Source organism: Cyprinodon tularosa, unplaced genomic scaffold, assembly GCF_016077235.1.
Source record: "Cyprinodon tularosa strain WSP-4 unplaced genomic scaffold, ASM1607723v1 ctg146, whole genome shotgun sequence".
Taxonomy (NCBI): Eukaryota; Metazoa; Chordata; class Actinopteri; order Cyprinodontiformes; family Cyprinodontidae; genus Cyprinodon; species Cyprinodon tularosa.
Window position 1 is genome coordinate 711,629 of NW_024038287.1, and position 61,651 is coordinate 773,279.

At 39.2% G+C, this 61,651-nt stretch overlaps 2 protein-coding genes across 3 annotated transcripts; both read right to left on the reverse strand.

The window, feature by feature from the left end:
- Positions 1 to 1,488: 1,488 nt before the first annotated feature.
- LOC119779356 (protein AF-17-like) lies at positions 1,489 to 36,652 on the reverse strand. Its single transcript, XM_038278976.1, has 19 exons — positions 36,365 to 36,652; positions 32,077 to 32,156; positions 31,930 to 31,984; positions 31,698 to 31,807; positions 24,399 to 24,502; positions 18,249 to 18,342; positions 18,034 to 18,141; positions 16,641 to 16,730; positions 14,938 to 15,085; positions 14,066 to 14,863; positions 13,428 to 13,618; positions 12,138 to 12,255; positions 11,936 to 12,002; positions 10,858 to 11,006; positions 8,771 to 8,968; positions 8,513 to 8,589; positions 7,073 to 7,443; positions 4,445 to 4,535; positions 1,489 to 1,740 (listed from the first exon to the last, which is right to left on the reverse strand). Exons 1-19 carry the CDS (start codon positions 36,471 to 36,473, stop codon positions 1,504 to 1,506), a joined length of 3,195 nt encoding a protein of 1,064 aa, XP_038134904.1. The 5' UTR covers positions 36,474 to 36,652; the 3' UTR covers positions 1,489 to 1,503.
- Positions 36,653 to 40,600: 3,948 nt separating this feature from the next.
- Positions 40,601 to 55,927, reverse strand: LOC119779357 (zinc finger protein Aiolos-like). 2 transcript variants are annotated; one of them, XM_038278977.1, is made up of 8 exons: positions 55,665 to 55,927; positions 54,867 to 54,966; positions 54,415 to 54,522; positions 51,601 to 51,984; positions 48,464 to 48,631; positions 47,924 to 48,040; positions 47,117 to 47,230; positions 40,601 to 43,551 (listed from the first exon to the last, which is right to left on the reverse strand). In XM_038278977.1, the coding sequence occupies exons 2-8, from the start codon at positions 54,916 to 54,918 to the stop codon at positions 42,923 to 42,925; spliced, it is 1,572 nt and encodes a 523-aa protein (XP_038134905.1). In that variant the 5' UTR covers positions 54,919 to 54,966; positions 55,665 to 55,927; the 3' UTR covers positions 40,601 to 42,922. The 2 variants fall into 2 exon arrangements, with proteins under 2 accessions (XP_038134905.1, XP_038134906.1); XM_038278978.1 differs by having other exon boundaries at positions 47,117 to 47,227; positions 55,665 to 55,926.
- Positions 55,928 to 61,651: the final 5,724 nt, after the last annotated feature.

The following is a 61,651-nucleotide window of genomic DNA, read 5'->3' on the forward strand; positions in this document are numbered from 1 at the left end:
CATTTCAAAACAACAACTATGAAGAGAAATGTTGGAGGCATTATAAATATATTAAATATAACTGGCTGTATATTTAAGGCTTGTATTCCTTGTATTGAGAAATTATCCTCCATCTTTGTCTCAAGCTCTCTGGAGACACAAACAGCTTTTCTTTCAGGAGTTTTATGTATTTACATGATGCTGCTACCACCATGTTCCAGCACAAGGAGGGAAATGTGAAGTGTTATCCACAAATAGATCTTAGCATACAGGCCAAGATGTCTCATCTGATTAGAGCAGCTTCTTCCAAATGTCTGCTGTGTAATTCACCCCTATGAGTGTTTCTTGGTCTTCGTGGGGTTGATTGTTAACTAACTTTTGATTTGATTTTATATACTCTAATAATCCCAGAGGGAAATTACTTTTCTGCATTTAACCCATCCCCTTGGGGAGCAGTGGGCTGCCATTGTGAGGCGGTGCCTGGGCAGCAGTGTGGGGTTAAGGGTCTTGCTCAGGGATCCAGAGTGGCAGTCTGTGGGAGTGGGGGAATCAAACTCACAACCTCAGGATTCAAAGCCCTATGCCCTAATCACTAGGATGCAATTATCCCTAATATTCCCTAATAAATCTTTGAAGTCTTCAAAGAACAGCAGAACAATAAAAAAAAATTCCCTCAACTGGACTCTGATTATTGACTTCTGAAGGCAACTGGATGAACTGGATATTATTTAGAGGCCTCAGATTTAATGAACTAAAGCCAAAAGAAACAAAGATTAATGTAGCATTTTAAATTTTGGAGCAGGAGATTCAATTATTTTTTCATTAATTTAATGATGGTGTGTCTACTTCTGGTCCCTTTACTCAGAGAGCATTAAACTTATTGGAAGTTGGAGCTCTTTACTTAGAACACAAAAACAAAAAGCACTAAAATGTGTTTTATCACATACTGCCCTGAGTAAAAGTGCAGGTAATAATAAGTTAAATGATCCCTCTGAATAAACCATCTGCTATCTGTAAATATGGACCCTCGAAAGTAGAAGGAAAGGAAAGAAAGGCAAAAGGAGGAAATAGAGGACATAAGTGAGAAAAGAAGGAAGTTTGGAAGAAATAAGGTGGATGAAAAGGGAGGAAATGAGGAATGAAAGCAATACATAAATGGAGGGAAAGAAAAAAGAAGGGTGCAGGGAGGAAAGGATAAAACATTCAGACAGTGATAAACTGCCGAGGAACCCTGACTGATAAAGAGCTTACTCTATGTCACAAAGACATTAAGACAAGATATCCCTAACTTCACATAACCTTACAAAAGAACCCAAACAATGTTTCAAGCAAACAGATGAGCTGAGGCGTCTGTAGTTTGAATTCTGTAAAAATCAGGATCAAACAAATCCAGCAGTAGCAGGTGTAGTCTTAAAATTTAAACAGTATTTAGTATAAACTGTAGACAAGTATATTAACTAAAACCCTGATGGGTTGGGCCGTTTTTAGTTGCTCTCAGTACGAGCAGCGTGTTTCTGAGCACAGCTAGAATCCTGCAGCGACACTCACCCCGGGTTTGTGGAGCACGTTGTCCTGCACACCAAAGAGACCACCTCCTGGACCGCCCTGCAGGGGAGATGCTGTCGCTGAGGACAGCAGGTTGGGCGACTGGGAGATCATGGGTGAGTTAGGGGCTGAGCTGAGCGCTCCGGCCAGCGTGAGGCGCTGCAGCTCCCTCTGTCTCTGTTGATGCAGCATCTGGTAGATCACTGCCTGCTGCTCCTGGAGGAAGAGGAGACCACTGCAGTTTACTGATCTGTGCTCAGAAGTGAAAAAAAAACAAAAACACTTTCAATGATCACTGAGGTCAGCGGCCAGGTTAGAAACGAAGGTTACCATAATTAAAAGAGAGAGCGCAGTAACAAACTGCAGAATTAAAATAGACCTAAAACTTTTGCTCTAAATCCACTTAAGTGTGTCTGTTTCTCTGTGTTCTCTTTTTAGATGCACCGTAAAGCTAAACAGTAACAACCTTAAAATAGGATCTGTTTTTCCTTCTCTTTTGACTGAACAAAAATGAAAGTCTTCACTCTTCCTATTGAAGCAGCAACCAAACTTCATATTCACACAGGAAATAAAATGGTTTCTATAATTAGAGAGTGTCAAAGAGCATTACTGTCAAAAGGCTGGCAGATTTTCAAAAGTTAGCAAGTCAAATAAGGGTTGCTGCATCTCTAGGGTGAAAAAATGCTCAATATAGGAGGAGAGAGCTGCTCTTAGTGCTCCACTCCTTCACTGTGCAACTTCCTGGTGTTTGGTTTGCTACTTCTGTCACTGTCAACCCGCATTCAATGACAACAACTAAATAAAAAGGGTTTGTAAACTGAGGCCAGTAAGAAGCAGACAATAGCAGTAGCTCTGCAAGATCAATGCTGCAGCTGAGTTAACAAGTGAGCGTCACCAGGTTCTTTGTTTGTAATAAAGCTGAATGTTTCATTCATTCATAAAGCTGCATCCAACAGAACAATGCTCAGACTGAGAACATATAGTTCAGAGTGGATTTTTCCCTTCAAATTTTAAATGTTGTGTTTCCATGCATTCAATAATAAAGGGTAAAAATGAAATAGTGATCATCCATCAAAACATAAAGTAAATGCCATTATTGATGTGTCAGTAACAGCTAGGGATGTCTGATAAAACCTTTTAATTTCCGATACAATACAGATATTGACTCAATACGATATCAGCGTGGATCAGACATAGTTTTATTACTTATTTTGTAGCGTGGAATGTTAGAAAATACTTGATAAAGTAATATTACACTAACAGTCAACATCTGTAGGTATGGGAACAACTGACCCATTTATCATTTACAGATGGGTACAATAAGCTTTAAAAAGAGGTGAAGACTTTCTATCAGCATGCTGAAATCAGAGATTTTAGATGCAGGCCTATATATTCAGACCCTAGTTTTATGTCGGAAAATTATGTCTGATCAATATTGCATTGAGAAATGACATACTTTAGCTTCAGTGAGAAAATATTTCCAGACCAAGTCATACTGCACAACTATTAACCATGGCTTTCTTTACATCTTTGGCACCTGCATCGATCACACATGAAGCTTTTCACAGAAATTATCAGGAGATTTACAAGCAGACCAGCAACAAACTGATAAAAGAGACCAACACATAGAGCCTTACTAACACCTTTCTAACACACAGAGCCTACCTGCATCCCTAAACCAACAACCTAAGAACACCCCCCTCCTCTTCTGAATGTACTTAACCCAAAAGAAGATGTTGTTTGGGTATTCAGCATCTGAAGGTTAATAAGGTACCTGTGTCTCCCCTATCCAGCTCTGAAAACCTCAGCTGACCAGCTAACGTGCATTTTTACCATATCTCTGGAGTAGTGTGAGGTTCTCTGTTTTAAGGGGCCTTTATCACACAAAACCAATTTTTTGACCTTTAAAATATGTTATATTGCTCTCCCTTCCTCTATGTTATGCCTAAATCCTTATAAATTGTGCTCCCTGAGGAGCAACCATCTTCTTGAAAAAGTCGTCATTACTGTCCTATGTAGGAAGGTTTTAAACTGCCCCCATCCAAGAAGCACCAGTCTTGACCGTGCCACGCTCCGACAGGAAACAAACACCCACCTTCTCACAAAGCAGCATTGTGAGCCAGAGCAGGATCATTTCTTCTCAAAGCTGAGACTTTTAGCACCCAAACTGCATAGTGACAGCAATTGATCTTTTGTTAGCTAATACCCAAGTTGATAATATGTGTTTTACGGCTGCAAGAAGTCTTGGACTGTTCAACTTTTGTAAAGATGAGCCTGAATCACCAGAAGAAATGTAATACAGTGACATGGTAAGGGTTGGCATCCAGACAGAGAGAGACACCTTCGCATTACATCGTGTCGTCAAGCTGCAGGGATTGCTGTAGAGTTATCAACAAAATGCATGCACATTCAGAGGGTATGTATCTTCCAAAGTCAGTGACCCAATGTGATCGGCTGGTTTTCCTTAGAAAACTTTGGACGAACCTGATTGTATGATCTAACTGAATTGTCTCTGTAAAGTGCCTTGAGATTTATATGTTGTGTGAATTGGTGCTGCTGACTTAGCAAACTTGACGGGTTAATTGGCAACTTTTTTTGTGGTTAGGGCATAGAGCTTGGAATCCTGAGGTTGTGAGTTCAAGTCCTACTCCCACAGACTGCCGCTCAGGGTCTCTGAGCAAAGACCCTTAACCCCCAAACTGCTCCCCGGGCCCCGCACGATGGCAGCCCACTGCTGCCCAAGGGAATGGGTTAAATGCAAACGTACATTTCTCCAATATGAGATTAATAAAGTATAAGTATAATATAATTTATATTACAAAGGAAAAGATGGGGGCAGAAACTGGCACGATTGTCTTGCCATGTAAACCAGCCTTATATAAAGAAGTACAAGATAAGGTGATAAGAATAGAGCCACTACCGGTGTGAAGTTGTGTGAGGCGAGGAACTGCTGGAATTGCTGCTGTTGCTCGAGAAGAAGCTGCTTCTGCTGCTCAGTCAGATGAGAAGACCTGGAACAAATGTTGACACAAGGTCACAGCTCAGAAAATTACACGTTTGGTGGAATAAATTTGAAATCTATCAATATACAGATAAAAAGAAAATAAAAACATATAGTAAACATCCCCAGTCAAGTACGCGAAAAGATCAGGAGTTAAAGAGTACAAAGTTTTGCGAATAGGTTCAGTTTTCGAAACTTGTCAGATTAAAATGAAGAAATCTTTAAAGTTTTTCCATTAGAATTGCATGTGAAAGAGCAACAGTGCGACATCTTCCGATGGTGAGAACACAGGTAAATATTGTGATCAGAATCTCTGGCCTATTCCCTTCTTTCCTCCCACTTCCTCCCTTCTTTCACTCCATCACTCTTGTGACCTTCAGCATTTTGGGAAATGTCATTCGTTTCCGATATGAGAATTGGCTGCTTTAAGACCATGTCCAACTGCTCTACCTCATCGTTAACATGATAAATGCTAGTCCACTACAATTGCATTAAACGCAATTATCCAATGATTAATGCAATCCAAACAGTCTTTAGCGATCTAAATATTGAAATTAACAACATTGTGATGTTATTTTCTACAACTCTGTGTGACATGCCTTTGTATTCAGTTTCCTGAACCCTGACATTCCCTCAGGACACAGGATCATTAAGCCTGACACAAAGGTTCCCTCTGGTGGAAGCATCATAGTGAGGGGTTTCTTTCATTCAGCAGTGACAGGAGAGCAGGTCAGGTTGATGGGAGAATGGATACACTTATATACAAAGCAGTCCTTGAAGAAAACCTGTTAGAAGCTGCACAAGACTTAAGACATGGGGCTTGGCGTCACCTTCCACCAGGAGAACAACCTTTAAACATACAGCCAGAGTTACAATGGGATGGGATAGAATGGAGCTAATCTAGTGGACCTGACCTGAAACTAATAAGGAATATGGAATAAAACTTAAACAGAATATTAAGAAAGGTTTTTTAGTAGTAATCTGCTTCACCTTGAGCTGTTCAGCAGAGCAGAATATGCAACAATTATGCACAAAATTGAAATTAAGCTGGTTCTACGAAGTGTTGACTCAACAAATAATACTGTCTAGAAAAAATATCAATTTTCTGTAAACAACCTCTTCAGTTACCATTTTTTGGAGAAAACCAGCTCATACTGCCATGGCATGCTGCTGCCTATATGTTATTAAATCGCTTATTGAAAGAATTCAAAATAATATCAGTGAGGTTAGGAAGCTCCCAAGGAGGTGAGCTTTATTCAGTAAAAAAAAATTGATGAATCAGATGTTCTAATTTGTATGTTGTTGAATGTATGAGGCAAAGTGTGCAGGCAGTTTGTAAGGCATCCTTCTAGTTAGAAGAATTTTGAGTTTTTTTACTTTTTAAAAAAAACGTGGCTATTTTTTTTTAAAAACTCTGTATGAACAACAAAACCCTTACCGTAATAAATATGCAATAACTCAGAATTTACACCACAACAGATTATTTCATATATTAAAAGGATAAAATAATCAAAGAGCGTAAATAATTTTACGAGGCATTGCACTCAGTTAAATAAATCTCCTCTTTTGGATGAGGGGTGGAGCAACGAGGATTACATTTTTATTTTTATCTTCGATTCCTTGGTTTTAATACCAAGTCTGCCATGCAGAGGCAGAGGCTGCCCAATATCAGCGAAGAAGAATCCACAGCAGTGTTTGTGAAACCATCTGATGCAGCATTTGAAAGTGAATGTTAACGTTAATTAAGGAAATGACCAATCGGCTATCTGGCTAACATGATCAAACATGAGCAACCTCGTCTTTGACCTGCTGCTCCTGTGCTGTGCTAAAGTTGGTTCCCTGAGGAATGGGTTCCTCCTCTAAAATCTCAGCACAGACTCAGCAGGGAGAGCAAAGCTTTTTTCTGTACTTTCTTCCTCTTACTTTACTTCTTAGCTGATGCCTGCCTGGTTTCCTATGCTTCCTGGATAGAATGGAAAGAAATTGAATGTAGAACTGCTGAACTTATGAACTAATCAATCCTCAGTCAGACTAATTACTTATTTTTCAAAAAACTGAGCAAATGTCTGGCTGCCTTCCAATTAAAGCCTGTTTTGTGGTTGATGAGCCAGATGACTGAGAATTTACCAGGCAATCAGGTAAATAAAAATTAAACAATTTTCTTATATAGACTATTAAAAATAACTATAAATACCATAAATACCTACAGCATGAGCAAATGTGTTTTATTTAAGGTGTTACACAGTAAAGCTTAATGTAAAAATGTAACTGTGAAGAAGGATTCATAGGATTATATTGGAGCTTATAGGTTTGAGATGTATATACTGGCTGAAAGCAACTATATGATAATTTATAAAAGCGTTTTAGAAGTTAGTTTAAACCATTTCATCCAGACAGAACTCTGTCAGCAAACTCATTTATAACATTTTAACTAATATGATTCTTTTTCTTAAAAGAATTGGAATGGAGAGGAACCAGAAGTGTTCAAATTCAGACAATGACCAACCCTTCTTGGATGGGGGCCTATCTGAACCAAAAGGTACTTACGGGCTCACGTTCTTGGGAAGCTGGAAGCCCTGAGCCAGTGACTGGGGGTTGATCGGCGGAGGCTGGGGGCGAAGGGCAGGGAGCGCTGGCTGCTGAGCACCCTGTGCAGGAGACTGGATCACGCCATTCAGCCCGCCGAGCACGCCGTTCATGTTCAGCTGGGGACTCCCCGTGATGGACGCCATGAGCCCACCCACCACTGGCAGAGTGGTGCTGCCGGACTGACTGATGCTGGCCAGACTGTCGGTCGCCCCTCTGCTCAAACCGTTCAGCAGCGGCTGGCCAAGAGAGGCGGGGCTCGGCTGAGGAGGGGGGGTTCCCTGGAAGGAGAGCGAGGAACTGCTACGTGACGGGCTGCCGGAATGAAGCTCCTGGATCAACAAAACAAAGAACACCTTTTAGCTGTTTATTACACCTTAAAGGAATAGTACACCCAAAACATGATTAGCCTTCATTTTCTACTCACCCCCATGCTGAACAACACTCTGGAGTACTTTTTTGATATCTCAAATGCATCTGGAGATCTGGGAGGCTTCTTGCTGTCTGCTGACATTCAAATAATGGAGGTCTATGGTGCCCGAGACAGAAAGGTCCATAAAAGTCCACAAAAAACGTGTCAATATTCCTCCATACTGCTCGTCCAATGTATTCCAAGTGTCCTGAGTGGGTAGCATCCAGAATTTACTCGAAACGAAGTCATTTAGAATGTTTTTAGAGCATAAACAGTAGTGTATAGGATTTCCTAAAAGCGCGTTCACGACGCTACGGAAGCCGGCAGACCAAACCAGATGAAAGTGCGCATTCAGTGTCTGCTCTGCCAATAATGCAAGTGTAGAAGAAGAAATGTGCTGTTTACCTGTGCAAAGAAAGAAACAACGAAAGAAAAATGTCTGAGGACTTCAGTGTTGAGGAAGAGCATGAGTTCTTTGCCGAGCTGAATGCGCTGGTTTGGTCTGCCGGCTTCCGTAGCGTTGTGAACGCGCTTTCAGGAAATCCTATACGCTACTGTTTATGCTCTAAAAACATTCTAAATGACTTTGTTTCGAGTAAATTCTGGATGCTACCCACTCAGGACACTTGGAATACATTGGACGAGCAGTATGGAGGAATATTGACACGTTTTTTGTGGACTTTTATGGACCTTTCTGCCTCGGGCACCATAGACCTCCATTATTTGAATGTCAGCAGACAGCAAGAAGCCTCCCAGATCTCCAGATGCATTTGAGATATCAAAAAAGTACTCCAGAGTGTTGTTCAGCATGGGGGTGAGTAGAAAATGAAGGCTAATCATGTTTTGGGTGTACTATTCCTTTAATGTGTCATTAAATAAACACAAGCAGTAGAGAGCTCCTTCTAAAACAATTTATAGAAACATAAAAAGGGGGCTTGTTATTAAACTCCTGGTGAGTTTGGCATAAAAAAGGAGACACAGTTTTTTACCTCTGATGAAGTAACAAAGGAGGAGTCATTCAGGAAGCAGCTTTTGGACAGAGGACTCTTATTGGTGCTCAAGGGGTCTAAAGAAATGAGAGGCATATTTCGGTGCAGAGCTGCAGCTAAAACCAGTTAGAACAGCATCATCTCAGTTCAGTCTAACGATGTTAACACACTGATGCTGTTAAATGAAAGTGGGAGTGTACGAAACGGCTACCCAGACATAAAGATGTGAAAGTAGGTGTCAGAGGTGAAGATCCTAACCTTGAGAGGATGACAGAAAGCTGATCTGTGCGGATGAGTGCAGGCCCGGTCCGGAGAGAAAATGGGGCTGAAAAGGAGAGGCCAGCTCCGTGTTGAGCAACTGCAGCCGCTCCCTTTTAGCCGTCAGGCTGAGGATCTGGTCCTGTAGGCGCTGGTTCTCCTGCTGCAGCGAGTGAAGTGACTTTAACATGTCCACAACTGGAATAGGGAGAGAAAAGAAGGAGAATCAAAGTCTATCATGTATAACATAGAGTGTGTTCATCTGGGGAAAGAACAGCATGAAGAAAAAAATTATTAAACAGTGAAAAGAAAGCAAAAAAAAAAAAAACAGTTAAAAGAAAGAGGGTTTCTTCTTATTCAAGTATCAGCTAGCAGGTCTTAGGAAGGTGATTTTTTATGCAGAGCTGCTGTTTGAACTCGGGCCTGTAATTTTATCATCTGTATTCCCAGTAAACCATGAGGTGCATCTTTTAACAATGTGCAGGGCTTGGAGAAATGTGTTTGACACCATGCACATTATTATGCTGATCAAATAAATCTAGCTTTTTTTTTTTTACCTGGCTATAATCCTGATCACCTGTTACTGGAAAGGAAATGGTACAAGTTGTTGCTGCAGATTCCATTGAATCTGTGTAATCTAATGTGCTTTGCACAGCATACTTAGAAACATTAGTCATTGAATTTTACATAATTCAACACAGATTAGCAGGAAAATGTAAACCTTTTCTGCAAGTCTCCATATGACTAATTGAAACTGTGCAGAAGCCAGATTTTTTACCTACAGTGCAAAAAAAATTTTTTTGACATTAAACCAGACCTTCTGGTTTAGGTCTGATAGTAAAACTACTATTTTCTGTAGAATATTGTCTTTAAAGAGTTTTCCCAGATGATGTACTGGCTTTGTAAGCTTCTAATGGGATAATTCAAAACATTTGAATTAACTTGAGGCACATCTGAGAATAAAAATGAACTCTAACGCTTCCCTGTGTGACTCCATGGGATAATGTAAAGAAAGAATAAGGTCATTTATAAGGAAGAGAACTGTGGACTTTCCCCAGTCTGGTCCTTTCATGGGCTTATAATGATCCAGATTCCTGAAGGTGGCACATTTATCTAGTAAAACAAGCACAAACAGCATCCAGCCATCATATCTGTCCAGGAGGGAGACAGACACTGGTACCTAGAGATGATGGTTTCAGTTTGAAATGTGCAAACCTTCTGTTTTTTTTTTTGACCAAAGAAGAGATTAAAGTAAAAAAAAAACTTTCAAAATAGCAAAAAGGGGAAATGACCTGTACCCATCTAAAGTCTATCCTCAACAGTGTGTTGTAAAAAAGAAAACTTACAAACATAAAAAAAAAAAAATGAACAACTTATTCTTTTTAATCCCTGAAATAACTTGTGATAAATGTGTTTATTAACTCAAAGGAAAGAGGTAACAACAGGCTCATTAAACACTTTGTTACTATAATAAGAAAAAAACAAAGAAACTAATAACAGTGTAAATCTAAAGGTCAAAACCACAACGTTTTCATCAAAACAATTAATTATTTCAAAATAATACATCCATAGAATTTCTGGAGAAAAAATATAGATATCATCATAGATATCAATAGATATAATCAGTTTTGACAGGTCCAGATTTGATAAATATTTGCTTCTGGTTACCAACATATCCAGAAAAGGATCCTGCACTGTTAGGAATACTAGGTCAAAGGCATGTAAGATGGAGCTCAGGCATTGCAGTTATGTAGCAGCTTGTAATAAAGCTGAGAAATGGCTTCTCATTGGGGTGAATTTTCTTAGATTCAAGCAGAGCAAAAAAAAGTAAAAAGCGAGGGTAAAACATCAAACATCAGTGATTATTGGTGCCGACTTAAGGAAGCAAAGGTGATCAGAAGCCGAGCAGAGGTTACTGTTTCTTTCTAGACACATATACATATACAATACTGTTGGTTGAAACAAGGGCGGTTATGTATGCCACCTACTGGCTGGAAGAAGTCAAACTTGTAGCTATGTGCTTTAACTTAATAAGATTCAGACCAACAGGGCATTTTTTTTTTTGTTTTTTTGAACAGATCCCTTACTGTTTACTCCCATCTCTCCATTTCCATGTTTCTCCAACAGTAGTTCGATGTGGGAGCTTGCAGGAGGGACGTTCTCAGGACGGACTCTGACCCCAGAGCCCAGCCCATCTCTCAGGTCAAACAGAAGAGGAAGACAGCTCATGGGAGACCTATGTGCAGAAGGAGGACAAAACCAGTGGCTGTGATGTGTTTTTGGTTATTAATCCCACCCCTTTGTCTCGTTAGTTAGCCAGCTGCCTTTTTCCATAAATGTTTTTTTTTTTTATCTATTGGTGATGTTCTCCGAAGAGTAGGGTGAAAAGTTATACAATTTAACATACATACATACGTATTTAACAAAACAATAAATAGACACACAATACACACAAATATGTTTCAAAATATTATTTTGAAAAATATAAACTCTAAAAATATATACAGATTATTAATTTACGATGAAAATGTTTGAAGAACCCATTTTCCACCCAGTGGCACATTTACTCTCACAATCGAACCTGAATTCACAAATAAGAGACCAACTCTGCTGCAGCTAAAATTATTGGCCAGAGAAGACTCTGCTCTGCAAGTTAACCAATCAGATGCCAACAGTAAAAGTTTAAATGAATCTCAGAGCAACGCAGCACAGAAACCATGAAACTAAACAAATGGCTCGAAATAATTTATTTTAACGAGGAATTAAAATGTTCAGAAATGTAATTTCCCCCACTTATATTTCACCAGATATTTCATAAATTAGAACAAATAATGGATAATAAAACATGTATATATACCTGTATTCATATTTCGACCTGAAATGGTTATTGGTAATTCATTGATCTATTTGGTTGTACCGTTGTCCCCAATATATATATATATATATATATATATATATATATATATATATATATATATATATATATATATATATATATATATATATACATATATATATATATACATATATATATATATATATATATATATATATATATATATATATATATATATATATATATATATATATATATATATATATATATATACATACATATATATAATAAAAGAAATAATCAACACCAATTGAAGAGTAAAGACGTACTGTGAGGAGAGACTCTCTCTGGGTGAGTTTCCCTGACACTGGAAGCGGCAGTCATCAATGTCGGACTCTGAATACCAGAACAAATAAATGAACCCCCAACAGGAAGAGAGCATCATTAAAGCCTCATGTCTAAAGTTTGTTACTAGGAAATAAAGCAGTCTTTATTTTACTACAGAAGACCAGTAAATACAGTTTCTGTCACCTGGCAGTGAGGTCTGGCCTTGGCTCAGTAGAGGCGGCAGCGTCGATGCCGTAGAGAGACAGCCGGTAAACGGCTGAGAGGAGTTCAGACTATAGGAGGTGCTTGAACTGGAATGAACCTGATTGACAGAGATTAAGATCGGATTCAATTCAATTCGGTTTATTGATATAGTGCCAATTCACAACACATGTCATCTTAAGGCAGTTTACAGATACAATTCAACCAGATCATACTGTCAAATTGATTCAAAGTTTTCTATCTAAGGAAAACCAGTTGATTGCATCGACTCATTGACTCAAAGGCAATCCGTCACACCAAGCAGATTGGTTACAATAAACATCTGTGGGTAATAAGAACGTGTATCTGGCATAAACCACATTTTAGTGTTTAAATTTAGATTTAAAACATACAGAAGCTGATTAAGATTAAGAAGCTGATTCTTTAGGCTTAGGGTCTTGTTCACGAGTGAGGGTAAGGTGGAGCGGGAGCTCGATGGGCGGATTGGTGCGGCGTCTGCAGTGAAGCGTGCACTGTAACGGTCTGTTGTGGTGAAGAGAGAGCTGAGCCAAAAAGGCAAAGCTCTAGATTTACCGGTCGATCTACATTCCTACCCTCATCTATGGTCATGAGCTTTGGGTCATGACCGAAAGAACGAGATCCCGGATACAAGCGGCTGAAATGAGTTTTCTCTGTAGTGTGTCTGGGCTCTCCCTTAGAGATAGGGTGAGGAGCTCAGTCTTCCAGGGAGGACTCAGAGTACAGCCGCTGCTTCTCCACATCGAGAAGAGCCAGTTGAGGTGGCTTGGGCATCTGATTAGGATGCCTCCTGGACGTCTCCCTGGTGAGGTGTTCCAGGCACGTCCCACCGGGAGGAGGCCAAGGGGGAGACCCAGGACACACTGAAGGGACTATGTTTCTCGGCTGGCCTGGGAGCGCCTTGGGATTCCCCTGGAAGAGCTGGCCCAAGTGGCTGGGGAGAGGGACATCTGGGCCTCCCTACTGAAGCTGCTACCCCCATGACCCGACCCCGGATAAGTGGAAGAAGATGGATGGATGGATGAATGGATTCTTTAGGCAGCAACTGAGTAGAGCTGTGATAGATTATTAACTTTTGATCTGCATCCTGCTGTATGTTAACTATTGCATTCTGACAAACCTTCAACCTATACAAAACTTTTGCATTTTACTGTATTATCAAAGCCCTAACACCACTCTGATAGATTTTCTCGACTAACTAGTACTTAAATTCCCTTTCCTTAGAGTTCTCTACATGAATTCTTTCTGAAGTACCTGTGTTTTTGAGACAGACGGAAGAGACAGTGAGGAGCCATGGGATGAAAGGAGTCCTGAGGAAAGAGAAGTGCTACACATTGCCCCTCCAAGGGACAAGGAGGTGCTGCAGACTCCTCCACTGAGGGCGAGAGGGGTGCTGCAGACTCCACCACCCAGTGTGAGTGGGTCCTTAAGACTGGAGTAGATACCTGAGTAGAATGGGAAAGGAATGATTAAAAACAGAAAACCTTAGTGTCTGATCTTCTCTCGTGGCAAGTTGTGAAGCTCCAAAAACATGTATGGTGGCACTCATGAGGCTGAGTCGAAAAGTAGGTCAGGAAATTTGCAGCTCACACAGCAAACCATATCTAGGACAATATCTCTGCCTCACACAGATTAAACGGTACTCTAAAGCAGATTTATAAATTAGAGGAGCAGTAACATTAGACTAAATCTGTTGATCCTGGTTGGCTTTTCATTTCCTCTACAACTCTGAGGTCATGATGCTCAGATAAGCTGCAGTGTGTAATGGAATTATTTCAACAATTCAACTCGAGCTGCAAATTGAATACAGCGCAGTTCAAACAAATAGCAATGTGCACACATATAGACAGGAAGTTATGGGCTACCACACACGCCCACCCGCTCAGACTCACCGGAGCCGAGCAAAGAGCTGCTGCGACCTGCAGAAAAACTCCTTGCAGAGGAGGAGGAGGCTGTAGAGGAAGATGTGGAAGGCAGAGTGGAGGGGAAAGCAGGGTGGGGCACAGATGATGGGCTCTGGTAGAGTGAAGAGCTTAAGGCTGGGGGAGGCGGCGCTGTGGAGTCATGATGGTGGTGATGGTCCTCCTCCCTCCGCTCTCGGTTCTTGCTGCCCCGCGGGCGACCTGGGCCATGGCGGCTCTTCTTGTTACTGTGGTGCCTCCTCTCTCTGGGCAGCGGTGGGGGTGTGATCTTGTCTTTCAGGCCAGCGTCCTCCAATACAGGAGGGACGCTGGCCTGAGTTGGCTTGGAGAGGGATTTGGAGGGCTTGTAGTCACCTGAGGAAGAGATTTTGCGGATTTTACAGGTGCTGCCCAGCCCTGAGGAGGAGGTGATGCGCATGATTGAGCCGAAGGTGGAGATGGTGACTTTGTTCTCGAAGGGGCTTGAGTTGCTCTCCGTCCGCTCATGACTTTGAGACCCTGCCAGGGGACAATCTGCAGGGGTCAATGCGGGCGGCTTTTGGAATTTACAATCTTCCTCCTCCTCCTCCTCTTCTTCTTCTTCCTCCTCCTCTTCATATTTTTCAGGCTTTTCTTCTTCTTCTTCCTCCTCCTCCTGCACTGCAGACCTCCTGTGACGCTCCTTACGCTTCTCTCCATTGTGGTCATCGCCTCCACGGTCGTGCTCGCGTTCCAAGCGGGAGGAAGATGAGAACTGATGAAAATCCTGAGTTGCTGACAGCGATCCGCCTGCAGAAGACAAACAGTCAGACACAAACCCTTTCAACAACCTCTCAGTGTGATGGTGATGCTTCAGGAGGAACCTGTGTTAAATGGGCTGGAGGAGCATGAGGAGGAAGAGCAGCTTTTTCCAAGGCTTCCTGTTTTCTTAATGCGGTGGCCATGACTGTGAGAGCTCAGCTTCTTTGACTTTCCTTCGCTGTCCTTGCTGCTATGATGCGAGGAGGGGATCTGTGGATGCATATCAAAAACAATATACAGAAATAAACATTTTAGACAGAAACAAACATTTATACCACCAACATAAAAAACACAAGTCTTATTTAAGAAAGAAAGATCAAAACTCCTTGAAGTTTATATATGGTTTAGAATCTAATCTCATTTTTTCCCTACAAAATCCAATTAATAAATTTTTCCCCATTTGTTTTATTCTAAAAATGACAAACATTACTTTCAAAAACTAGCTTTGATTCCAATCTGGGAGGTGAAATTCATTCAAAAGGAAACAATATGCAGCTAGAGGTATCCTATAGTGAGCTGGTTTATCATTTATAAGTACACATCCTAGATAAAAAAGTGAGGAACTGATGTAATTCTGAGCTATGGAAGCACAAGAAGTAAATTGGTGAAAAAAATTCCAGATTTTCCAAAAATTTAATCTTTATAAACAGAAAATAATAATAACTACATTTTTGAATCGTCGCCCAGCCCTAGCTTATAAAGAGACGCCTAAAAATATATTTCCACATCTGGTTTAGATGTTCAAAAATATACTTTTTTATGCAGCAGTATAGTCCCACAACTCAAAAAGTAAAAAGTCCAACATTTAACTTGAGAGCATTTGGTCATGAAAAAAATAAATCCTAAAATTAAAGCCCACAACAACAAAAAAAACATCAGATCCATAGAAAACCATCAGGCAAAAGTAGTATTATGGGAAAAAAGGTTGTTTCTAACCCACTATCACAAATATATGAAGAGTTTGCCCAATGCTCCTGGAGCTTTACCAGTCACTTAAAGCTTTCCTTAGATCAGAACGAGATCGAGCTTTTCAGCCACGAACACTTCAAGTAGATTTGGCACAAAAATTTGTAGAAAAGCATATGTTCTTTTAAATACAATGAAGGATTTGTGATGCTGTGGGCCCATTTCTCTATCCGGGCTCACAATAACCCTTTTGGAGAGCATTGCATCATAGAGCCTTTGAAAAAGCTGCAGATTTAAAAAAATAAATCTGGTAAACTGTAGCAGAAAGCTTAAAATAGTCCTCACTAGGTTTTTGAGCAGGATATGTATCCAAAAATATACATCCCATTAAACACAGAAAGTATTCCCAAGAGAGAAAAATGAAAATCAAGCATCTTTAATGTTCATCTGAGCTCCCAGGAGTAAAATTATAGAAAACCTGGGGGGTGGGGCTATTTCGGATTATATTCCATCTCAAATCATTCTCTATATACTGTTCTTTTAAAGAGAAAGATCAAAACTGTTTAATCCATTTTTAAACCATCAGTTTATGTATTTACACAACTTCAAAAAACAATAAGCCAATAAAACACATTTAATACATCATTGTGTAATGCTATTATATAAATGTCCTTCAGAATAACATTTATATAAAAGCAGAAGTTCTCAAAAAAATGAATAAAATGGTCTATGTCTAAGTTCCCACCAAGCACTTTAACACCAATGGTGGAACTTGTGTCAGATTGCAGCTAAAATGCACCCTGTGTCCTGTGAGGTTTTGTACCACAGTGACTCCACACTGTGGTTTGGCTGTTTTTACCTTTTCTATACTGCTTGTTGTTAAGGGGGAGCTCAGGTCGTCAGCAGACTTCTTGTGCCGCTCTTTTTGACGGATCTTGTCTTTATGACTCTGCAAAAACACAAAGAGACGGGTATTGTGTAGCATAGTCACACACCGACAAAAATAGCTATCATAAGGAATCCTAAAACTTTTTAAAATTATTGTATGAAGCAGGCAGGTTGTTTTCAAGTAAAATGCCATATTCTTTTCTCTAATGTTTAAATATAACTATGTATAACAACCGGAGTTGTTTTATATGGTATTCAATTAAATTTAATTATACTTTATTGAACCCGGAAGGAAAATTCAGTATTATGAGATTTAAACATGCTTATTTTTAACTTGGTGTACTCCACTTTTGTTGTGTGTTAAATTTTTCTACAAATAAATAAAGCTGGTATTGTGGATGATGCAAAGTTCAGAAATTTAGAAACATTCAGATGCAGTTTGAATGGAGTGACACCCCATCACAATTGGTGGGACTTCAGTTAAGAAATTGGAAACAGAATCTCCGTTTTATTCCACTGGAAATTTCAAGAATAAAGACTCCACCACAGCAGTCATAGCCTGGTTAATAATATTGCGGCCTTCAGTTTTTTCACCTTAACTTTATGAAATGGGCTTAACCTGAAAATTTTCCCACTGTCCTGTACCAACTCTAGGCTTGTTCCACAGTTCAGACACTCAAACAAACACCTGTTGTTTATATTTTTGAGAAAAAAATCAAATTCCCTCGCCTAACACTGCATGCTGCCTCTAACCTCAACCCCCTCATCTTCCTCTGATGATAGAAAGCAGACCAGCGCTAATGTCTGATAGACAGTCGACAGACAAAGAACATGGATCTCTGTAGGAGGCAGGAAACTTTGGAGACAGGAGACTGAGGATTGATGTGAAAAGTTTTCATCAAGTGACAAATCAGATTTGTGTTTTCATATTGCTGACTCTTTGAAGGACTATTGGAAAGGGCCTGCAAAGCTACAGGTAGCTTGTGAGCAATGGGATGGAGACGCCTGCCTTATTGAAAAAAAAAAAACTCAATGGAACTTCATTTCTCCAGCTGCTTCTGATTTGTTGGTTTATTTTTCTACCAGTGGTGGTATTTTCTTAAGAATCGCTTTGGAAGCGTTTTGTTTTCCACTGGTTGATTTTTCCCGAATGGTCTCACCATTTCTAGAGCAAAAGATTTGCTTTGATTTGCTAAATGCCTTCATTCTACCCCTGTGCTTTCTAAAAAAAAAAAAAAAAGGAAAATATAAATCGAATGGATTTCAAAGTGATAATTCACTTTAAAGTGGAGAGACATGACAGAGGCCAGTAAACACACGCCTATCGTGCTACGGAGACTTAATCAGGCCAAAGTGGTGTTTACCTTCCTTTGTTTATGGTGATGATGTTTTTCCTGTGATGGAGAACTGGAGCGCCCCCTGGAATGACTGAAGGAGCTGCTTGCATTTTCACTGGAGCGCAATTTCTTCTGCTGTAAAAGCAAACAGTTAGCTTAGCCTCAAGAACTGCTGAGCTTTTACAAGCACAAACAGGTTTATGTTGTAAAACGATAAAGAAGCAATATTTTACTCTTTGTACCATTTTATTGTAGTGGTGCTTGCAGTAACCACAATATTTAACGTTGTCAGCTTCTGGTCCTTCCTCCTCACATAAGAGACCCGCCATCTGGGCGCTGAGAAAAATATATCACAGGGTTACAAGTCAGAGTCAAGCTTCCACACATATAAGACGAGACAGAAAGTGTGTTTGGACGTTATTTTTAGATTTCTTGACAACTTAACAGACACTCAACCCTTTTAGACTAAAACCTTTTTTTTATCCCTGTTATTTTCAAAGCTTGACGAGAATAATGTTCTGAGCTGTTCAAACCAAGAGTTATTTTAGTAACCGTCTTTTGTTTAGGTGAAATGTAATGTTGATGCTGGTATTCGAGGTAACATGTTTGACGGGTTTTAAAATAGGAAGGTTTTTGTCTTCTCCTTAGATTGCACTATGATGCTTTAGAAGGTAATGCATCAAGAACCAGAATACAAAGAAAACTCCTAATTATGCTTTTATTAAATATGAACCAAAAAATAGCTGCTGCTTCAAAGTCTGCAGTATTTCTTTCTGAGCAGCAAGTTCATCACCTAAAGTTGAGTCAAAAATAGAAAAAAGGATAACTGAAAGGCTGAAAACTGCTCAGTAAAGCTGCATTGTTCTATAGCCTCTGATACACATGGTGCATTTAGAAAGCAGACAACTATTGTTGTTCAAACAATTAATTGGATTAATCATGATTAATCCATTATTCAAACAATTGTCATCTAATTCAGTAATCTTTTATTCATTAACTGGAGTCTAGAGACTCAAACGTGCCTTTAGTTGACAGGACAACCCACTTAGAGCAATAATTATACCAAAATTGGGAAAAAAATATAGAAATATCTTCCATTTAAGATAAAAGAATAACTTTTTCTCCTGACAATATTCTCTATTCAGAACTCCAAGTCGAAAAGTTTTAGTTACACCTGGTTTAATTTTGTATAAAAACTTCTTTAAGGAACCTTTCACTATCCGATTATTAATCGATTAATCGAAAAAAATTATCGACAGCTTGATCAATTATCAAAATAATCTTTATTTGCAGCCCTACAGACAACCGATTCAGAATGTAAAAGATAGGATCTACATTCTCTGTTGGTAAAACACACAAAATAATGCAGCTGAGACCTAAACTAGGCCAATCTCTTTGTCATTTTTTTTTGTTGTTGTCTAGACTTAGACAACTTTTATTGTCATGTTGTACACACAGGGTGTACACAAAACAAAATTTGCTTTAGTATAGCTCTCATGACTTTTCCATTTCTTAAAGTGCAGCAGTGATCAAATGTAAACAGTGTGGGAGAAAACAGAAGATAGATACAAGTAGAAAGGTATTCCAAATCTATTTCTCTGAAATTAATTCACATTAGGAACAGATGCAATGATACAACTCTTAAGCAAGAGAACAGGGCTTTGCTATCACAAAAGCCAAAATTAAGTTAGCTGCTTATATGACCTTATATTATAAATCACACTTTTTACTGCAGATCTGATGAAAAATGTCCTGCAGCTCTGGAGCGAATGTAGCCTATTGTGGGATTTAAAGTCACTTTTGCAGCAGAACTAGAGATGGTTCAGTTCTATGATTTCCTGGTTTAATAGTGACTTAAACATGATCTTATGATGTATTTATAGAAACACTGCGGCTCTTCATTCAGACATTTCGCTTTCTATTGAAAGACATGCACCCTTATAGCTCGAAAGAAAAAACCCGAGATGTCCCAACATGTCACAAAAAAATATTTTTCTTCTACACCTCTCTGTAATTCCTTGATTTATTCTGACAATATCAAACTCAGTAAATCTTTCAAAGAGAACTGATGTCAGTCCAGGAGTCTTCGTCAATTCTTGGTATTGAAATGTCTTTTGTGGTTGCCGTGACCCTGATGAGTTAGAATTCAAAGAGGTCTACTGTTAAGATGAGATTGCTATGTGCAAATTCACCGTGCTGATTGTAAACTGGAAGTAAGTTCCCGGTTTGGTATGATTCTAAGATTTTATGACTGAATTAAAGGGGCCTCCTCATGGACTATGACTAAAAAACAAAGCATTTATCTTCAAATTAAACATCTTTCAAACATTTCTCCTGATTATGTGTAATTGTAATTGCTTAACATGAAAAGACTTTTTGCACCAGGAATGATCAGCAGACATAAACATTATCATATGGCATCTGCCGGCAGCTTGTATTACTACATTGGAAATGTGTACACATTACACACCAGATAAACTTTTCCGCCTGTCATGATCTTGGCACTGATGACTGGATTAAGTCGGGCATTCACTGTTTGATTTTTTACACTTTTTGGGCCAATTCTCCAGTCGTTGGCGAATTTTTCGATCTGGCTGACTTTCAGCCTGATCGTGCGTGGTGTAGTGTACAGGGGGCAACAAGGGCCGATCAGCCTCTCACGACCACCTCCCGATCAGGAATCAGAAGGTCGGGAGAAAATCAAACATGTTTGAAATTCAGTTGGCTGTCGTAAGGGGGTCATGGGCAAATCGCTCAGTGGGCATGTGCAAAGAAGGATTCCTCTTCTTCTTGTTCCTCTCAGATGAAAACACAGAAGCATGGCGGGGTACCAGTGAAATGGAGTTCTTTCTGTAAAATTGACAGACTGTACTAGCCACGTTTGCTTAGCCATGTGTTTTCCCAAATACATTGTTGCCTTTTCTTCTTAGGGCTTTCAGCACACAAAATTGCACAATTTGCCAAGGCAGCGCATTTCACTCTAGTGAGCTTGATATTCCTCTTCTGCTCGTTTGGCTTCCAGATAGGCAAGTCCGAGTAGAGCCATCTCACTGCGGAGCTAAGTCGGACATGGTTCTTAGACGTACAGTGTGAGCAGATAGATCGCATCAGAGCGTCGGGCTATACAGTGTGAGAACTTACATCGTGAGCTGTGAACTCACACTGTACGATGAAACTGCACGGTTTCTTCATACAGTTTATATCATTCACCTGCCTACCTCTGCCCAGTTTTCAATATCACTCATCAGATCCAGCTGTGCCTGTTCCTATTTAAACAGCTTGTTCCCATCCATCAGTGCCAGATTATTCTAGCCATAGGTGAGAGTTCTGTAGCGTAAGCGGTGTGTTTATTCTGATTGCTTGATCCTGACTAGTTTCTGTTCTTGGATTCTGAGTTTGCTTGCCCATGTGCAGATCTTTTTTTCTGAGCTGTCTTCGGACTTCCATTGGTTTCTGCCTGCTAACGACCTCGAATCTGTCTCCCGACTAGGGGTGTAAATCACATTCATCATGGCGATTCTATTCAGTATCGATTTCCTGACCCAACGATTCGATTATTTTCAATACGCAAGAATACACCACGATACGATTCGATTAATCTGTAAATTTTTTATTTTTTTTAAAGCTTACAGGCTAAACAAAGTTTAAAGTTTGAAATAAATCAATGAAAGCTGTAATATCGTTATGCATTTTTTTTTTAAAACAGCAAATAACAGAAGTAGAAAAGTTGCATCAAAAAATACTGCACAAAATCAGTGCAATGAGTGCAATGCAATACCTCGGCTCTAAACGTCCCGCCCCCTTGAGAGACGCTCCGCTGCACCTCTCCCAAATTGTAGCTGACCGCAAACAGTGAGGAGGCCGGCTTGTTTTGTTTTTATGACTGAAATTGCGGAAAACAACTCGTGAAGTTTGACCCGCTAGAAGAGCGAGGTGCGCGAGAACGCTGGGACCCTTTTCCCACCTGGATCTCCGCTCTTTTTGGCTCTCATGTCCCTCCATCGTCGGACTAAACTCGCCCCCACTTCCTCACCGGCTGGGCCGTATCTAGACCCACAGCGTGTAGCACAGACCACGCTTCAATACTGAGCATAAATAAAAAATGTCTGTGTCAAGCTTACTGCAACACACTGCTGTAAGAGTATAACCGGAAGCGAGGTAGGAGGGCAAAATAGGTTTAGCGCCACCACAGCACGGAAGGGGGAATTACGCCCAGGAGCAAACGGATAAAAATAGACTGGAGGAAAAAAAAAAAAACATGAATCGATTCTCTTGCGGACGTGTCGATGCATCGGATCGTCGGCCGTTGGATCGATGCATTGATACAAAACAATTATTATTTACACCCCTACTCCCGACCAGAGTTGGATTTCCCTTTAGTACCTATTTGGATCTGCTTCCCTATCAACACCGGCTTTGGATTCTCCTTCTGGATACTCATGCTCTACCTGGTCTTCTGGCTTCTGCTTGTTTGTCTGCTCTGCAGCACCTTTGGCTTCTACTCTTGAAACTCTCTGGGCAGCTTCCACCGCATGCTGTGGAGAAATCATCCGGCTGGATTCCACTCCTTCCTCTGGGCTTGGACTGAACTTAAAAACCAGGTTAGTGACTCACTCGCTTGCTATCGTTCCCTGTTATGTGGTCACTAACCTGAGTTTCAACTTCTAAAGAGATTCAAGTCATCTAGACCAAGTTGAGGAGCCACAGATCCCTGAGCAGTTAATAAATGCTGTTTATAAATCGCTTCAGTCTGTGTGCCTCAATTCTGGATCCAACGTTCTGAGTCCTGACACAGCTGCTATAACTTAGAGCTTGAGAATAGCTTTGCTAACCCCGGCACCAGTATTAGTTCTGATCTTGGACTTTTTTGCTTTCCTTTTGCACTTTTGCTCCGAAAAATTTTCGTTTTTTATTTTTTATTTTGTTTGTTTAAAAAGTCAATGTATATAACATGGATGCATAAACTCCTCATTTTATTTCATTATTAAATTCTGTTTAAAGTAACAGATTATAGTTAAAAATTTCTCCGGACCTTTACTGGTTGTTGATTTTCTTTATTTGGACCCCGCTGATTTTTAATTGGTTACCCCTGCTCTACACCTTTGTTATTACAATATAATTCCTCTGATCACTTGGTCTTGTTATGATAAGTAAACAGGTGGCACATTGTTCAGTTAAAAAACCAAAATCAAAATGTAAAACAGAGCTGAAATAAAATAATCCACAGTTTACAATTATTTAATATGCAGACTATTGTATGCAACTAAAGTGAGCTGCTGGTTACGTGACCAGCAGGCCGGGACAATAAACCGTATTTTTACTGTCATTCGCTACCATAATCAGCGACAAATTTTCGATGTCGGTAAAAGAAATAAACTAGATTCTGCCGTTTTTTCTGGTGTGTGAAGGTGGCTGGTATTTCTGATCCCCTTGAAGACACTACAGTATATGGGGAATCATGTAACTCCACCCATCCAGTCATAAGTGTAAACAGAGAATGACGGATGAGTCCAGTGAAGAAGCGAGCAGAGATGAAGCGATGGGTGAGTGAGGGTTGTCAGATTGAACAGCGCAGCAGACCAGTTTTGAACAAGGATACGTGGATTTATGCACATTGTTCTTAAGTCACGCTTAGTTCGGTGGCACCAAAATTACGCCATAGATGTTGAGCAAAAGAACACGAAATGCAACATATCCAATCTCCTTCCTACAGCACGACTATGCTGTTGAGTTCAAAGAAGTGCAAAAGGCTCTGTTACCTTTGCACAAAAATGTTTGCAAGAGAGGAAACATTTTTCTTCTGTTCAATGAGACATTGTTGAATTTTATGGTTACAAGACTTTTATATTTCATTGAAAGTAGTTTGTAATGTCATTTGGTCAATACATAAATAAAAAAGGTATTTTGCATTTCTTGCACATGCCATTATTTTCATATAGAGAAGCATTTATCATGCATTCATCATTATTCAGGTAAAACTGTCCAATTTATCATGTTAATGATTTGAGGTCATATCACCCCGCTCTAGTGACCAGGTTCCGTTAAAGCTAATGAGAAACTTTGAATATAGTCCATAAAGATTCAGAATGAGTACAGGGGTAAAGCCTGATGGCAAAGCAGAAAACACAGCAGACAGCAAAATCCGTTCTTCAAAGGATTGTGCTAATCTTTAATACTTTTCATTTTTACAAGGCTTTCCAGCTCATATTTTGCTAGCTGAAAAAAACAATAGGCAGTTGAGCTAGATAAAAAAAGAAAGCAGACCATAGGATCACAATATCAGTACGTCAGTGTTCGTATTCATCTTTTGTGTGGTTTTCTTTAAAAGAACAGCACCACATGCCAGGCTAGACAAAAAACAACATCAAACAAACACGAAGGCCGTCACTCACCAGGTAACATGGAAAGCCTGCCTGCAGCCCTGCCTGTTGCAGGTCATGCAGGCGCCACAGGCCGCCTTGCTCTCCCTCCCATGGTCCTCGCAGATGTAACACGTCTGGACAGCAGAGGAGACCAAAGAAAGACGGAAATATCATTCATTAACAACGCCATGTGCAGTGGTTGTACCATTGCGGCCAGGGCAAACACATAAAAGGGAATCACTATGAATAAAAGATTAAACACTTGTTAATTTGAGCACAGCTGGTGCTCTACTGTAAATGATTAGGATGTTTAGTGGATAGGGTTTTAAAACAAAACAGACTCTTGAACGCTTGATACGGTTGAACTGTGCAGCAGATGTTTAGGAGAGCCACAGAGACTTTGTATTCTAGTTTCACCATTATTAAAGTATTATTAATAGTGTTCACAACTTCAGAAAACAATGTGCCACTGAATCACAACATTTGGTAAACCTTTATCTGAGACTAAACATCTCCTGTTTAGGGTCACATTGTACTACCAAATTCATTTCCCTTTTTTTATATAAACCTAAACCATCAGCTGAAATGAGCTGAAACGAACAAGCTTTTGTATTTATCCATCGGCGTCCCCTCGGCAAGCAGGGCAGACTGGTGGGGGGCAGGAGAGGCCTAGCAACAGGTGCTAGACAAAGGAACAGCAGCACTCACCTTTTCACTCTGGCTGTCTCCTTTTTTGCTTTTCCCCTCCTTTTTCCCCTTAACTCCCCACATCCAACAGAGCTCTCCGTTTCCCTCTCAGAGAAAGACGACCGTTCAGTGAAAAGCCAGAGACACAGCCACACCGAGTGTGAAAGGGGAAGAGTGGCTTCTAAGGTTTTCCCTGTCCATTGTGAGGTTGTCAAGGAATGCAAGCCCGGAAAAAAAAATCGAAATAAGCCTCCGACTGAGGCGAAAAAGCTGCATACAATTTACTGTAGCTGACAGTAACATGAAACCAGGCACTCAAACACTCGCCATCTGCATTTATATGCAGCCATATGCATGAAAACTTCAAAGACACCAGATTCTCAACATGATCCCATGATTTCCCTTTAGGAAGGCCTATGTGATCCAAAACATATTTTTATAGTTGAACAGCTGGAGAAAGAGTTAATTCATCCATTCTTTTTTACTATGTGAGGGCTGAGACCTTTACGCGGGTTATTAATGCGGTCTACCCAGTCCTTCTGAAGGTCTGCAGATAATAACTATTACACAATTAACACTAGTATTAACCTCTACTAAACATTAAAAAGAAATGTTGGTTTTTAACTTAAGGTTTCAAACCGTGTGGTTGTTCTCTTCATGTGGTTGAAATGGCTTTAAGCCCTTTCAAACGGATGCAAGAAGAAGTACCTGGAGTTTTCTTTACCTAACAGGAGCCCCTCTCCCACCTGTTGCTACAAACTTCCAGTCAACTGCATACATATACATTACTACAGCTTACCTTTGCCTACAGCAAAGACAAATTCAGTGGAAAAATGTCTGACTGTAGTAAAAAATAAAATAAAATCACAGCTAAGGTGTCGAAAATAAAGCCGAGCCACCCGTAACCTAATAATAACATGTTAAAAGTACACTTGGAAAATTATTAGCAGCTTCTTGAATGGTAAACAAATGCCTGCAATGTGGGTATTGATGCAGAAAGCTCAACTAAAAAGAAAAAAACATGCATTTTTTACCTTATTAAGAGGAAAAAGGCCGAAAGGTCTAACAATCTCTGAGCATGAAGTAGCCTACATAAAAGCTTCAATATTTACAAGTTTTCTCCATTTAAAATCAAAGGAAGGATAAAAGCCATTTCATTATCATGTTATTATATATTGCATTTAGGGTAAATGAGCAACAACAGAGCTATTTAAATTGGATTTCATAACTAGGAAGGTTAGGGATAGACTATGTAAATGTAAACAAATAATCGTATTCATCCGATTATTTGTTTACATTTACATAGATTAATCATCAATTAATATATTAATTAATCAATTACTCCTGATTAATCAATTATTGAAATAATCGTTGCTCAGTGGCGCAGTGGGTAGCACTGCTGCCTTGCAGCAAGAAGGTTCTGGGTTTGATTCCCAGCCCAGGGTCTTTCTGCATGGAGTTTGCATGTTCTCCCTTAGCATGCGTGGGTTCTCTCTGGGTACTCCGGCTTCCTCCCACAGTCCAAAACCATGACTGTTAGGTTAATTGGCTTCTCTAAATTCTGCTTATGAGTGTGTGTGTGTGTGTGTGTGTATGTGTGTGTGAATGGTTGTTTGTTCTGTTCTTCTCTGCGATTAACTGGCGACCTCTCGCCCATTGACAACTGGATATAGGCCTCAGCACCCCTCGCGACCCCACTTGGAAGTAAGCGTGTTAGAAAATGGATGGATGGAATATGCTATATCCAGAACTCATCAACTGGAAACATTTTAGTTTCACCTGCTTTATTTTCGTAAAAAAAATCTTCCTTTATTCGATTAATCAAAAAAATTACTAACAGATTAACTGATTTGCAAAGTAATCGTTAGTTGCAGCCCTAATAGTGAGATAAGAATAGGAAAGATTTTTCATTGTCAAATTATTAAGAATTTGCCATCGTCACTAAATAAACAAAACTACAAAGTCTGATCATTCTCATAAAGCTCTATGCAGCTTTTTGAGTTTAATGACCAGTTTATAGAACATTTAACTTTATCCAATGTAGGAATTTCACTATATTATTAAACAGGTTTTTCCAGAAAGATTTAAGCAGATTTGAACCAAAGTTGTACATGTACTTCCCCAATTTAACTTAGGATACTCATTTCTATCTAGTTTACAGAGTGTGACCTTTTTAAATAGATCCTAATGTCTGGATTGTATTGACCTTATCATTACTGTATTCTATTCTATTGAAATCAATCAATACCTAGGGGCAAATATTTAGAAAAATGTTGATATGATCGCAGACAACCTAAATTCCTCTTTCTCACACTATGATGTGTTGCTGATGGAAAATGTACCAGTCAAAATCTGAAAGGTTAAAATATATATAAGAAACCAACAGCTAGGAAAAAGTCAGATGGGTTGATCCCTGTTTAAATTAAAAGCACTTACATGGTGTTAATACATTTTTATTAATTTCTTTGGTGTCAGAACAGTAAAAAGTCTGAAAATGTTATGACTCCACAGTAAAATATTACAATTTATGATAAAAATAAACTTTTATTTAATATCCTAAAAAAGTCTAAAGCCTTTCAGTTACTTTTGCAAATCTTAAATCTAGTCAATACAACAGTCCCCCCCCTTTAAAAAAAAAAATATAAAAGAGCGTATTTGTTTTATGCCAAATCTGCTCTTACTGAAAATCTTCCAGAGTTCCCAGAACAGCTGCTGTGACCTCGCCACAAGCAAGCTCATGGTTTTTACAGGACGTGTAGGTGGGAGCAAAGTGACGGGGACGCGAAGCAGAACAGCTTTCTCTTCTTTCAGGAAGGTTTCTCTCTTCCCTCATGAGCTTAGACATCATGTAATCATGATTTGTCATAGAAGCACCAGAGAACTGATATCAAATTTCTCAGAGTAGATTATGATCTGAATACACGCATCTGTAAGAGAGCTGTTCAAACTGTCATTTCCCCAACATGTAAGATAGACACTGTTATCAGAAAGAATTAATTAGGAGTTTAACCTCAGGATTACGAGCAATAAAGGTTTTGAAGACATTTATAGATCAGTTGGTATTTTAATTAAATGGGTTTGAGTACTTATAAACCTAAACAACAAAAACACTATCAGCCAAAGACATTATAAATAGCAGCAGCCCCAGAAAAATCCGTCCTCAGAGGCACAGACTGGTTACATCTAGGGATGTCCAATGAGTTTTCCTTTCTGATGCAATATCTAGACTGCAGCTCTGATTATTGCCCGATGGTGATAACGATCAGATATTATATCAGTACCAATTATACATAATATTAATGCTAATTTTTTAGTATGGAATATTAGATAAGGCTTGATGGATTTATATCACCTGAACAGATAACAACAGTCAACAAGCATAGGACCCATATAATATTAAACAATTAGTCACATTAACCAAAACAGAAGTGGGGCATTTCTATGAGTTTGATTACATCAGTGAATTTAGATGCAGGTCGACATATTTAGATGAATTGAAAGTAATTTCCCTTTGGGATTATAAAAGAATGTCTGATTCTGATTCGGGAAATCCATAGCTCAATTTTATAAAACCAACACTGCTACTAACAGAACAATCATTCAACTGGGATCTCTATTAAAACATTAAGATTGCAGACAGTGAACCACATGTGAATCCTTATCATATTTTCATATATTTTTCTTTAATATAGGATTCTGATAGGATCAGTTAGAAGAAATTTTTATTTGATCTTTAAAAAGATCAGTAAACACACCACCCCCGGTCCAATTAGGCCTCTGATTGGTTTATTCAAATGCAGGGGAGGCATACAACAGTATCTCCTGACGAATTATTATACACAAAAAAAGAAAATCACATAACATAACTATTTGGCTTAGGGGAAACCGTTTTGGTTACCAACTCTCTAAAAACTTGCTCTTTCTCTCCAATATAAACTGTATTCCCAGCTTGCCTGTGTAAATTCTCAGTCATCCAAAGGGAACCAGACGTTCACTCAGTTTTAGAATTCGCAGCTTGTGCACGAACAGTGTACCTATAGAAAACATCAAATATCATAAGCTTATGTTTGCTCATATGAAATCTTATAGATATGAAGAAGTGCTGCATATCCAGACCTTCAGCTTTACTTATTTATTTATTTTTACAAGTGAAGGTGTTAATGACTCTGGTGTTCTTGTAGCCTGTCCAGCCAGACTGATTTAGCCCGTGTAAAATGCGCATAAGTCTGAAAAACTAGGATGAGTAGCAAAACTGTCTTTTTCTTTTATTATATAGAAGAAAAAAAAAGCTCTTACATCATCCAGTTCTTCAAAACATAAAGATATATCCAGCTCATTTGGGCATTATGAAAATATTGCTCTGTTGCTGCAGCGATCTTAACTGTTACTGTTACAGAAAAGGGCTGCTGAATTATGGGTAATTCCGACTCAAGCATAAACTTCAGCCTCAAGCTCTGTGATTGGTCTGGTCTGTTTTACACTGGAGAATTTGAGCCTTACCAGAATGACGTACACTTGATGAAAGTTAGTCTGGCCAGGCTAGGCTTTATGGGAACCTTACAGCACTAATCGCCCCCACAGGTGTTAAACATACAATAGAAGAATTAACTCTCGGAGGAGGCCTCATGGAAGGCCCAGGACACGCTGGAGGGACTATGTCTCTGAGCTGGCCTAGTGTCGCCTTGGGTTCCCCCCCAGAGCAGCTGGAGGAAGTGTGTGTGGATCGGGACATTTGGGAATATTTGCTTAGACAGCTCAACCGGCCCTGGATAAGCGCAAGAAAATGAAAGGATGGATAACTTACTCTCCTCCTGAAGCCATTTTGAGAAACAAAATGATTCTTAGCACAGCCTTTAATGGACGCATCGTCATTAAGAAAAGCCAATACACTTATCCTTGTATCTCATACCGCAAACGTGATTCGAACCATAGTTCAACAACCAACAACCAAATGCATCCATCTCTGCCTAAAACTTATTTTTTGTCCTTGCTCTCTTCTCCACAGTTGCCACAGGTAACTTTTATCAGCTCGCTCATTTAAACACCCAATAGCTGCCTTTCCATTAACCATCAAATTACCCAAATTTTAATTAAAGAAAACTAAATGTGCTAAATGGAAACACTGCAATTTCAGAACATTTTTTTTAAATAAAAGTTTTAACGCTTTGATGGGGTGTTTTTTTTTTTTTGCTTGCATCAAAATTCCTAAATTTTGCAAACCTGCAATGGAAACACTTTTTTTGCATTACACGAGTTGGGAGCTGCAGCCGCACCTTACTGCCTTGTAAAAAGACGAAGAAGAAGACCATAAGCTGTTGGAGGATGATGGCGCCCTCTAAGCTGAAATATGGATACATAGATTGATCTCATAAACAAACGTATTCACCTGCAATTTTAAAGTCGTAGGGAGCAGCTGTTCCAACGGTTGCAGCTCTGTATTCTCTCGAGTGGTGCACAAGTTTACACAAGTGAATAAAGTGAATGTGATTGGTCGATTATCAACGATTGTCTTGGCAGAAGGTTCGCAAGCATCTTGCTAACCAGTTAGCAACTTAGTGCTAGTAGGTTTCCAATGGGAAATTACATTTGGACCAAGTAGCACTTAGCAATGACACTGTCAAGGAATGCTATAGACAGCGGAAACAGGCAAGAGGAGGAGAGTTTTGTGTCGGAGGTCGTGGATGAGTCTCCTCCATCTTACATTTTTTATTTAGAGAAGGAAAGTGGGGACGAAGATGTTGTGGAAGAGGACACCAGGGCGGCAGAAGCTTGGTTTGGCGTAGAAGGCTTACAGTCGTACATGTTTGAGCCCTTGCCTCGCAACGCTGGCAGTTCTGTTAGCCCTACACCTGCTGAAGACACAGATGTCCATCCCCGTAAATACGGGGACACAACTCAATGGTAAAGGAAATCATTCTTAGTTCAACCTTGATTGACAGATGACGTTGATATATGATTGGCCAAATTTGGATATATATATATATATATATATATATATATATATATATATATATATTAGGGATGGAACGGTTCGGTTCGACTGTCTTGGTTCGATTCACGTGTGTTGCGTTCGGTTCAGGCGCAGCTCCTTTTTCTCATAGGCGAAGCGTTTACACTCCAGAGCAGAAGATGGCGGTACTGCGACCAAAGCCAACCACCAGTAGTAAACAAGAAGAAGAAGCCAAACAGCGTAGCCGGGTGTAGCAGAAAATAAAACAGTTGTTGTGGAGAATTGTGTGGGTATGGCTAGTGAGAAAGAAAAGGAGTTGGAAGACGCACCAGCAGCACTTTATACATCTGCTGTATGGGACCACTTTGCATTTAGAGTGACCTACGATGACGGCGGAAAGAAAGTTGTAAATAAAAACAGTGTGCAAGCATTGTGCAACACGTTTTGTTTATGCTAAGAGCAACACGACCAACATGTCAGGCTAACAATCAACATATACCAAACCGAACCAAAAACCGTGGATTTTGTGAACCGTTCCATCCCTAATATATATATATATATATATATATATATATATATATATATATATATATATATATATATACTGAGTAGAGATCCTACACCATCAAATGACACCTGTTCATTATTATAATATTACAACATGTTTTCTACTTAAATGAGAGTGTTTATACCTTCAGATATCTCTCATGTGGGACATACTGTAGGATGATGGGCTCCATGGTGAGAACGTTGGCAAACTGAACCTCTGGGATGTAGAGCGCGCACACAACATGGGCCCAGCCTAATCAGCAGAGAGATTAAAGGAAGATGACAAGGTTCTTTAAGAACATCTTTACTCTCTTTTAGGGTAAAGATGGAGATCTCAGAGGAACATCAGGACAATTAAGGCAGGCAGAGACTTACCACCACTGTCTGTCCTTTTAAGGGCTCCATCCTTATGGGGACACAGCTCACATCTCTGAGGCAAAAAAAGGAAGTAGAGCTAGTTTTAAGAGGAAAGTTTCTCATCATCAATAAAAAAGAGAGAGACAAAGATGTTGGCATACTCACTACTCGTGCTGCTCGTTCCTGAGATTCACATTTCCTGCAGAACCATGGGCCGGTGGGAACCTGGACAATGCCATAGCATGCTGGGACAGGCAAACAAACAAAACCAGCCATAAAAATTTACATTTTGGTTTTGAAAAAAATTAAATCCCAAACATGCAAGAACTTTTCCTGTTAAAATATATTCCTCCCAAAACATAGGTATGATCTTATTCCACCAAATAATTTCAGAGAAGCAAGACCTGCAGATTACATCTGGATCTGGATTACATCTATTGAAATTACAAAAGTGCAGCTGACAACTTTTGTTATCTGATCAGGTAAAAAAAAGAGTAACTCTCCTGCTAGTGCAGCAGATAAGCAATTCCTCTTCAACCATGACCTCATGTTGGCAAAGAAAAAGAATGATATGTGCATATAAAAAGACAATCCGTGACACATCTTAAACATTCTCTATCACAAGAGATTTCAATATGACTGCTGATTATATCAACTCTTGTGAACTGTAAAGTGCCTTGAGATGACATGTGTTGTGAATTGGCGCTATATAAATAAAATGAATTGAATTGAATAAACTCTTCTTCTGTTTTAATCATTTCAGTTTGCAAATATCTAGCAGAGCTTTGACATCAAGTGAGATTACTTTTAGATGTCAGGAAAAAGATGTCTATATAACTTTGTAAAAAAATAAAATTGGCTTTCAGGGTTCGAATGCATGAAACCAGAAACTTCTTAGCTTCTAAAATATCAAATCCTGACTGTGATTTGAAATATTGTCCAGCTTCTTAATAGCACACAAGGATACATTTCTTTCTTATTTTTAAAACGTTGCATGTTTTAGGCTGCAGATGATCAGCAATAGATCAAACAAAAAACAAAGACAAATGATCGGTAAGCAAAAATAAACCAAAGAAAGAAATTGTTTATCTCATCATAACTGCCCCATCAGTCCTGCTCCTACTACACCACAGTTATCCCAACAAACACCCAAAAGGGTGCGACAAATCTAAAACAATAATAATAACACATTATTATACAGGCTTCAACTTCTGTTAACAACCTAAAGTTGAACTAAATTAAAAAAACAAAACAATACTTCTTGTTACACAACTGCTTCGAAGCTTGCATAAAATCCTATATGGGTTGAATAGTTTAAAAAGAAATATGTCTAATAAAATATGTCAGTATAGTGAAAAAAATAAGCTAAAAGATAAAGAGCTTTCACCACTCCTGTTTTCAATTTATAGTATTCAATAAATTTCTGCTTTGCTGCTTCAGTTTTTTTCCCCATCTAGAAGAGAAGACCTGCTTCTTCTTCAGCTATAGTTTGGTTTTAGCAGTCCTCATAAACATCCCATTCATCTTTATAGGGAGCTTTCAACTCAGCTTTGAACTTTAAAGCTGTTTTACTATTAAACTCATCTGTCATCACAAAAAAATCTAAAAAGCCTCTTTGTCATTTCAGAAACAGAACTCCATTTACACACACGCACCAAACTGTTGGTATCCCAACAGACATTTGAATTTAAAGAGCTTCCTGGAGTGGGAGCGAAACGTCTTGGGAACCAAGTCCAGTGGATCGTTTTTTCTAAACTTTTACAGAATGACTATGACCTGGATGACTGAGAATCTTCATCAGCAAACTGTTGGTATCCCTCTTTCAAAACAAAGGAGAACCCACAAGTGTGACAGGCAAAACTTAAATATGACAATACAATAATAAATAAAAAATCTATGAAAATGAACAAATGAAAGTCAGCCATTGTTTTTCAACCTAATAACTGATTTTCAATTTTCAAAAAAGAAAAAAAAAACTAATGAGGCAGGTCTGAAAAAAAATTATTTTACCCCTAGAAAAGGCTGGAAACAATTTGACTAAAGGGACATGTTATCCTCTTAATATCCACCTCATTTTGGGAAATTCGCCTATTTTGCTTACCCAATTAGAAAAGAAAATAACTTAGGAACTGTAAGCCCAAATTACGTGATACATTATTTGAAAGCTAACACCTTCTAGTTTCAGTATATATACATGAAAATTGGTTGAGTAAAAAACCCAAGCTTCATCAGTTCAAACATGACTCAAAGTTATTTTTTCGTTCTTGAAAATAATAGGTATTTTTGAACAGCGATAATAAATTCATGCTTGCTTGTTGTGGCTGCTTTGTCATTGTACATTTTGACATGCTGCTATATCTGTGTTAATTGTGCTTTGGTGATCACTGTGTCCATAAAATGAACTAGGTGGTTGAATTGTGGAAAATATAAGCTGTCCAATGATGTCTAACATTTCTATATCGGTAAACATTTTTCCAGTGTTTTAAAACATGTTTTGGGAGGTTAAATCAATATGTGTCCACTAATTAGCATCACAGGTGTCTACAATGTTGTATTGTAATCAGTCAGTGGACAGGTTGTTACTGTGCTGTTTGGTGACATGGTGTGTATCACACTCAACATGGACCAGAAGAAATTAAGGAAAAAGTCGTCTCAGGAGATAAGAAAGAAAATAATGGGCTTACCCTCCAAGCAGCTTGATGTTCCTGTGACTGCCACTGCACATTGACAAATGTTTGAAAATCAAGGTCTGACTATACCTTGTTCATTTTAATAGAATTTATATTAATTATTACTTCTGTCTCATTCCTGTTATTTCTGTGTGCTTTGTGGGGTTTTTCTTTCATTGAACGAGAGGTACCAACTATTTTGTCCACACATGTTTCTTATAGGGCCTTGCCAAAGTATTTATAACACTTGAGTTTTTAAGATATTTTCTTTAAGAACAGCTCAAGCCAAGTCAAATTCAGATTAAGTGTAGATTAATCGATTTGCAAAATAATCCTTAGTTGCAGCCCTATTTTTAATAAATGAGGGACATCAAATTTATATATATATATATATATATATATATATATATATATATATATATATATATATATATATATATATATATATATATACATAAATATACATAAATACAGGGCTGCCAACTTTTCACCAAATCTTGGTGTGAGATTTTGAAATAGTTTGGAAAGGAAATCCTGTCAGGGTGATATGAGGACAGGTGCAGCAGTTGGAGGTTTTCAGAGGATTTAACGGAAACAAAGCGGTAAAATGTGGATTTTTTTTTATAAAACAGTAAATGTTACCAAATAATAATAAGTGATCCATAGTTATGTAGAACATTTCTCTCACAATATACATTATTTTCTACATTCTGGTGATTTTTACAGAATTGAAGCAGAATGGGCCCTACTAAAATACCTGCATCTTAAATATACTTTAAACTAAGAATTTCAGAACTTTGCTCATTAATTGTTCTCTGCAGTTCAAGTAAATTAACAATGGGGAACTAATAAGCTATTACTGGATTACTGACACTGATACAGGAACCAGTGCAATCGAATCCCCTGCAAACTACACATGGATATTTGGTAATAGGCTAAGGCTGGAAAACCTTCATTCATTATGTTATTAGTTTTTCTTACAATTGCAAAACAGCTTAAAACTCACCATGAAAGGAGACAACACTTCTCTGGATGTTTTGAGTTTGGAAAATGTGATGGAAATAAATTTTTTAAACATATTCAATGGACCAAAATAATAATAAATGAATATGATAAGTAATAATAAAATGAGAACATCCCTGTGGTTTCTCCTCTATAGATCCAGGATAACTGAGTTGTTCTGCAAATCCTCTCTGGATGCAGCTGTTTTTTTTCATTGGTGGCTTTTGAAAAATAAAATGCAATGATTCTTTTTCTTTTGTGGAGCTCCTATGGGTTTGAGAGGCAAACCAGGAAGCTTTAAGAATTAAAATATTAATGTTGGTTTAATTACTCCTAAATTCCAACTGGAGATTATTAAACTAGACTGAGTTGAGTTTTAATGTCTGTCATTTTTTAGTGTGAGGAATTGGGAATATGGTGTGAGAGTGAAGACACTGAGATTGGGTGAGTCGCACTCCCAATGGGTGAGAGTTGACAGCCCTGTGTTATTATATGTAATAAAACAAAGCAGGTGTCTAAGCTGGGTCTCATCGGGTCTAAACTGGTTGCGAGTGACACGTACCGAGTCCATCCTTCCTGTTTCAGCAGCAGAGCCTCGGCCCTAGCGTTCATAACAAACAGCACGCCGCCTGCCTCCTCCATCCCTTCCCCTCCCACCAATCCAACGCACGTAAGAAGCGACAAGCCCACCTCAGAGACCTGCCGTCCTCTGAGCGCAGCCAGCCGGGGCACAGCCGCCACAGCTGCCCGCTAATTACAAGCTAACGGCGGCTAAACGTTACCTTGGTGAACGGCGACGCTGCAGCCGTGTCCGTCGCAGTACACCAGCGGGTTCTCCGCCCAGCCCCGCTCGTCTGAACACACGCAGCAGCCTCCGACCATCTCCCGCATGCTTCTCCCATATGAAGAAATAAATGTCTCCCCGTGGGTAACGGCTCAGACCTCGGCCAGGCCTGTCAGGTAAACGTCCGACACATTAACGCAGCATCTGGTGTAGTCGCTTGCTGCGTAGGACGAGCTGTTTTTTTTTTTTTTTTGGGGGGGGGGGGGGGGGGGGGGTTTGTCTGTGGTTTTTTTTTTTTTTTTTTTTTTTTCTCTGCCGCAGCGGTGAAACCAAATCTCGGCGTATAAAAAATGCGCTGCTTCGCTGCCTCTACGTTTCCTCCGCGATGTCGCCCCAGAAGCGATGCAGTGCGCATGCTCAGTGCTGATCTCTTCAGACTGAGCCAAAATCCATTTTCTAGATCACCACAATTAACCTCTTACAGGTTTTGTCTTTTTATTTAATAAAATAATGCACTTCATCATCATTTATATATATAATAATGGAGCTCAAGCACCAAAAACGTTATCTGCTTCAGTTAATCAATTCTGAGGAAACAGCGCCATCTGCTGGTATTTGAAATAAATGCAGGAACCACCATAGGAATGACTTTAATATTTACCCGAGGTGTCAAATATACTCATTCTTTTCTTAAGTAAAAAAGAGACTATGTAAAGTTAAAATTACCGACTGAACTAATTTACTAAAGTAAAAAAAAAAGTACTGCTTCTACATCATAGGGTACTTAAGTAAAAATGTAAAATGAAGTGTTTGCCTTAAAATAACTTTTATAAACTATTCTTAAAAAAAGAGTTATATGCACAAAAATGGGTTAATTTTCATGTTTTGCGGAGTATGTTGGTATAGACAAAATACTGCTGGCTCAGTCTTAAATAAAATTTCAAACAAGATAATGTAGACTAATCTGAACAGAGGTGTAGTATAAAAGTTTAATTTATCTCAATGCTCTGTTTTTCACAGCATAATGCTGCAAATATTCAAATGTAAGTAGAGCTTGAAACATGATCAGCATGCAAATGTAAAATCTCATAAAAAGAGAATAGATGGGAAACATCTTGCATCCGTTATCTGCAACGTTTCCCAGCCCCATCTCATCTCCCCTGTCACTATTACTGGTTTTTTTTTATTAAATGGACATATAAAGACATAAACTGGATGAGTAAATAGCTAGGTAAGGTGTAGGTACTGCAGATATTTGTGTATCAATGTTGGGATTAAAAGTTAAGTCATTAGAAAAATAAACAATCAAGCACAGAAACTAGAAATTGCTACTCAAATAAGTACTAATGCTTAATTACTTGACACTTAACACTAACACCCAACCCACATCTGCTATTTAAGGATCATATTTTACATCCATCTATCCATTTTCTGACACACTTAATCCCAAGTGGGGTCGCAGGGTTGGAGTGCCCGGAGAAAACCCACGCATGCTCAGGGAGAACATGCAAACTCCATGCAGAAAGACCTGGGGAATCGAACTACAACCTTCTTGCTGCAAGGCAGCAGTGCTACTTACTGCCCCACTGAGCAGCTCTATCTGACATACAATGTAAATGAATTTGGGAATAAATAAATATGGTTAAAATAATTACAGGTTTTGCAAAATATGTACAGAATCAAATGTAATATTTTGAAAATGAAGCGAAAATATTCACAATATTTAACATAAAATTAGCTTTGTGGTCATCTAAATATCCTGCAAAATGTCTGTTTTTTTTTAAACAAGAAAGCTTAAAAAACAAATTTAGTATAGTTTAAAACCATGTATAGCAATAGCTTATAGTTTTACTCATTTGATTTTCAAGAAAATAGTTCCCTTAGGGGTTTCTGTAATAGTGGTGGAATAAATAAAAACCACCACCATTAATTTTAAATGCTATTTTGTCACTTCACTACTTTATACATTTGCAACCAACTTCATACACATAGAAAAAAAAACGTGACGTTTAATTAGAATTTTTGTATATTATTTTTTAATACCTTTGGATTTCTTTTATTTTGATTCTGATCCCCATTTATGTCCAGTCAACACATCAAATTGACATACTGTGACCCTTGAATAGACAAAAAGACTAGCAAAGAGATATTATCAGAGGAGCCGTGAAACCATACATTACTGTAGACTCTGAGTAGATTATAAAACTATGATATCAAAGTGTTTGTTCTCGAAGCAGATATGAAACTTCTTAATGGTTGGCATAATTTGAAACATGGTCTTACAGTGGTGAATGTATACCAATATTACAAACAGATGAAATGGTGTGAGGCTGAAATAAGCACCATCCAACCCGAATAAACCCCAAACAATTATCAGCATGCTCTGCAAAATAAATGTGTTCTTGCAGGGCATGAGTTGAACAGCTGTAGTGTAACCGTTAAGCCATGATGGTTAAAGCTCACTGATAAAATCTCTGATCTATCAGCGATAGAATAAATTCAGGAAGGGTAGCAGCCTTCACAGTCATTATAGATTTCGAAACAATTATATATGCCTTTCGTGAACAGAATATTTTATTAAACATTTCTTATCTGTACAATAATAAACAGGAATATATCATTTTCTTTTAAATAAGTATTCAATTAATATTTTTTCTTTTTTAATGTGGCATTTTTGTGCTTCTATGCAAAAAAAAAACAAAAATAGTCAAATACATTCCTAGTCTATGAGTAGTATACACCTTCTTTATAATATTCTTCATTACTTTTGGAGAGGCATTCAATTTGCAAAATAATAATAAAAAAAACGTTGTTAATACCATACTCAACTGTTACAAATGAATAAATAATTAAAAAATATATAAAAAAGTGAAACTTGCATAAAATGGTTAGGAGCTTATCTGTGTTTTATCTTTTAAGGCTGTTATACTCAGACATTTAACAGGCACTGCGTCACTTAGTACTATTTTCCAATTATATGCATTTATGTCATTAAATATGGAATGAACTTTTGGGTTGTCATGGGTTGTTCCATGAAGGCTGTGTGTTCGGACAACAGATGAAAGGGGGATTCGAGATCAAATCATGGTACAGTTAACTGCACACATTTTGGAATAAATTCACAACTTAAATACAAAAAACAAGAATTTATAAACAAAAATGTCAAACATATTTCAGTTAAAAGATCTTAACTAAGCTAACCAAACGAAACTGAGTACTATGTACATTTAGAAGGAAAAGAAAATAGAAAAACATGATATCTAATTTTAGTTTTTAACACTCGCAAAATACATATCGTATGTGTTTTTTTAATTCAATATATTTTTTCATTTTTTTTTTGTCCCATTGTTTTCAAGAAACTTATCTTTATAAATAAATTCTCCAAGAAATGATGGCTTACTGTTCTGTTTGTTGCTACAGTTGTTTAATTAATTTTAATATTCTTCGTTGTTGACTTAAACTACTGAAGGGACTATAGATGGAAATTAGCTGTAGGCTATAATCTGGCATATTCACATATTTATTATGCATTGTCCCTTTAAAAAAAAACAAAAAAAACTGGTGAACAACTACTTTTAAAATGCTGCCATAATATCATCATTCAGCATTGATTTAACATTCGAGAACCAAATTTAATCTTGTATTTTATATATATAGTATTTGGAATGTGTTAAACCTAGCTTTTAATAATAAAAAGGGGTAAATAAAAGGTAGAAAAATAATTTAAAGACTGATAATGCCTAATTGGAAATCAATAACTGGCTTGCATTGATATTTAATAAGGCCAGGGTTTCTGCAAACCAAGTCCTCGAGATCCATTGTCCAGCACATTTTAGATGTCTTTCTGCTCCCATGCCCCTGAGTCAAATCATCAGGTCATCAGCATTTGCTCACTGAGGAGGTAATTTGATCATTTGATTCAGGTGTGGGGAAGCAGAGGCACATCTAAAAGGGGCAGGACACTGGACTTTGAGGACTGGAATCGAGGAAACATGAGCTGGGGGTTCCAGGATTGTCCCTTAAAGCTTTGGAAATGTCTTGATAGATCAGAGTTTACTACCTGGAAATATAATTTCCCAATCCTTCATCCAGGGCCCAATAACAGTTTGCCATATCCCATGCATGTATGTGAGCCACAACATGGTAAGACCTCCAAGGACATGTCTATAGTGCTTTTGTTTTGTTTGCTTTTGTAAATAATAAAGAACAAATAAAGAATCAAAGAAAAACAAGGCACTTTTTAAAATTTATTTTAGTTTTCTTCAAAGTGAAAATATGCAAATCCCACTTCGAACAAGTAAGCAAGATGGCCACTTGAAGCCAGAAATCCACAACAGTAAAACAACTTTCTCTCCAACTCTCATTTCAACATGGACATAGCTGCCGTCAGTTTAAATCATAGTAATGGCTAAAGAATAATTCGTAGTTTGTTTGCCCTGCTGGGCAGCTTGTATTATATGAACTCTTTCAAACTCATGTAAAGGTTTGAGAAAACGTTATTTTTTTTAAAGCTTCATGTGCTGGCATGTACAGGTAAAATTATTCATGAGATGTCAAAGTACCAAAGCGGGCCAAGAGTTCCTCAACTTGAAACTTGAAAACGGTTTGGTTAGGTTTGCTGGAACACATCAGAGAGATGCTGTGGTAACTTTTAGGTCATTGTCCATCTGTTTAACTTTGTACTGGAAGGTCCCTCAACTACTCTTTACTCGTCTTAACTCTTCGTTTTGCCTGTTAGAGCCAGCCCAAGCACCGACAATAGCTCAAGAACCTTAAGGAAATACATTAGTGGAGATTTTATTAACTAAATCCCAAGAGCCAGTCAGTAGATGTCACTAAAAACCAGACAATTATCTGATAATATATTGACTCTGACTTCTAAACCTTTTGGGGTGTAAGTTGAAAATGAGATGTTCTGGCTATTTTAAGTCTATAACATGTAAAGTTTGCAAAAAAGGAGTCTGACATTTACATGAACCAGAACTAGATCTGCTTTAGTCACAGTTTATCTCCTCAGCATCAGAAACTACCCAGAAGACGAATGCCTTGAACATTTTGTACTTGGGAATAGAGAAGCAGCTAAGCTGTGCTGTTGTAATGAATGACTTGGCTTTTTAACTCGACATGTGGAATCGAAGCTGTGAAGACAGTTTGGCCTCACAAGTGTCACTTCTCTTCAAACCCAAAGAGAGAAAGGGGAACTGGCTCCGATGGAGAGGACAGATAGTGAGGCAGCAGCTGGAAGAAGCTAACACCCTCTATTGGTCTTAAAGGCAGCAAGGCGTGAATAGGTTCCTGCACTGCCGTGTGGGTGAAACGCATCCACATACGCTCACACACCCGACGCACGCTCATGATAAAGTAGCTCTGTGGCTTGACTTTTTTCTTTTTTTTTTTTTTTTTATGAGTGCTCACCAAAACTTCCCCGCTGTGCAGATTTTGGCCGTCAGCGGAAGTTTTTAAAAGTGTGTCATGTCGAAAATTCCCACAAAACCTTACATTTTTAAAGCAATTTTTTTCTTTCTGGGCCACTGCACAGATAAGTTCCCATATCTGGAGTTTTACTGGCATGGTGGAGGCAGCATCATGCTGTGGGGATTACTGTTAATATCAATTCTGTGGGTGAGGCGAAGGAAAGAGAAACTGCTGACTACTTTTTGTGCTTTCTTCCTTTCCTAACTGAATAACCCGAGTTAGACACTCCTCCCTCAACCTTTACACCTCTAATTGTTGTTTGTTTCCCAGATATCACAATGACCCGAGAGACATCGAGCCATTTCTTATCATGGAAAAGATTAACTCTAAGATCTGAACCTCTGAAGCATCCGAGGGATGATCGAGTAACTACTTAACATAGACTGCGCTGGAATATTTCTCCTTATCTGCTACAACATAATGACTATTCTGTAATGAAAACGGTAAAACTGAGACATTTCTACCTCGTGGGAACGTTAAATGAGTATATTATTCTGGAGTGAGAAACCAGCACATGGTGTAGAGTGATGTCCTTTGAAGCCGTGAACTGCAGATCTCTGAAAACCACAGCCTTAAAAAAAGAGACATGTGACCTTCGAGATAATAGGATGTTTTTGTTTTTTTTTTCACCGTCAGAATTGCCAAGTTAAAACATCTCTCTACCTTCTGCATGTTGTGTGTGATGACAGAATTGTTCTTTTATTTTGTACATCTTTTTACAAACAGAATAAAACCGCAGACACAGCATAAATACATGACCTTGTACTGCTTTGGGCGAGTGGAAACTCATGGCTCTATGATGCAAAAAGACAACCCTGGTAAGAACAAATAAATGCTTGGTAGGGAGTAAAAATTACTCCTGCAATAACTCTTTAGAGGCCATCTTTTCAGAAGAGTGCAGGATGACTAAGAACAGCCACTGCACACCTACGTTTATACTCACACACACTTTAACAAACACAAAGGACAGACAGAGCTGCTACTTCATGCTTTCATTTCTAATACTACCAGCTCCTTAAATGACTAAATCGCTGTCTGTCTCCATAGAGTGGTGACGGTTTGTGTGACCACTCTATGGAGTCTACTTGAGTTCTAGGCGGTGCTCGCCGCGCGCTATGTGGGAGGAGAACTCGTAACGGTCCCGGCTGCGGTGGCCACACACATTGCATTCAAGTGGATCGCGGAAACCGTGGCATCCCATGTGGATGGTGAACATAACATAGTCCAGGAAGAGCACCCTGCAGTGGCCGCAGGGGTACACTGCTCCAGGGGGCGCCCCGGCCTCCCCGTCTGCCCGCATCACTCGCAGGGCCTCCAGGGGAGACAGGGGGATCGGCTGGCTGTGTGGGTGAGGGACGCCGTTCTGGTGATTGATCCCCCCCAGCAGGTGACCCAAGCTGTACATGATGGGCTGGGCCATCTGCGATGTGTCGTTGTGAAAGGAGTCCATGCCAAGGGGTGGCTGTGCTCCATGAGCGAGGCCCAAAAGAGGCATCTTGTGGCCGTTGGTGAGGCTCATTGGGTTAATATCGGTGCGGTTTAATGGGATGGGGTACGGTCTGTGGGTGGGGGGTTGGTCGCCATCAGGGCCTGTGAGGACGGTCTGCAGCTGGCCGTCTGGCCCCGGTGAGCCTGGTGGAGGTTCCTTCATGTCAGACCGGTTGAGCAGTTCCCTGTTAAAGCTCAGATCCAGGCAGACCCCATTATCTCCTACAACAGGGACAAGACAAGAGAGCTCTAAAGGCTTAACAGAAGGTGGTTTTCTTTACTTCAATGAAAAACATCACTTAACTTGAAAAAGTTTTCAAACCGCTTCTACTTATTCACATTTCATCATATTTAGACCTTCAAAGCTCAATGCATTTTATAGGGGGTTTAGTGATCAAAATAAGGTTATGTAATTTTGTGAAGTGGAAGAAGAACGAGACGCTTTTATTTCTAACCTTTGTACCTTTGTAATTTTAGATACCACTGGTCTGATAACCCCTATATATTGCATTCAAAAGTCCATATGTGTAGAATTTAATCTAAGTATGTCTCCAGTTATTCTGCGATGGGCTTAAGAATTTATAATGAGCAAAAAACAGCAGCAAGAATACCAATAATGAGAGCTAACAGGTCCAGGATAATTTACAGCAGGATAAAGTTATAAAACAATACAAACATCTCACGGGAAAATGCCTAGTCCATCATCTAGAAATGGAAAGATAATGGCACAGCTCCAAACCCACTAAGACATGGCTTTCCACATTAACAGAAAAACCTATCAAAGAGCATTAATGAGATGGACATCACAGAAGCCTATGGTAACTTTGATGGAGAAGCTAAGATGTGCAGCTTAAGTGGGAATATCTATTAACAGAACATCTACTGCACTCCCCAAATGTCACATTTATGGTAAAATGGGAAGAAAAGAGCCAGCACTTTAGGAAAAATATAAGCAGTTTGCAATAAGTCAAAATTCATGATTTAGACACAGCAAATATTAGGAAGAAGATGCATGAACCCTAAAGAAACTACCTCTACTGATAAATATGGTGGCTGCAGCATCATGCTGTGGAAATGCTCCTCAGCAGGAACAGGAATAGGCCTGGACAGCTGGAGCTAAATGTGGGGCAGTCCTGTTACAGGCTGCAAAGGGATTCAGACGGGCAGAGATTAACCTCATTTAGGATAACCATGAACCAATCTATGGCTAGACTTGAGAATATAAGCTTAAAGACACCGATCTGACTGATTCTGAGCTGTTTAACAGAGACGGATAGACAAATACATTAGCCTTTAGATGTTCAAAGCTGGTAGAGTGGTTTACTCAAAAGGACTAGATATAAGTGATTCTTAACTTATTTGCAGTGTCATTTACCAGGGAGAGTTAGGTAGTTGTCTTGCAGTTTTAGATTTGATTCCAGCTTTTCTCTAGTAATAAGTAATATGGTGTCTACATGCGTTAGGAATGACATGAGTGAATGTGGCTCTGGTGTAAAAGTGCTTTGTTTGGTTAATATGACAACATTATTGCTCTATATGTTCAGTCTATCTTTAAAGGATTAATAAAAACCATGTGTCTTATTCTTTCCACTTCACAGTTATCCACTACTTTATAATGGCCCATTGCATAAACTTCTGATAAAGCGTATTGAAGTTTGTGGTTTCGAAGTGACAAAATATGAAAAAGCACAAGGGCTATGAATACTTTTGCAAGGGACTGCACATGACCCAGCAGCAGAGCGCTTATTGCTTACAGATGGGCAAGAGCTAAGGCAGACCCAGATGGGGCTCTGAGGGGCCCTCTTTTTGGTGTGCATTATGCAGAGGGCAAATAAAAAATAAAAAAAACATGCACCCCCCTTTGGGGAACCTGGAACACAAGCACTTTACGGGACTAGAAAAAAAAGAAGCTTAAAAGCAAGGAAACATCCTGAAACAGGAGAGGACAAAGGGCTGAGACGGCGCAGACGGAGGTCTTTGGTGCAGCTGCTACAGAAGTATCGACAGAGAAACACCTGCTCACGTTTCTCGCCTCCCGCCTGTTCTATCTTTCTCTGTGGTTTCAGACTCTCTTACTTCTCTTTTCCCCTGTGGTTGTCATATTGAAAGATCTCACTTCATTTGCCAAGCTGATAGACGTAGGAGTATTTGTGTGTTGTGCTTGAGCGTGATTGCGAAACTACAACCCAAAGGTTGAGCCTAACCAGAGAGGTGAGAAGGGACTATTGAAAAATTGTGAGTGTGCTCATAAAGTTTGGGAAATGGCAGCACCAACTCAGGCGTTTACTGACAGTGATAATCATTCATCAGTGGATAATCCGAGTTCAATTCAAAGCACCGAAGATGAGTAATACTACTGAGAACTTTCAGGCTCATATTTCTTTTCTTTTGTACCTGTATCAATTCAAATTATCATGCACGGTTACACAATACCCACCTATAACACATGGGCAGAGAATCTAGGGTAGTGGGAACCAGTCTGGTGTGGGCAGCTATGAGCCAGGTGTTCTGGCCTCAGTTCACGTCTGGCAAGAGACAGAAGCCAGCAAAGATAAACAGACAAGCAGAAAGCTCACGCAGACAGAAATAATTTACAATAGGCTTTTTATTTAGAGGCTTTAAAGCACTGCAGCAAAAAGACTGATGTAAATGCATCAACAAGTAAGCAGGACGTACAGAGGAAGCCTGTTGGAAAATAGCTGTAATTTAACACACAGCAGCAGGTTTTAGTTCATTTTGAGATTATTCACTTTGAGATCAAAAATCCACTTAAGCAAACTTCAGTGGATTTTTATGGCAATTTTATGGGACTGACCAAACAAATTAATACATAATAGCAGGGGCCAACAAAAATTATGCATAATTTTACACAATTAAACAATCAAAAGAGGCCAAACCTATCTTTTCTACCCCATAACATTTTCTATCTCTATATAGAATCCAGTTCATCTATTTCCTTCCCCTTATCAGTAGACTGACTCCACTTCTGTTTATTTTTCTGAAGAAAACTCAGTTCTGTGAAGGGCTAAGAGATTATTAAAGAAAGTTTGTGAAGAAGAAGCATTGAAAGTTTGGAGATGGGTTATTTTACACACCATTTGGAGGATGCCAATATCTGCTGAATAATAATATCAGATCAAATCAAAAGGAAGCAGTTGGGATTGTTTTGGAAGGAAACCAGTCTTCTGAAGACCAAGAAACACAGAAAAAAAGTTCATTGATAAAGTTATGGAAATAAATCTTGTGGTGAAAAAATGGTATACCAAGTTTTAACATCATATAGAGCAGCGATTAATTATATTAATGACAATTATGTCATATAAATGAATAGACAGGGTAGGAGAGGATTTTTCTGTGAAGCACACTGAACACACAAACCCGTCTTTGAAAAAAAGAGGTGTCACCTACAGTCTGAGGACGTACCTTTCTCTAGCAGGGACAGGGATACTAATCAGACAGAGGAGAAGATTTTCAACATGGAGCAGGAAACTAAACCTGATTGTACAGCTAAATCTATGATGGAGGGGTCTAGATCAAGCAAAGTTTGTGTTGGTCTATCACATAAAATTCATTTAAATAAACTAAAATGTGTTGCTGTTATGTGACAAAACGCTTTTGCAAGGCACCGCAAACATGTCGAAGCAGTAGCAGCTTTTGCAGCAAAAAGACGTTTTTTTTTTTTTTTTTTTTTATTAAAAACACATAATTGAAGGCAAAACTTGAATATACAGCTGGCCTGACAAAAGTAAGACCCTTTTTGCAGCCTGAGGTACGCCACTGTTCTTACCAGTGAACTTCTGTGGCATTGAGCTTTTCCGCTTGGCAACGTTGCTGGCGAGCCTATCGAGAAGCAGCGCGCGCTCAGACCCCATCTGAGACCTGGCTGAGTGGCTGTCCTCTGCTTGACCACAAAAAAGAAAAGACAGAAAGAGAGACAAAACAGCCATGTCAGGGAAATGGAGACCTGTAGATCTTAAACAGAATCGCTCCTCTCATTAAAATTCACTCATACTCAAACAAACAAAGGAGACCCACATGGAAGACCAAGAAAAAAATATTTGAGAAAAGGAACTCCTTGGACTTCACTTCCTAGTTCTTTTTTTTTTCTTCTTTTTTTTTTTTTTTACCTCATCAGTGCCGGAGGAGATACCACAGGATGAGGATGTACTTCCTCACCACTACAGCTCTATCAAGCAAAACTTACGACATTCGGTGGCCACAGAAACAGTGTGTTGCAATTGTGCAACTGTCCTGCCGATAGAATAAGGTACAGACGACTGTGGGGGCCGATCTTACACGAGCGTGCCTGCATTGGGGCGGCCTGGACTCAAATGTTTGCCCTATTTGGCTTCCCCTTTGCTGATACAGACATGAGAAGCGTCCTCCACTGCACTAAGCCATCACGCCACAGCAGCCATAACCTATTTAGTCTGTAATCGTGGGGCACCAGCTATAAGTTCATTAATTCAATGAGGCCATAAAACCAGATCTGCAGGCTTTTTCTCTGCACACTGTTTTTTTTTTTAATGATGGCTGCAGCAGCTGCATGTGTGAAGTTTCAGAGATGTTTTCTGAGAGTGTGATGGCTGCTCACCTCTCTCAGCGGGACCTTTGTTCTGAATGTACACATGGCACCTCTCTCTGTGCTCGTCGAGGGAGCTCCGCTGCTTGTAGCTGCGGCTGCAGTGGTTGCACTTGAAGGGCTTCTCTACTGCGAGCAAGAGTTTCAGTTAATCACCAAATACATCAACAACATAAAAAAGAAAAAAAACTGGCACAGCACATATGCTTTCCCTAAGTTTGCAGTTTCACTCAAAACTGATGATTCTTTTTTTCTATCTGTAAGTTGTTTTGAGACTGAGGGCAGGTAAAGCACGTGATCTGAAAGTGAATGAAAAAGTTTCCAGAAGCGATGGAGTAAATGATATCATATGTGTGTTTGAAACACTGCATGATGATAGGCCATTACTGGAAAAGCCAAGAGCCCTTTTGCAAGATTGGAAAGGGAGTGAGAAACCAGACTTAGAGGAGTAACTGACAAGCATTGTATGTAGGTGCCTGAGGTATAAGGGCGTGTTGGCGCTATGGGTACATGTTAAATGATTGAGCAGGCATGCATGTGGCTGGCAGCTACCAGAATGGGTGCGCAGGTGCCCGCTCAGAGCGTCACGTCGTCGGCAGGCGTAGCTGCACATAGGGCATTTGAAAGGCTTCTCTCCAGAGTGCAGTTTGATGTGGCGAAGCAGGTTTCCCTTCTGGGTGAAGGAGGCCCCACACTGAGTGCAGTGGAATGGCCTCTCACCTGAGAAACAAAAAATAACACAGAGAGGAGAGAGAAAAAAAAGAAACCCACATGGTTTAACTCATTAATTGCTCAGGAAACTTTTTTGCAGATCTACTTTTATTAACTTCTGAGTCAGAGCAATAATTAAAAAAGAAACAAAAACAATACATAACTACTATGTAGTTTCCAATTGTTACAAGTGCGTTGCAAAACCTAGAATCATTCTCCATTTTTTGAAAAGGGAACAAAGCAACATCCACTTTGATAGCCCAGAGATGATGTTCTCACAACCCAGACCACCGAGCAAGTTCTGCACACGATGTTGAAAACAGCCTCAGCTGAAGGCAGCGTAAAGACCTAAAATCTTACTCCAGCCAATAGAACAGTTTTGGTGGACATGAGGCTCTGCGCTAGAGCTGATTTTGGCTTTCTACCAAAGTTTTTTCTTTGGATATAAAGGAGAATATACTGAAAGCTGAGTAAACATGAGCTTCAAAGTTTAGTAGTCATTTCTACCAAGTTCCTTATCTATCTAGAAATGTCTTGATCAGAGGAGAAAAAAATGACCCAAAATGCCACAATAATTCATCTTCTGTATACGGTTTTGCAAAAAGCAAAAAACAAAAAAAAAAACGACAACAAAGGAGCAACACAGTTAGACCCTGATTTAGATTTAAAATATTACAATTTGAGCCATATGTTTCTTAAAACAGAAGGCTTTATTAAAATGTTCCCATCATCCAGCTAGAGTCAGGCATGGAATCTGATAGAGAATCTTTGAAGATAGCCACAGATTAGGTTAATGGCACTGAGGGCTTTCAACCTCAAAGATTAATCACCAAATCAGCTTATCACCAAGAATAATTTGTCGAAAAAGCAGTAGAAACATACAAAATCTGGAGAGTAAATCTAAAAAAATGGTTTGATTCCTGTAATGCCTTATAATATTCTTCTGACACAAGCTTCCCGAATGATTGAAAATAATACTGAATCTAAATCTGCCATAGATATGAATCATATGAGCCTGTATTCATAACCTAGTCCAAATTTGGAACCCTATAGATTTTGCTCAGGCTCAATTATAGTGAAGGATGATTTGAAATGTATTGTAATAATGCTAAAAGTTGATGAAAAGGTTTCTGACGCGTTTTCTATGAAAGCTCCAAAACTTTGGAAGACTAAGTTTGCCGTGTTGAAGCCTCCATTACAGTGCAAAAGTTTTGTACTGTAGTCAGGAATTATTATCCACACAAATCGGTTCCTTTAGTTAGAACTGTTAATTCGTTTTTGCATTGGCTGATTAATCCTCCACGTGGCTCGATTACTGACCATGGCTGTATGTCTTCCCCCTTCTGTCTCTGCCCATTGTCTGCTGATGTAATGCAAAAAAAGCAACTAGATCAACAACATTTAGAAAAACTGGCTAAAGAAAAGTAGTTGTTTAATTGATTTTGTGGCCTTTGAACCACCATAGATTAAACTCTGCTATAAAACCCTGATTTGAATATGGTTGGAAGACAACAAGCAGACGATTTTGAATTGGTCTTTCAACTAGAAACTCAAGAAATTATTGCTAAAATGTTAGAGTCGAGCTGAAACATGGTTATCAGAAATAAACATAATTTAAATATAAATCAATAGTGACTTTCATATACGGTAAAAATAAAATTATTTTTTCATCTTCCTCCAGATCTACAAAATGGCGAAGGTAGATCCTATAATTTACCAAAATCCTGAAGATTTAAAGTGTTAGGTAAAGCCACATGGAAACGAAAATTTCTCTAAAAATAACACCTGACCTCTATCAGCTAGGCTACCTCAGTTCATCGCCTTATTTACCAGAACCACAGCTCTGCCGAATATCATATAACTGCATTTGATTGGTTAATAAAATATCTTAAACCCGTCATGGAGCTAAATGAGGAAAACTTTCAAAAAGAAAAAGTAGCAAACCAACCACTATATCAACTTAAAATATCATAAATTAGAGTTTGATATCATCCAGAAAAATTACAGTTTGCAAAACAAGATTTTTGGATAAATGCCTATTCCCAGCGCTGGATATAATTCGGTCCACAAAAGAGGAGTTCTAAAATAGAACAAATAAAACACCAGAAAAGTTAAGTGAAACATATTTAGGTGTTTGCGGGGTATCAAATTGGTGTTACGAAATTTAGTCCAGCTTCTTACCCATCTGGGCTTATATGGTTCACACTTTTTAGGCGAGGTGTTCCTGCATGAAACCTACAGTGACGATAAAGGTGGGACTATTAGGGACCTATGGGAAACAGTTATATCATAAAAGAATCAGTGTGTGAATGTCTCTGTGAATGATTGGTTGCTTTGAATAAAGCTATAGACCATATAGCAGATGATGGGTGGAATGGAGTTATGAGTCTTATTTGAAACATTACAAAAATCAGTGTGTGCCGAAAAAGAAAAGAAATACTTAGAATCCTTTTATAGAGTGGAACCGGAGCTACTGTTCTTTGCTTAAGTCTGATGAAACCAATGGAACAGTTTAAGAAACTAACAAGAACAGCTTGTAGCGTAGATTCAAAAGTGTTAATGTGAGCAAATAGGTATTATATAATCAAGGCCATCATGGTACTGTGGTGAATCGGATGAGAATCCTTCTACAGAGGTCATAATTTATTCCCATCAAATGATCATCTTTCTTCATGTCCAAACTAAGGAGCCTGTGGCAGTGATCGATCTTTGCATGCTCCTCTCAATAGTTATCTGTCACTGGCATCAAATCACACATTCAATTGTTCTGTGCTCATTACTAAACTACAATGGAAGATATTTCACAACCAGATCTCGCCCGCCGATTAGGTTGCAGTGAAGTACCACATGCATGCAGAACAGATGCATTGACCCCATCAATAGGGGCTGATTCTGTTGCTATCGGTTGATCGTGCAGCTGTTTGTGTGTTTCAGGTCAGGCGTTTTTTTTTTTTTTTTTTTTCTTTTTTCGTCCTTACCAGTGTGGCTGCGTTTGTGCACCAACAGCACATTAATGCTGATGCAGGACAGGCCGCAGATGTCGCAGCTTAGTTTCCCCTGCGTCGGGATTCGGGACCCCGTGGACCCAGGCAAGTAGCTACCATCTGTGACGTCGTCCGAAGGGGTGGTGGTCTGGCCTTCTGGTAGGGATGATGTTTCGTAACGGGAGTAGTCCACCAGAGACAGGTCCTGGGGCTCGTTCAGGCAGTCTTCGTCTCTCTGCTCATCGTTGTCCTCCTCTGTCCTTTCCTCATCCATCCCTTCCTCCATTCCATCCTCACTGTCCCCCTCTGCCTCCTCTTTGGGTGCAAGCACTGCCTGCTCATTATCATCTGTCTCCTCCACCTCGGTCTTTATTACACCTAGACAAAACATATAAGGAATCGAGAAGCAAAGCAATCATTTAGAGGCCTTTGTAGTCAGACATATAGTAACCAATGTGTAGAACATGTTCTTCTTCCAAATAAGGAGCTAAAAGAACTAGATGAGACTCTACTACAAGCTAGAATGTGAAACATAGTCACATATTCACTTCTACCTTTATATTTAAGGTTCAGTATTAGCACAAGCACGTCTCCAAAGTGTGGGTAGCTTAATTTGGGCCAACACGTAGAGTCTCAAAGAGATTCAGTAGATATGCGCCTGAGATAAGAGGAAAGCGTTTCCTCTGAATACACAGAAAGTAGAACCAGGACAGAAGAAAAACACAGCAGACGCCTCAAACATACAACACCAACTTCCCTCTGCTGTGAAGGAGTCAGTGTGTTCATCAGTTTGTCACAGAGTGGGTCAACTTCCACAGACTCACCAGCTATAATATGACCTTCTTTTTTTTTATGGTCCCGTTTCTTTAAAAGCCACATGATGTCAACATAGTGTTTCCCTTAAAGGTTTCTCCTCCCTTTAACTTTTTCACATTTTCTCATGTCAGGACAGGAGGGTACTGTGTACCAATTTTCTGGGGAGATGTTATGTGATACGCGGTGTTGCATATGTTTGGATTTAACCCCCCCATAGTCTACACGTTTCAAATCTCTGGTTATCTCTCTTTCAGTGTTGCACATTCAGTGGCTGGTTTGTTCAATTTTTTTGCCGAATTGCTCATCATCTGTCAGACTGGATGGGAAACATCATTGAGCGCCATTTTTGTAGACTTGCCTTAAGCCTTAAGCAGGATTGAATTGTGGACTTTGACGGCTCCATTCCGACACACAATAACGCTTTGACCTAAACCCTTCCACCTTTACTATGCTGCTGAAAGGTGTGCCCCAAGCTCAGGTCTTCTGGAACTTCTATCAGGCTTTTTACCTGGACTGCCTTGAGTTTATATGTATTAGTTTTTCCATCAGTTCTAACTGAGGTCATTATTACTGCTTAAAAAAAACAACAACAAAAAACAGTGTGGAAATGTACATTTAGCGTGATGTGCACATAGTTTGCTTGAGCTGTGGATCTCCGCAGCTTCTCCAGTGTTACTGTTAATCTCTGGACTGTTTCTTTGATAAACGGCCACCTTTTTCTCTCTGGGTAGTTTAGTTGGACTGCTATATCTCTGCAGGACTGGGCCATATTTAGGGGTTTCATTGTAAATAGGATTAAACACAATGGGACACCAGACTTTTACTGTTTCTATTACTAGAAGAACATTTAAAATAACAAATTCACAATTACTTATTATTACTCTGTGCTGGTTTGTTGCAGAAAAAATCCTAAACTAGATTCAAGATTGTGACTGTGATGTTGCAAAATGTGAAAAACATTCAAGGAGTGTGAATGGTGTTGCTAGGCTCTCTATGTTTTACCATGACGGCTTAGAGGAATCAACCCCTTACATGCACAACTGTCAGCACCACAGCTGCTGTCATGCAAAGTCCTGAGGCCCGTTTTTGCAGGACCTCTCACCTAGCCTGTTGTTCAGCGTGAACTAACCCTGAGAGCAGCACAGTTCCATCCAGAAACCACGCTGTGGTCTTGGCGGTGACTTATGATGAGCTAAAGAGCATCGCCTTGCGTTGTGGAGAGCGCTCAGAGGTGCTATGGAAACTTTGCAAGCATAGAGATCCGTGACACCCTTTATAGAGTCCAGGGTCTTTCAGGGAACCGCAGGGCCGTGCAGCAGAAAGCAGAGCAGGGCTTTAGGAAGTGCACCCAGTGGGGTAGATGGGTTGCCACTCAGAAATACGAAGTGAGTGCTGACTGCACATAATGTTCTCTCTAAACACCGAGGTCAGAAATAACAAACCCTTTGGAGTTGGATTTACTGTTGGTTACTTGCTTGAGATTCTGGCACCTTGAGGCAAATTAATCTTTTCTTTTCAACATACAATGGAGACAAGTTATACCGCCACTAAAAACTACTACATGTAATTGAAAGGGACTGAAGCTTGGTTCTATATTTCATAGGAACAAGGAAATCTTTAAACCAAATTTTGAAAATAAGTTTAAGATGGCAGGATACGATAACATTTCTCCTACAGAGATCTCATATTGGTTTATAATATTTAATGGAATATAGTTTAAATTGCTCATCTTAGTTTTTCATTCTAAATAATCTGCAACTCCATCCTAGTTTTCGACTTCTAGCTAAATCATCAAATTCAGGTAAATAAAATAAATCTACCGACTAATACGTGATTTCCATAAAAGCATGAAACCCACTATTCCATTAGCTCTTTGACATTTGCAGTTACATTTTATTTGGTGCAAAATCTTGCAAGGTTAAAATTCATCATGCCCGGAACTTTGATATGTGTGGAAATCTTCTGTGCATACATCTGTGTGTGTAAACATACGTGCATCCATGACAGCATCCGAATGCATTCCATTCACAGTGACAGAGCTGTCCTCTTTCTGCTCTTCCTCCCCCTGTGCCTTCATCTCTGCAACATCACTGCAAGTTTCTGAATAAAGACACAAATCATATCCAGTCACATAACCAAAGTTACTGATAAACTCAAAATAAAAGCAGCGAAAAGGTTTCTTTCCCTTCTAATCTTTTTTTCAACAATAAAGGACTTTTTTAGATGTTCCCTATTAGCAAATAATCAATTGGAATATCTTTTTTTGTAGGCTTGCAGACACATCTAAAAAAGCACCGATTATATCTGCAATCTGCACCAATCCCACAGTTGTGCCTCGATCTTTTCAAAGCACTGCTTCAGGCCGGACGGCGGTTTCTGCGGAAAATCAAGCTCAGACTGATCACGTACACTTTCAAATTCGAGACAAGGAATGATATACTCACCCATCTCGTCTTCCCCTGGGGATGTGAATTCAGGATGCTTATCAGCGTTCATGGTGAAGATGCTGGGGGTTTTAAGGTCTTAACAGGTCCAGTCAGGTTCCTGTGATGGACAATTTTAGAACCAGGTTTGTGAGAGGAAGGTCAAAGAACGGTGACAATGTGAAAGGACAAATATGCTCCTCACATTCATCCTGTCGCTCTAATGCAGGATTATATATACTATTTCACAACCCTAATAAAAGATGTTTTGTCTATTTCAATGAAGCCTGTGAAGAAATAGAAGCAACACTTGTGTCTGACTGTTCCTGTTGGTTGGACAGCATAAAAAAGAAGCTTACAAAAATAAAAATGGGTGAAAGCCCACGGTTGATTGCTCGACCCTGTCTCTACATTTAGCCTTATGAGAAAGACATGATATTCTCTCTGCACACGTATTTCCTGCTGGGTTTGTACACAGGAGCAAATGTAAAAGAGCTTTCCACTCCAGCAGCCAAACACTCCTACACTCGCGGGCATATTTTTAAAGAAAAAAGAACATCCCTCCTCATGTGCATCTCCAATTAAAGATGCAACAAAGATGAAACAACTGTCTGTTTTCAGAGGAGTTTAAAAAGATAATTAAAGACTTATATGACTTATTGGTTAGGAAGAAACTGAAAATAATACAAAGTCACAGCTTCCATCTCAAATTTCTCAAAAGCTGAAATTGAGAAGTGCGTGTCGACATGTTGCAGTTACTGCAAAGAGCCACTTCTTTAATAAAGACCATCTCTAAGGGTAATGATAAAGCTGTCTTACCCTCCTGTTGCTCAGCACCCAGAGGAGATGACAGTGGCTCTGGTATGTCCCTACTCCACCACTGGACTTTCTCTGTATATGGATCCTAGGTAGTGTGACTACAGTGAATGCTGGAGAGATCCCTTATAGGAAGAGGAACTGGTGAGCAAGGTGGAGCAACAGAGACTTCACATCCAGCAGAGAGGCGAGAGCAGCTCAGACGGTTCAGAGGAGTCAAGGTGAAACTGAAGACCATCTGCATCCACTGAGCCTGAAAGGGACAGCTCTACGACACCACATCCTAATGAAGGAAACAAAGAGCATTAAAAAAATAAAATAAAATCATTACTGTAGGTCATACCTGCTACTGACTGGTTTCAGTTTAAGGAGTCATAGCTCCATCTTGTGGCCAAATCACAGAGCTACTATTCTATTTTAATACTGGGGACTCATGCAGTGTGTCTACTGTTGCACAAACTGAGCTAATACCAAATTACCAAAATGTTTGTAATTTTCAATTGTAAAAAACATTTGCTTTATTAAAGATTTCTTCATTTTTTTTTTTTTTTTTTTACTTTTTAGGGGAGTGGGAGATGGGGGCAATGGAGTTGCTGCGGTAATAAATAGTGTCACAGTCTTGGTTCTGTTATGCTTTACTTTGCTCCATGTTTTCTAGTTTTATTGGTTTGAATTCCTTTTTTGTTGTATTTTCCGGATGTATTTGAGTTCTCAGGTTTTTATCTGTTACCCTCTTGTGTTGCCTCCTTTTCCCTAGCTGCTCTCTTCACACCTGCTCCCAATCTGCTCGTTAGTCCTCTATTTGTTCAGTCTACTAATAAATACTCTTCTTGTGCAGTTCCTCAGTGCTGGTTCCTCATCTTACCTCGTCTTTCCTCGTCTTGCCCTGGCTCCTCAGGATTGTTTTCCCTGATGTCTCCATGGTTCTGTTACGGTTGTGTTACATTTTAAGTTGGATTCTGGATTCCTGCCTTTGTTAACTGTTATCACTAATTAAAACTGCAAGAAGTCACATCTGCATTTGGATCCTCAAACCACAACCAAACCCTGTCAAAAAGGGGTTCTACACAGTATGAATTGTAGGAGCATCCATTAAAAATGCATGTTAAATGTTTTATACTTGTAAAAGAAATCATTAGGGGTGTTCTGATACAATATTTTCATTTCAGATACGATACTGATATTGCAGCTTTAGAACTGATCGATACAGATATAGATAGACCCGATATGATATAACCACAAATCATACATGCTTTTATTACTAATTTTACACTTTAGAATGCTAGAAATATGACCAAAAATGAAGAACATTAGACAACAACAAGTATGACTTGTAATATTAACCAATGGGTTATAACAACTTTAAACAGAAGCAGAGAATTTCTATCAACATGATAATATTGGAGATTTTAGATACAGGCTGATAAAACCTGAATCCAATTTGATTTGTAGGGGTGTCCTAATCTGACAATATCAGATATTGGACAGATATTAGCCCGTACTCTATGGGCTAATATCATTTCGATATCCAATACTATTGTCAGATATGGACACCCCTACAAATCAAATGATCTAAAATTAAGTTGTAGGGGTGCAGCTGTGGTATGGAGGTACTGTAGAGAACATGACCCATAGTATACAAGTCAAGTTCTGGCCCTTTTGACCTTTGTCAAATGTCTCTCCCCTCTCTTGTAACCCACTTTTCTGTTTGCATACTTTAAAAAATGAAAAACAATAAAGGCCATTAGAGCCTTAATAATAATTTTTAAAATCAAGTTTTTAAAGTATTAAAAACTATTTTCAAGTGTTTGATTTTCGGGTGCAATAGTGCAAAGGGTTCTGGAGGGTGTGAATATTTTACATGGCATTGCACGTATCAAGACATTCCAGAGCAGTAAATTTGAAAATGTGGAAATGTGCAGGAATTTAAGCTTCAAACCTCTGATCTGGTTTGTGTTTTTCTGTTATTCCTGAATGTCAACACTAAATTTGTGTTTTTTACAAATTTTTAATGCAGACCATTAAATCATACCTCAGGGTTGCAAAGGAACCCTAACAAATCTCTTCTGTTAAAAGATTGTGAGCTAAGATCACCAAGAAGCATGAGGAGCAGCAAGTTGAGAGCTGGGCTGTCTTGTTTCCTTAACTTTGCTCCACATGTGGGACATAATAAACTAAGCCCTGCTTGGTTACAGGGAGGAACATTAAAGCAGTTAAAGTGTAATGAACACAAGCAAGAGAATAACTCATAAGATTATGGTGAACGGCACCTGGTTTTAACTAAACAGAGGAGCTAAAGCTAAAAGGTCCCTCTTTGTAAAACTTGCTTTTATTCTCCTCATACTCAATTATAGCTCTGTTTTTAAAGATAAAACCTTTGCTTTTTTTGTTTTTTTGTGTAACAGAATATTATGATGTTTGACCAATTCACTGTTTTACCACCTTTTATTAATATTAGCAGTATGTTCTTAAGCTGCCATGCATTATCAAAGATCAATTTCTCATGGGGATTCCTAAGTTTTAAACTACTTCTCCATCATAACGCAGGCTAAAGATGGGTTCGCTTAATTTATTTTTTTTGCTTTTTGAACTTTAATGTGTGGAACTTACCCTGCTGTGCATCTCTCACATCTGGTCCTTCATGGCATTTTATTATCTCCATCCTTTGCCGCTTTCTTTTTGTGCATTTTTTCGAGTCTCAGCAGAAATGTAGCCATAAAATGGGAAAGTAAAACCCATTAAATACTTCTGTTCAAACCACAAACATCTTCAAGGTACTTTAAATGGTCAGGAAGGCAATTATTTAAACAGCCTACAATGAAAGTCAAAGAATTGAAAATGATCTGTGCTTATTTTTAGATTTATTTTCCAATTTACTATACTGCTGTTTTGTTTAATCAGTTTAATTTTATTTGTTAAAACACTCCTCTTCTATTGTTCAAGCCTGAAATACATGACTAAAAATCTGGTGGCAGCTTTTTAGTCCTTTTACATTTAGGATTAGCACCACAGCGTAGAAAAACTTCTGGCAAGTGAAATTTTCATATGATTTTAATAATAACTTGGTGCAAAAGCAGAAATTGCAAAATTTTTCTTTATAAAGGAGTCTTTCATTTTAACTTTTTCTCTTAAAACTGAATATTATTAATGACAGCTTATGTGATCAGATGGGTCATTGTTCTAGCTTTTGTGCTCCAGTTAAAAAAAAAGACAATCCAGGCAGTTTTAGGTCTTTAGGGTTGATCATTGGTTTTGGTAAAACTCTTTCCACATCTATGATGAGAGCATTTAAGCACAAAAGTGTACTGAGACCTCAAAGAAACATGTTGCCCATGACCATGGTGTGTGTTGGTTTCTAGTGAGTGTGTTCATTTTCTGCAATAGATAACAGGCAGTTATGTTATTGTGTCCCCTACATGGTTTGTGGAAAACAAGATGTTTTGTTTTTTTGCCAAAATGTTGGCATTTCAGGACGATGGTTTTAGCAGTACCTTGGGAGATATTCAGCTTTGGATATTGTCCTGTAAGCTAACCCTGCTTTGTAGTTGTCTAGTACATTCTCCCTGCTGCGTTCCTTCGTTTTCCTCCTGCTGCTGTTTATGCACTAATGTCCTCTAACAAACCCTGTAGGCTATCACAGAACAGATTGTTGACTCAATTCACATGACCTTAAAAGCCAACTGCTTAAAAAGGATAAAAAGGATTTTATTTAAGGGAACAGAGTAAATGTTGTTTTATGCTTGATGTGTCGTCCCCATAGTGCCGTTTGTAACTATGCAGACAGTTCATTCATCCATCCGTTTTTCGTCACTCTTTATCACAACTGGGGTCCCGAGTTGTGCTGGTGCTTATCTCCATCTTTCAATGGGTGAGAGGCGGGGTACATCCTGGACAGGTTGGCAGTCTATCGCAGGGCAACACAGAGGCAAACAGGACTTGGTTTCCAAGGTTTGAAGACGTTTCGCTTCCCCTCCAGGAAGCTTTCGAATTGAAATGTCATTTGAATTGAATTAAAAAATTACATTTGAATTGAGAAAGCTTCCTGGAGGGAAAGCGAAAAGTCTTCAAACCTTGGAAACCAAGTCCAGTGGATTGTTTTTAAACTTTTACGGAATGACTATGACTATGGCCTGGATGACGGAGAATCTTCATCAGCATAGGACAAACAACCATTCACAGACACACTCACACCTAAGGAGAATTTAGAGCAGGCAATTAACCTAACATTGATGTTTCTGGACTGTGGGAGGAAGCATGCATTCTCTCCAGGTACTCCTGGAGAGAATGCATGCATGCATATGGTGTACATGCAAACTCCATGCAGAAAGACCCCGGGCCAGGAATAGAACCTGGATACTTCTTGCTGCAAGGCAGCAGTGCTACCCAATGCGCCACTGAGCAGCCTATGCAGACAGTTATGAATGTAAAAAAATGGCAGATGAGCGACAGCTCTCACTGGAGAGGAAAGGTATGCAAATATGAACATCTACTTGCATCGTATGATTTGGCCCATAAATATCGTCACAACCACCATAATGTGAGCAACTTTTGGAACAAAACCTCTCACACTTTTGGATGACACAGAGCAGCAAAATATTTGGCCTCTGCCCAATGCTGCCCCCTAGAGTCTATAAGAAGAGTACAGCGGAGAAAAGCCATGGTTAGTTAACCTTGAATGCAAGATAAATCCTCATGGTATGTGTGCATTCAAAAACACACAAGAATCCTTCTTGTCCCGCTCTAGTTTTGATCATTTGACACCAGCCCAAAATGGTTCAGCCAATCACATTGCAGCATCATGGTTTAAGGCAGGGATGTGGAACTGGTTCCAGAAAGGGCCATGTGGCTGCAGGTTTTCTTTCCAACCGAGCAGTAGCACAACAGACTCCAGTCATTTCATTGAGTGGGTCCAATCTGAACATGATGAGAGATGAGATCAAGTCTTGTGTGCTAATTTTTTGGTTGGAGAGAAAACCTGCAGCCGCCCTTTCTGGCATCAATTTGAAACACCTGGTTTAATGCATAACGTCTAGTTATGAAAAAGCAAGATATACTGAGCCCATAGCCGAACCAAAATAAACATGGCAGCACAGGATAACACACTCATAGCAGGGGTTATCATGTAGTCTGGGGTTCCAAGACTGCTTCAAGTTTAAGTGTTTTGTGGTTTCTTATAATAGTGCCTGCAGCTTAAGACCTTTTTATCTGTTACTGGGATTGGGTAAAACCAAACTTTGATAGATGGACACTAGGATTCATTTCACTCAATCAGCACAGGAAGTTCTACTGCATGCCCTTACTTCCCCCAAATAGATGCGATTGAATCAGGCCCAGATTGATCAGGTGCAGAACTACACCTAGAGTGCAACACATTATTAATCTGGCTTTGCAGGTTAGCATGGAGCATAAAATGCTTCAGACGCTTTGTCAGCAACGTTCTCACAGATATGTCAAGCATAAACTAGCCTAGGAAGAGAGCTGAATACATGCACACCACAGTTTTTAGATATGAGTCGAGAAAACTATAAACCTACTTTCGCTTTACAAGTATACACTCTCCACATAAAACCACAGAAAAAAAATGCAGCCAAGTTTGTGGTTGTAGCATGATAAAAAGTTAAAAAGTTATTTATCTGAGCGTAATCTGTACCAAACAGCCTTGCCAGTATTATCTGATAAGAAACCCTGTCTTTGCCCCCTAGCCCCCACCCCTTTATAATTGCCACAGAATTAAAAGTGGACCTGGAAACTAACCATTGGGTTAGTTCACCATCAAACTAGTTAGTTATTTTATCAAATGACTTAAAGCCAACAGAGGTTTTGCTGTTAAAGCCCAACTCACCAAGAGCAAGTTTGGCTGTGGTATAGAATGACGTGTAAACAAACACGCACTACCATTGATTTATCAACACCCACCCTCTGGGGAATTCAGCAACAAACCATGCTGCAGAGCTCACCTTATTGGTGCCTTGTGAAAGTTTGGCTGCAGC

Bases quoted from the DNA above. Each gene is read 5' to 3' on its own strand.
- LOC119779357 (XM_038278977.1), bottom strand. From the start codon at position 54,918: ATGAACGCTGATAAGCATCCTGAATTCACATCCCCAGGGGAAGACGAG. The intron at 51,985-54,414 runs GTATGTTTACAC...TGTTTTGTCTAG, and splicing joins GGATGCTGTCATGGATGCAC to GTGTAATAAAGACCGAGGTG. The intron at 48,041-48,463 runs GTAGCTGCCAGC...TCTTGCTCGCAG, and splicing joins GCACCTGCGCACCCATTCTG to TAGAGAAGCCCTTCAAGTGC.
- LOC119779356 (XM_038278976.1), bottom strand. From the start codon at position 36,473: ATGCGGGAGATGGTCGGAGGCTGCTGCGTGTGTTCAGACGAGCGGGGC. The intron at 12,256-13,427 runs GTACTTCAGAAA...TCTGTCAATCAG, and splicing joins CGTCTGTCTCAAAAACACAG to GTTCATTCCAGTTCAAGCAC. The intron at 12,003-12,137 runs GTGACAGAAACT...TCTGGTATTCAG, and splicing joins AGGCCAGACCTCACTGCCAG to AGTCCGACATTGATGACTGC.